The sequence below is a fragment of the Phoenix dactylifera genome, unplaced genomic scaffold (genome assembly GCF_009389715.1).
Source record: "Phoenix dactylifera cultivar Barhee BC4 unplaced genomic scaffold, palm_55x_up_171113_PBpolish2nd_filt_p 000112F, whole genome shotgun sequence".
In the NCBI taxonomy this organism is placed as follows: domain Eukaryota; kingdom Viridiplantae; phylum Streptophyta; class Magnoliopsida; order Arecales; family Arecaceae; genus Phoenix; species Phoenix dactylifera.
In genome coordinates, this window is record NW_024067684.1 from 372,493 (window position 1) to 435,061 (window position 62,569).

The window sequence follows — 62,569 nt, forward strand, 5'->3', positions numbered from 1 at the left end:
CCTCGATTAGTGCATGGAGTAGTCCATGTACTACCGGCTTAGTGTTCGAACCTATCGGAGTCACGCACATTAGTCCAGCTAAGTAGGAAGGTCTTGACCCAATTTAATTAAGAATTAAATTATGGGTCATTTGGAATTTGGCTCTGTCTATGTTCAGCTAGCACTGAACATGAGGTACATGCTAAATTTCATGGATGAACAACTAATTAAGTCTGTATTTCGGGTCAATCAAGTTTTAATTAATATAATTGAACTTGATCAGGACTCAATTGTTGAGATTGGATTTGATTGGGTCTAAATTAGTGTAATTGGGCTCGATCATGATTTAATTGGGATTTAATTTCGTATTTGTTCTGATCTAAGTCGGACTTGGATCGAGCCGAAACTAGACTCAATTGAATCTCCTATGAGTCAGACTCATGTGGAATTTTTTCGGGTCAAAAATTCATTCAAATGGGCTGCAAATTTGTTTTAGAACCAAATTGACTAACTTATGATCAAATGGGCTAACCCATTTGTATCACAAGTTGACTTTTCTCATTTAGAGTGGTTGCTGACCGTGAATAAATCCCATGGACCCGTGGACCACTCCCTTCACATGGACCCTTAGCACCTTTTTTGTGAGCCGCGACTCACCTGGGACGCATGAAACAGAGCTTCTCTGTTTCACGCGTCCGCAACCCTTCCGACCGTCGATTGCGCGGCCAACCGGCCTCCGGCCAGGCGGCCGACTGGACCGGAATGTGCGGTTTTGAACCGCCAACATTCCAGTCCAGTTTGATTTTTGAAATCCAGCAATAATTGACATTAATCACTGTTTTATTCCACGGTTGTTTTTGAAACAATCGTTATCAAATTCATTCATATTTGATAATGAATGAATTCAATAACGCTAGACCATTTACGCCTCTTAACTCCTCTCAGCGTTGGCCTATTTGTAGGCCACCGTTTCCTCTCGAATGGAGTGAGAGAGAAAATTTTCTTGGGAAGAAAACGTGAGACAGAGAGATAGGTTGATTCTGTGAAGAAGAAGAAGAGTGAGGAAGGAGTTCCTCTCTCTCTCTGGTGGTTTGGAGTTCGGCCCAGGTCCGGCATCCTCTCCTCCCTTCCATTCCTCTGTGATCAGGATCAAGAGACAGGTGTCTCTTCGGCCTAGGCGTGCTGTGAACAAACGGGAGAAAGAAACCGAAGAAAGAAAGAAAGAGAAGAAAGAAAGAAATAGGAAGGTCCTTTTTTAGTTTTCCTTTCTTCCAAGGGTCCTTTTGCAAAAGATTGTTTTGCACGAGTAAAGACATCATCCAACCTTCTTGCGAAGCTTGACGTGCGTGCGAAGTAGAGGGCTTGCAGATCCAGGCCTTGCAGAGCTACCTTCAGAGATCTAGATCCAGATCCAGATTCAAATTACCTCGACCAACTTCCGCTACGGGCTTGAGGTAATTTTACATAAAAGTTAAATTTAATATTTATAATTGTTATAAATAAAATAAAAAAATTTTAAAACTGATTTTTCATGCCTGGCGTTCGATTTTATCGGACAACTCGGGAAATGTTTCCTTCAACTGGTATCAGAGCCAGGTTGGCCGATGGAATTGGCCTATAATATCTAGAATTATGCATGATTTAATTTTTAAATTTAGATTAGATCTAGATTTATTGATAAAATATCAATCTTGTGCTGAATTATAAGGTTGTCCTGCTATAAGGTTAACCCCTTATAGTGAAAAGGTTGTCCTAGCACAAAATTGAGATAAATTTGTATCATAAAATAAATAGTTTATTTTTGTGAAATTATGCATAATTGATGTTTATGAAATTTCAGTTTTAAATTTATTATGGCCACAAAATTTAAATATAAATTGTTTATATTTGGAATAAATTGACACCTTGAATCCATGATCATAATGCATTTAATAAAGAATTAAATGTTGAATTTAAAATTTAAAATTTGAATTTCAAATAAAGATTTAAAATTCAAAATTTGAAATTCGAATTAAAATTTAAATTTGAACATGGGATTTGGGGATGGGTTAGCACAATCAGATTAGTTGACTAGGTTAGACCTAATCATGAAATCAAATTGAAATGGACTAACTTAAGAAACATGATTTAATCTAATCAATAGTTGAACTAGACTAAATCAAGGTTTATAAAATGATCAAACTCAATAGTTGTAGTTTATCATATCCAAACATTTCAATTGGATCTGATTGTGGCTTAGTGGTCGAGCCCGAGTTCCCAAGGATAACCTAAATCAACTTGATAAACCAATTGGTGTCTAAGGTAAGTCGGCATTTGATCATGGTTTTTAATTGGGGCTACCTCTTACCTGGCCAACATAGTTGGTGTCTAGGAAAGAGGTTAATGGCGTAACCCTCCCATGATCTCTCTTACCTGGCCAATTTGGTCGATCAAGTTTTGATTAAGGTACCTTGAGACTTGGCACTCACCCATGCCATTAAGAAAAATCAGTGTGACTGATTTAGGTGTCTAATAGACCAATAAGAGCTAGTCATCTATATAATTTGGTGAAGTCAGTGGGAGGATTTAGAATTATCGGTCAGTGTTACATATCATTTAAAATCCTCTAAATTATTAGGTCCTTAAAATGATAAAGTTATATAGATAACTAGATCATAGCCTCCCATTAAGGTGAATGATAATGGGTCCAATATTACAGTTGAACATGCAGGACGCTTCCGTCTGGTGTTCCTCTGAATACTGGAATTATCCTTCGTTATATGATAGCTTTTTGAGCTATCTAATTGTGATTAGGTTGGCCGAGCCTTCCTCGGGCCTGATCATACATTAGGTAGTGTCATCGAGTTAGTTCATTAATGGTTGGACCTAACCAGGATCTTCAGTGGAGGCCTCCGCCTACTGATTACCACCTGGGGCAAAATTGATTACTAGAAATTGGTTAGAGAAACAATTGGTAATAGACCTACCCTTAGATGCAAATGGGTTGGCCGAGCCTTCCTCGGGCCCGTATGCAGTCTATGCGGATTCTAGTACTCACTAGGGAATTAAAGTAATTCCTCGAATTAAAGGTAGAGGCTATTAATTCGATTAAAATAGTGGGAGAAAACTTTTGACTAAAGTCCAAGTCTTTAGGATTAAATAAATCATATACTAATTAGTTGGGTTTTTCCTTTATTTTTCAGATATGGCTAACTCATTGTCCCTCCGAACACTATTAGACAATGATAAGCTTAATGGACCTAACTTCGATAGCTGGTATCGAAAGATGAAAATAGTATTAGAGCATGAGCGGATCCTGTATGTGATATCGGATCCTGCACCTGAGGAACCTGCAGCCAATGCACCACGTGCAATCAGAGACGCTTATCAGAAGTGGCTCAACGATCGCACTACAGTGCGTTGCATCATGAGGGCCTCGATGAATGACGAGTTTAGTCGTAAATTCGAGGAAGCGTAGCCAGTGGAAATCCTTCAAATGTTGAAGGAGTCTTTCGGCACACCTGATGATGTTGAACGACATAAGATCTCCTGCGCTATATTCAATGCCCGCATGAGGGAAGGGGCATCGGTCACCGATCATGTATTGTATATGGTCGAACAAATCGATCGCCTAAGTAAACTTGGCTTTCCTTTGCACGAGCAATTGGGCAAGGACGCCATTTTGAACTCACTTCCCAAGTCCTACCTGACCTTCCTTAGTCATTATAGAATGACTAAACCTGAAGTATCCTATCATGGTTTGCTAGGTTTACTGCAGACCTATGAGAAGGATCACCAACTCAAAAAGGTGTCGGTGAATGTGGTAGGTGGGACTTCTGCAGGACTTTCTTCCTTTAAGAAAGGAAAGAAGAAGAAGGTGCAAAAAGCTCGTGCTGGGGTCTCTAAGCCCAGCCAGACTAAGAAGCGTAAAGCCGATAAGAGCAAGGCAGAGTGCTTCTTCTGTAAGAAGATGGGTCATTGGAAGCGGAACTGTCCGGCTTACATAGCGTCCCTTGATCCAAACAGGCCTAAGAAGAAAAAACAGCAAACAATTGCTGCACAAGGTAATTATATGATAACACCTTGTAATTTTTCTATTTATGATTCTACTGCTTGGGTATTGGATACCGGAAGTCCAATTAATATTTGCAATTCATTACAGGGACTTCAAGTTAGTAGAAGATTCAAGAGTGGCGAAAGATTCCTGAACGTTGGAGATGGAAGATCAGTTCCAGTCCTAGCTTTAGGAGTCATTGAGCTTGTTTTTAATTCTAGAGTAGTCATATTAGATGATTGTCATTATTGTCCAACATTTTTAATGAATGTCATCTCTGTAGGCCTTTTGGCCAAAAATGGTTATTGCTTATCAATAAAAGAAAATTTTTGTGATATCATTTTGAATGGTATTAAAATTTTTCGTGGACAATTGAAATATGGCATTTATACTCTATCACTGCCTGTGAATGTAATGTACACCTCTAATAAACGCCCTAAGTTAGATAATGTCAATGAAGTCTATTTATGGCATTGCCGGCTAGGTCACATAAATAAAAACAGGATAAACAGGTTAGCCCAACAGGGCATTTTAGAAATCAATGATTGTGAATCATTGCCAACTTGTGAATCCTGTCTTCTGGGTAAGATGACCAAGTCACCTTTTTCTGGAAAGGGTGAATGAGCTAGCGATGTTCTTGGCCTCATACATACTGATGTATGTGGACCTATGAACGTAAGTGCCAAAGGTGGTTATGCCTACTTCATAACCTTCACAGATGACCTATCCAGGTATGGGTATGTCTATCTGATGAAGCATAAGTCGGAATCATTTGAAATGTTCAAACGATTTCGTAATGAAGTAGAAAAACAGACTGGAAAGAGTATTAAGATCCTTCGGTCAGACCGAGGAGGAGAATACCTTTCCGGTGATTTCTTGACTTATCTAGAGGAGAATGGGATTCTCTCACAATGGACCCCTCCAGGAACACCTCAGCACAATGGTGTATCCAAAAGGAGGAATCGAACTCTGTTAGACATGGTTCGATCCATGATGGGGTTTACTAGTCTGCCTCTATCTTTTTGGGGTTATGCTTTAGAGTCTGCGTGTATAATACTAAATAAGGTTCTAAGTAAGTCTGTTGAGAAGACTCCATATGAGATATGGACTGGGCGTAAGCCGACACTTTCATACCTTAGGGTTTGGGGATGTCCGGCTTATGTTAAACGTTCTCAAACTGACAAACTTGGTCCTAGGTCCGATAAGTGTTATTTTGTAGGGTACCCCAAGGAAACTAGGGGTTATTATTTCTACCTTCCTAATGAACAAAAGGTGTTCGTAGGACTTAAGGCAACCTTTTTGGAAAGGGAATTCCTTAGTGAAGGAATTGTTGCCTCTAAGGTTGAACTTAGTGAAGTTCAGCAGGTGGAAGATTTAACACAATCTACTGAACCCACAGAACCGGATTCAATTAGATCAAACCCGGAGCCCAATGTAGAAGCGCCATTAAGGCGATCAGGTAGAGTACTGCGTCAAGTGGATAGATACTATGGTTTCTTGGTCCAAGACGCAGATCCCATTGAGCTCGATGAGAACAATGAGGATCCGATCACCTATATGGATGCTATACAGAGGTCCGACTCTAAGTTATGGCTTAACGCCATGAGATCCGAAATGGAATCCATGGAAATCAATAGTGTATGGACACTAGTTGATCCACCCGAAGGGATAAAACCCATAGGGTGCAAATGGATCTTCAAAAGAAAGAGAGGCGCAGACGGAAAGGTGGAGACCTATAAAGCCCGTCTGGTTGCCAAGGGGTATCGTCAACGTTATGGCATCGACTATGACGAGACTTTTTCCCCTGTGGCAATGCTAAAATCTATTCGGATCATGCTTGCTATTGCAGCATATATGGATTATGAAATCTAGCAAATGGATGTAAAAATAGCTTTTCTAAATGGAGAGCTGGGAGAAGAGGTGTATATGATACAACCTGAGGGTTTCACATCCACAGACGAGTCCAAAGTATGCAAGCTACAAAAGTCTATTTATGGACTTAAGCAAGCTTCTCGAAGTTGGAACATACGTTTCGATAAAACTATCAAAACGTATGGCTTCGTTAAGAACGAAGAAGAACCTTGTGTCTACAAGTGGACTAACGGTTCAGTGATCACATTCCTTGTCTTGTATGTGGATGACATTCTCTTAATTGGAAATGACATTCCTGCATTACAGAATGTGAAACTCTGGTTGTCATCACAGTTCTCCATGAAGAATTTGGGAGAAGCATCCTACATCCTAGGGATGAAGATCTATAGAGATAGATCTAAGAGGTTGCTTGGATTGTCCCAATCCACGTACATCGACACTATGTTGAAGCGGTTCAACATGGAGAATTCCAAGAAGGGCTATCTTCCGATAGGCCAAGGAATTTCTCTCTCTAAGAAAGATTGTCCGACAACTTCCGAAGAGAGAGAGCGTATGAGTAGAATCCCATATGCTTCTGCAGTAGGTTCTATTATGTACGCCATGACATGTACAAGACCAGATGTTGCTTACTCACTAGCAGTAGCGAGTAGGTATCAATCTGATCCGGGTGAGAACCATTGGAAGGTGGTGAAAACCATCCTTAAGTATTTAAGAAATACTAAGGACCAATGGTTAATCTATGGAGAATCTGACTTAAAACTTGTGGGGTTTACAGACTCTAGTTTTCAGTCAGACCATGATGACAGTAAGAGTATGTCTGGATTTGTGTTTACCCTGAATGGAGGAGCAGTCTGCTGAAAAAGTTCCAAGCAGCATTCAGTAGCCGATTCTGTATGCGAAGCAGAGTATGTTGCTGCATCAGATGCGGCAAAGGAAGCTGTTTGGATCAAGAAGTTTGTAAATCAACTTGGTGTTGCTCCCTCAATCAACGGTCTAGTTCTTTTGTATTGTGACAATACTGGAGCTATTGCACAAGCAAAGGAGCCAAAGTCTCACCACAGGACCAAGCACATTCTGCGTCGCTACCACCTTGTACGAGAGATCGTGGAACGAGGTGACGTCAATCTTCAGAAGATCGATGGAAAGGAGAACCTAGCTGACCCATTCACTAAAGCCCTTTCTGTAAAGGAGTTCAATTATCACAAATCGAAGATGGGTATAAGATACTGTACAAATTGGTTTTAGTCCAAGTGGGAGTTGTTGGGAATTGTGTCCCAAAGCCAATTTATTAGTTGTAAGAAATTGAATTATGTATATGTTTTATTAAAATGAATAAAAATTTATTCTGGCAATTTTCTATTCATCACAAGTGTTGCATCTTCAAATTGAACTCCTGTGTATTGTGATGAAGTTCTTAGGACTAATTTAGTGGATAAAAGAGGTTTTATCATTTAGTCCTTAAACCAGTTCGCGACCAAATGACGAGCTGTCAATTGGACGATAGCTATGTCAAGTATAAGTCGTTGTGTGCCATTTAGTTGGTTGTCCTCTTAAATCAAGGAGTGTGGAGACACTGTATGGCATACAGGTGAGATGTAGGAGTACATCGTCACTGAATAGTGACTCACCTGCGTAGCACTCCACTGTCGGGAGTTAGCTCGTAAAACGTATGGGCATAAGTACCCCTTAGACCTGAGACTGTCACGGTGACTTGCAAGCAACTCACTATACTTAGGCACTGGATGACCTGAATTTCTAATTCAGGGATCGGAAGGATGCTGGGTGCAGTCAAGTACTCGCGAAGTCTGTGTATGAGTCAAGATGGGATTGACCGCTTCAGATTTTAGGAGTTGATGTCTCACTGTATTTCAATTCAGTAAAACCTTGGCCAGGGTAAACCAAGTGATAAGTCACTTGATTTGATTAATTGAAATACACTATGAATGACCGGACCCAGAGTTCGACAGTCCACTCTGAGGTCATCTTGAGCATCGAAGGTCATAGGGATGAATTATGCAACAACCATACGTCTATGTTCTTGAATGTTGCTTTGCATATTTGACCTATCCGGACGTCGGGTATCATTGCTAGATGGTCACCTCGATTAGTGCATGGAGTAGTCCATGTACTACCGGCTTAGTGTTCGAACCTATCGGAGTCACGCACATTAGTCAAGCTAAGTAGGAAGGTCTTGACCCAATTTAATTAAGAATTAAATTATGGGTCATTTGGAATTTGGCTCTGTCTATGTTCAGCTAGCACTGAACATGAGGTACATGCTAAATTTCATGGATGAACAACTAATTAAGTCTGTATTTCGGGTCAATCAAGTTTTAATTAATATAATTGAACTTGATCAGGACTCAATTGTTGAGATTGGATTTGATTGGGTCTAAATTAGTGTAATTGGGCACGATCATGATTTAATTGGGATTTAATTTCGTATTTGTTCTGATCTAAGTCGGACTTGGATCGAGCCGAAACTATACCCAATTGAATCTCCTATGAGTCAGACTCATGTGGAATTTTTTCGGGTCAAAAATTCATTCAAATGGGCTGCAAATTTGGTTTAGAACCAAATTGACTAACTTATGATCAAATGGGCTAACCCATTTGTATCACAAGTTGACTTTTCCCATTTAAAGTGGTTGCTGACCGTGAATAAATCCCATGGACCCGTGGACCACTCCCTTCACATGGACCCTTAGCACCTTTTTTGTGAGCCGCGACTCACCTGGGACGCATGAAACAGAGCTTCTCTGTTTCACGCGTCCGCAACCCTTCCGACCGTCGATTGCGCGGCCAACCGGCCTCCGGCCAGACGGCCGACTGGACCGGAATGTGCGGTTTTGAACCGCCAACATTCCAGTCCAGTTTGATTTTTGAAATCCAGCAATAATTGGCATTAATCACTGTTTTATTCCACGGTTGTTTTTGAAACAATCGTTATCAAATTCATTCATATTTGATAATGAATGAATTCAATAACGCTAGACCATTTACGCCTCTTAACTCCTCTCAGCGTTGGCCTATTTGTAGGCCACCGTTTCCTCTCGAATGGAGTGAGAGAGAAAATTTTCTTGGGAAGAAAACGTGAGACAGAGAGATAGGTTGATTCTGTGAAGAAGAAGAAGAGTGAGGAAGGAGTTCCTCTCTCTCTCTGGTGGTTTGGAGTTCGGCCCAGGTCCGGCATCCTCTCCTCCCTTCCATTCCTCTGTGATCAGGATCAAGAGACAGGTGTCTCTTCGGCCTAGGCGTGCTGTGAACAAACGGGAGAAAGAAACCGAAGAAAGAAAGAAAGAGAAGAAAGAAAGAAATAGGAAGGTCCTTTTTCTAGTTTTCCTTTCTTCCAAGGGTCCTTTTGCAAAAGATTGTTTTGCACGAGTAAAGACATCATCCAACCTTCTTGCGAAGCTTGACGTGCGTGCGAAGTAGAGGGCTTGCAGATCCAGGCCTTGCAGAGCTACCTTCAGGGATCTAGATTCAGATCCAGATTCAAATTACCTCGACCAACTTCCGCTACGGGCTTGAGGTAATTTTACATAAAAGTTAAATTTAATATTTATAATTGTTATAAATAAAATAAAAAAATTTTAAAACTGATTTTTCATGCCTGGCGTTCGATTTTATCGGACAACTCGGGAAATGTTTCCTTCAGGAGGTTCATGTTTTGAGGTTCCTGCTTGAAGTGTTTAATTAATGAATATTGACATTTGACTTTGATGTTATGTTCATAACTTGTTCAAAAACATGATAATGTTGCTTCCATTCTTGCAAGCTATTGTACAGATTTAGACACTACATGTTTCATGGGGTTCTACCTTAGCAATCATGTCAAGTGACTAGCTCGTGTGGTTGGATTAGGGCATGACAAATCATGTAGTGCTCCCCATGATTATGCCCATGTGTAATGAGTGTAACTGTTCATTGATGAGTGCATATGATTATATTTCTTATTATATGTTTTATATCTGTGTTCAAGATCTGTGTCAAGATCATTTAGATAAGATCTCTCTAAATGATCTTGTAATTGAAACTGCTAAAGAGTAGATGACAATTAATGATAGTCAAACATGTGGGGGTTATTTTCTCAAAAATATGATGGTTATCTAATTTATATGAAATGTATACTAAGTCGATATAACTAAGTTATTGATTAGAATTTTGCAAGGTGCAAAGTTGATAATTGGACCTACAAGAAAGCATGTTGTTGTTGCCGATCTCCAAATCGCCAGCATGTATTGCTTCCCTCGATGTGCAAGACAACAAAGGGATCGGAGAACTCGCTGGTGCTTTGCTCTGATCGGCCCGCCAATACTTAAGTTAGAGAGAGTTTTTGTATGGGAATGAATGAGGATTTAGCAGCTTATCTCTCATGGAGGGTCTTTGAGTTTATTTATAGCTAAAGGATAAGGATTTTTTGAAGATTAAATTTTAACAGCCTGATGTCGTACTGTAATTGTTGAAGATTCTGCTGTAACCTCATGAGATCCAGCTTTAACCGCCTCGGATCACGCTATAATAGCCAGGAATCATACCATATCTATAGTAGAATATGTTGTAACCGTCCGAATGATAAAAGTTCAATGGATAATAACAAGTTGCTTTTAGGGTGACTACATAAGCACCAAATTAAGTTGGAATGTTTTATTCCAAGTCCCAACTTGAGAAAGATGGTTTTCCTCACGAGGGCCCTTTTATGGGACAAAACCGTGAGGGGGCGCCTAAGCCTGCCCGTACGAGCTTCGCGCCTGCGGGTGGGTGTGCACCCTGCGCGAGCTCCGCGCCAGCAGGGCCCCAAAGCGGACAATACCTTGGGAGGGACGCAGATGCTTTCCCTGCTCGGCCGGTGTGCGGGCTGGTGTCGGGGTTCCGACCCCACATCAGATGGCGCTAGAGGAAGGGCCCCGGCCACGCACAGACCTTCCCGCTGGGGGGGCTGTGTTGTGGGATGGGGTTCCAGTTTAGTCCCACATCGGCTAATCAGTGGAAAGGTCTGTGCCTTATAATGAGGAGGTGCGAACCTTTCCTCACGAGGGCCCTTTTATGGGACAAAACCGTGAGGGGGCGCCTAAGCCTGCCCGTACGAGCTTCGCGCCTGCGGGTGGGTGTGCACCCTGCGCGAGCTCCGCGCCAGCAGGGCCCCAAAGCGGACAATACCTCGGGAGGGACGCAGATGCTTTCCCTGCTCGGCCGGTGTGCGGGCTGGTGTCGGGGTTCCGACCCCACATCAGAAGGGATGTAATTGTATTTCATATGGTATACTTTTGCTCATTTAGATATATACTTTCATTGCTTATTTTTTGTTTTGCTCTAGTATATTTCATAGTTATAAAGTTGCATTTTTAATTGGTTCTTATGGAAATTGATTGCTTATCTATAACTTTGTTGTGCATTTTGTTCTTTAAATCCAACATTTTTTTTGAGAAAAATGTTAGAACCCCCTTAAAAAAGATGTTTCGAATACGAAAAACTCGCATTCACACTCCATAACTTTAAAGCTTTATGCTTCTTTTGGCATGAGTGCAACTAAGTTGTAAGCAAATAAATAAGTAGGTTATATTTGATGGGATGTAGGCATGTAATTGAATTTGGTCTAGTGCTTAAGCTTAAATGAATTTCATTGGTGGGACATTACAAGTCACCTAGAAAGTTTTGTCTGGTAAATCTACTGCACAAGCTGGTAAGTTGTTGTTGTTTATGATACTCTGGATGTTGAATCCCCAAGCTCCATATATGCTTCTAGTGGCGCGCTAAGATCAGTTAACCTCCTCACCACACTAATGTTGGCTGATGCATAACTTTGAGAATAACAACATAGCTACATAACTACCATGGTCTAAAATATTTGACTACAGGCTTCTAACAGTCATTGGCTATGGATGTGATTGCAATTTTCTAATTTCGAGCAGGCCATAGGTTGTTAGTAGTTTCATGAGCAGATTAATAGTGGTTTAGACCAAATATAACAAGTCTGTATTATATAGTTGCTAGCATGTTCTCATTGTACTACATAAAAGAAGGCTCAAATTTTTATTTGGCCTTTTCTACATTTCAATAACAATATCGTGGTTGCAACTTTTGTTGCTAATTTAATCATAATGGTGAGCAAATGATCACTATGTATGAAAAATCCAGGTGTTTCAAAGCTATTATGATTGCTGCAGAATATGCTGTTGATTTTTGGTACAAGCAGCATATGCTCTTTATTTTTGGTAGAAGCAGAATACGCTCTTTCATAAGCTGTTAATATCACTCATTTCAATTTTTGTTTTTGAAAAATATCTTGCTTATTTGAAAAGTTAGAGCTGGAAGTAAACTGCTGTAGGTAGAAACCAACAGCATAGAGAACGTACATGTATGATGTTTGACAATACATTCAGCATTCAGCATGAGAAATAACTTTAGCACACTTGGGAGACTAATATTGTCTAGAGTGGGTTATTATGCACAAGGTTTAGGGCAGTACCAACTTTTTGTGTTTTACTTAGCTATAACATTCTCTATAAATCAATTCGAGGAAGCTACCACATGGAGATGTTGAAATATTGATCACTCAACATTTGTTCACCAATTCCACACATAAAATTATATTCATCATGCCAAAATCCTACCTGCTACATCTCTACCTCGGACAGGCATTGTATCTTTCATGCGAAAGAAGGATCCACCTTCCTTCACACGAATCCACCATTAGATCATCCAATGGCCACCTCGAAATCTATGCAGACGGACGAATAAAGGAGTTCATAGTACTTTAAGATTTGTGCAGGGCGCGATTCAACGATTGATGTCGTGAAAGAAGATAAATTATTCTTTCATGCGGAAGATAGAACCTGAACCCTATCTACCTTTTCTTATAATTTTCAAGCTCAATCTACCTCTTCAAACACCTTCCTCGCATCAAGGATCTTGCCGAGAATAAGTCCATGACTCAAATATGACTTTCTCGAAAATGCGCTCTTAATCAAGTGAGCGTGAAATTGTTGACATCCCAACAAATCTTTAATATTCGCGAATGCTATTGGTAAGCTCCGCATCTCACGAAGAAGTCCATTTTTTCGAAAGCCAGCACAACTTCATCCAAGTTGCCACACTTTCTATATATACCCATTGATAAGAGCATCATTAACAGAGATATAAGAATCCAGACCCGAGGAAATGATGAGCGAATGCAACTAGGCAACGCCTTTAGCGAGAGAAGAAATAATAGAGGAGCGAAGCCGTCCATGTTGGAGCTCGAACAAAGCCAGCCCAACACTCAGCAGGGTGTTGTTAGAGACTATGTAGGCCTTCGGCAGGTGGCAGTAGCATTGCACGGTGACGTCCAAAAGATAAGTGCAAAACCGGTTCATCCACCGTGCTCTCTAGATCTTTCTCTCTCTTAACAACTATAATAAATATACGTGTCATAGTTATTGTGCTCTCCAAGTTGTTCTTGAATTCTTGGAATGATTCTTCATATCCTTATCAAAAATAGTATCAATTAAGTTATGAATGATTCATGTCTAATTCAATAAACATATAGAACTACGGATTGATAAAGATGTATTTTGTTGGTTTTGACATCTCCTAAGCTTTTTATACTACCTTGACATTGCAGTTAAATCCCTAGCATTTGTTAAAAAAACAAATTTTGCAAATTGATTAAGTGGCTAACTTCTATGTACCATCCTTGCCATTGTTTGGTTTGTAGATTTGAATTAATTCTTTCTCGAACTTTTAATCTTGTTTGTAAGGATCCGTGCGGGCGTGCGTTTAGTCTCACTCGGTTATTCACCAAAAAGATCTTGAATGCTTATACAGGACTAACGAACCCAAAAGAAACCTTCCGGCTAGCCATTTTGGTTGAAGTCCTGAGTTGTGACAAATGATATTAGAGCTAACTTGGCTCATAGCCTATATAAACTAGAGGACACTACATCTGAACTCTTAACCTGACGAAGACGCCAGAGGAGAATATGTGCGTGTGTTTAGTCCCACATCGGTAAAAATATCTTCTATCTAGCTATTTTGGGTAAGATTCTAGGTTATGCAGTGCAATGCTGGCCACATATAACAAAAAGAAAAATATAATATAAGAAATTAACATCAACTTTCTCAGAAACCCATTTGTTAGCTTTTTATTGCTGAGGTGGCCGCTCAGAAAGCAATATATACATTTGTAACTTGGCAGTTTTGATGTTAAAAGTTTCACCAAATCAGAAACCAATCTGGAGGATTCATTCTGAAGGATGGGGTTGAGTCTTAACGTATGTGGAAAAGATGTGACAAAATACCTCCAAACGTCACGCTTCCAGAAGGTGACAGTTGCTTTCGCGTAATATGAAGGCCCGAGCTCTTAATCCATCCCCAAATTGGATACGGATTTATGTGGATTCGCTGAAAGTATTTATGGGTTCATTGGATTCTACTCCGAGCCACCATGATGCCCATAACGCTAAAAGGAGAGTTGAACTACTTCAATTTGGCTGACATCATTTGGTAGGACTCAGTGCCTTTACGATGTGCGGTTAGTAGAATATATGATGAAGAGTGGAAAATGAGCAAAGGAACAAGAGAAGAGGCTTTAGAGCACTTTGAGAGGATCAAGGTTCGGACTCTTTACGCTTTAGACTACAACCTAACTAGCGGATGGCCCATAAGCATTGTAATTTATGAACTCCAAAGCTCCTAGACCTACAAAAAAACTTGAAAGATTGGAATGGGAAATGTAAATTTTAAGATTATTACCCTGATTACTTGCTTAGATGACATGTAGGCATTGCCATCTGTGGACTTAAAACCGAAATGTGATATGGAATGCCTGAGGCTTTTAACTTGATTCCGTGGATAAATAGCTTGCACGCATTAAAATTCATAGACTCCAGAATTCTAAGACCTATAAGAATAGAGAAATTGAATTGGGAAGGATTGGGTCTTTGGGTTAGTATTGAACCAGTTTGTACAAAACAATTGGAAGAGTTAGTATTGCATTTTTTTCATGTATTCCTTTAATTATTCATTTTTTCTTATAATAAGAACAGTTAGTATTGTATTTTTTTTCCGATTATACCTTCAGTTTTTCATTTTTCATCTATGAGATGTTGAAAGTAAATTGTTCTCTAATTATTAAATATATTTCACCTATAATATCTTTTCATTCTATTGTTAAGCTCTTATTCTTCTTCTATTGCATAAATTATATTTCCATTTTCCATCTCCCCACGCATTGCGTTGGTATCATTCTTGTGTATGACTAGTCATCGACACTCATCCACATTCATGATAAAATGGAAGAGCCCTAGGAGTTGTTTCTGATGAGCAAGATGAGAAACAATACACATAATATAAAGAGAAGAACGTGCCTTGCACTATGATCAATGCACACTTCAGGTTTTGAGCGAGTCATTATATGTTCAGACCTAACTAAATAGAACTAGGGATTGATCCTATAACCCAAGATCAAACTGTTACTACTGAGCCTATCGTCAGATCGAATCCTAGTTCATGTCAGTATCATCTCTAGTCAATGGCTTATCAGCCCTCATTCCACCCAGGGCAATTGGGCCCCTGCACAGCCAGCATGTACTCTACAGAAGCCATATGCCACCACCAATGATCATACAAGTGTTCATAAGCACCATAATATCTATATTGAATGGGAACTTTACATAAAAACTTAAAAGCTGTTTACTTATATTTGGACATAAATACAAGGATTCTGTATTTCCCTCGACCACCATGAGAAAAGAAATTTCCATCATCCTTATTAGCATAATTTTAGGTGTTACGTAACAACCTACATCGCCCATAATATTTTTTTTTTATTAGCGTGATTTTGTATCAACTTATATTATTTTTCTTTATTAACATGATCTCGTTAAAGTGATTTTACAGATCTCATAACAACTTGTATTAGTCAGTAACATTTTCCATTGTTAGTATGATCCTATATCAGCTTATCTTATTTTTTTTGTATGGAGCTTATATACACTTATATAACCCCGAAGATGTACCGAAACAGAGAAATAAAAATAGTTTTCTCTTTTTTTAATTTTTTTTCTTCTGCAAATATTTTAATATGGTATGAGAACCACCAATAACGTAACCTGCTGCTATCATCTCTTTTGCCTTTGTTGTAACTATTATCGCCATATCTAAAAGTTTTGAAGACCTCCATTGCCGATCTATCAATTTTTATTCCCGAATGAATCAACACCAAAATTCTCTATTTTTTGGTGGATCCGCATATCCTCTGTTTCTTCACAGATTCTCTATTTCCTAATGAATCAATATTGATCTCATTAATAGATCTGCATATCCTTTATTTTTGATAAATTGCTACCCGAATATCCTTTATTTTCTATAGATCCGCAGCTCCTCTTCACTGCTTTTCTTCTCAGCTTCAGATCTGCGGTCGTCTCTCCTCACCGTCGTTCGACCTCATTCTCTCCATCTCCGATTTTATTTGTTGCCTTCAGCTCCTTCGCCATCCAATTCGAAGCCAAATTACTCCTCTTCAATCGTGCCTCTGCCTACGAGGATCGTCAACCTTCATTTGCCATCTTTTTGAACTCTATCCTCATTGCAACTATCATTTTCTATGTGTCTTTTCGCGGCCACATATTAGACAAGTCAATCAGCCACATAGACAGACATGTCAGTCTACCATGTCAATCGAGCACATCAGTCTGTCATATCAGTCAGACACATCAATCTACCATATCGACTTCTAAGTTGTTATGTCAATTCTTAATCTGCTACATCAGCTTTTAAGCTACTACTCCAGCTCATCTAGTACGTCAGTTTTTCGATACATTTGTGATCTAGTTTCCAAACTCAAGTTGACACCTATAGTACCATTTTGAGTTTGAGAAGAGATGTTTACATAATTTTAGGAATCACGTAACAACCTGCATCGCATATAATATTTTTTTTTATTAACGTGATTTTATATCAACCTATATTATTTTTCTTTATTAGCATGATCTTGTTAAAGTGATTTTAGGAATCACATAACAATTTGTATCAGCCAATAATATTTTTCATTATTAGTGTAATCCTTTATCAGGTTTTTTTTTTAGTATAGAGCATGTACACAAGTATATATAACTCCTGAGATGTACCAAATATGACAGGACAGAGAAATAAAATCATTTTTCTCTCTCTTTTTCTTTTATTTTTGTCTTTTTCTGTAAATATTTTAATAATCCTCAAGAATACTCAATCCTACTATCTCAAAGAAACATCATAATAAGTCGCAAGAGGTGTAATTCACTTGCCATAGCAACTTACAAGGATGAATGCAGTAGAATTGAAAAGATGGTCAAATGCATGGGCTCGTGGTTCACTGAAAGAACATCTCCCTAAGAATTCTTTCAGGCTATTCATTTATAAGGGACTATGAAATAGAAATATGAGTATTCTCTGCCAGGATGCTGTCAAGTAGAGCTTCACAAGCATCTTCCAGAAGATCCAAGACCTGAAACAATGTAAATTGAAGCCAAATAAGCATGACAGCAAAACAAAAGTTGAACCTTAATAGTAGTAACAGGTAATAAACCAAAGGACACTTAAAATACTAAAAGATGGAATTTCTGCTCGTAGTTGAACTAAAAATAATTGGAATGCAAAATGTAAAACCGGTGTTATACAGGAAACAAAATTCTTATTCATTGGCTATAGGGCATTAAAGAGACACCAAAGTATGAAGGAGTTATAATGGTTGAGTAGGCCTTGAAAACAAGACCATGGCAAAGGATCTCTAGAGCTTACTCAAATCCAAGAAAAAGCTTGCAGAATTATGTTGCTTATCTATCTTGGCCTTCCATATTATAATGCATATCTATGTGGAAATCGCTAAGATATGAGACTGCATTAAATGGATTACGCAATTAGCAACGATTTCTCCGCCCCCTCCCCCCCCCCCCCCCCCCCCCTTCCTTCCTCTTCTCTCTCTCTCTCTCTCTCTAGCGAATAATTAGCAGTGATTCTTCTCACACTTACTTCTTCAAATCCATGAGGGCCTCCATAGTAAGGATCTGGGACTTCAGTTTCCTCGTGTTTCTTGCAGTAGGAGCACATCAGCTTCACCTGAACAAGAAGGAAAAATCAAGATCACTAGTAAATGATCACTCAATTCCAAATTACAGAAAATGATCCCAAAGGTCATAATAACTTTACAAAACTTTACAATTGTTTTGTCAAAGGATTTACTGGCATTCTAGGCAAGTAGTCACAGATTAGTGCACAATCATAGTCTATAAAGGCAAATTTGGCCCTTGGGACTAGTGATCATCAAATTGGCATTCATGGATGCAAAAGAATACAGGCATGACCATGATGTGGGCAATCTAGGTGAGAAGAAGGCAAGCCTCGCAGTTACATCAGTCCACACTAGCCATGCATATATACATGAGGCAACAACTGGCCATCAAATTAAGGCAAACTATATAAATCACCCAAAGAAAAGCCCCACAAGACAAATTCATGAATATCCCCTGAAAAAAATGATGGCAAAGAATATGAATATGAAATGCAAAGATAGGAAGTAACAAAAATCCGGAATCTCTTCTTTGTGATGATAATGCCAAAAATATCAAGTTGGCTCATCCGTCTTTCTTTATGTTGATCGGTACAGGCCTCTTTCATCTTCTCTTTCCTATTTTTGGATTTGTTATTTGATTTGTTGTTTTTTTGTGCGTAATGCAGATTAACAATAGTTTTGCTATTGATAGGAATTCCACCCTTCGGGTTTCTAATCTTCGGCTTCGGGAAAAGAAACCCTCCGGGTTGAAAAGGATGCATCGAGGTTCGAAGGAGTTGTCCTCCTGTATGCATAACATATAGCCCAAAATGCACCTTTCCCCGCTCTTTGATCACTTTCTAGAATTGTTCCTGAGAAGTACAATATCGACTTGAATGAAACTATAGCACAGAGGAATGCTAGCGAGCGAACCGCCTAAGGTTCCGACTAAAACTCAAAAATGAAATAATTTTTCGATTCTCCTAGAAGCACCAGAGTTCAAATTTGTACATTATTTAAGCAGATATGACTTGTGCCTGGTGCAATGTAAATGTCTTGGTTTGATAAGTGCAATAGTGCGGTTCGACTCCTAGAGCAGCCACTTTGTGCAAAAAACAGCCATAGGTGAGAACTATCCTCAGTTCAACCCTTTCAAACCCCAGATCGCCAGGGCAATAACTACGTAACATCCTTTATAGTCTAGGCCTGTCCTAACTTATATTTCAAAAATAAAACATCATGTCTGCATTGACTTGCTTATATTTTTGGATTTTAAAGTGTGTCTCCAAATAACAAGAATTTTATTGCATATTTCCAAAATATTGCTTACTCTAAAATTCCCCCCCCCCCCCAAAAAAAAAAAAACAAAAAGATAAAATAAAATTTAAAAAAAAAATTAAAATGGGGGGATTCTTGCTAATTGATTCTTTTGAGTGGCTCGTTTTGTGTGTAAACATACAATTCAAGCTCAGTGCAGTCTTGATTTGAGCCAAGTTTTGGCTTGGCTCCATCATGATGTCCTGCTGAGGCTAGTGTGAATTGGGTGTGGCACAAGCTTGATGGCTTAAATTGGTCCCAATTGGACATGCTCCAATCTGTTCTGGACAGAACTTGTCATGTATAAGCTTGAACCCATTTTGTATTTGACTCAGGCTATTTGATTTGGACTTACTTTGTTTAATTCCGTTACTACCCTTCTTTCCATCCCCTTACTTGCAAGGAGTGGGCATTTTTGTAATTGACTCTTTTGTCTCTACATGATGAGAGAGGTGCCACCTCACCTCCTCTGTTTTCCATGTTCTGCTCTCATTCTTCACACGTTGAGAGGAAATGTAACCCTCCATCCCATTTGCTGGTGGAATGTGAAAGATCAGGACAAAACCCCACTCCAACCCATCCACTGTGCCAGCCTCCAAATTGGTGTTTTTCCCTTCCATCTGTGAGTTCCCACTATAATTTCCAATGGGCATGAGCTTAGAAGCAGAGAGGAGAAAGGAAGAAAAGATAGAGGAAAGGAAAAAAGGGAGAAAGTAGAGAAGATAAGAAGAAAAAAAAGCAAGAGGAGGATGTTTGCGATTCTCCATTCTCTAGGCTTAGTCAAAGCTAAGCCTCTCAACAAGGCTCTTCAAAGCTTCTTCCGAGAGAAGCTAATCAAGGCCTCATCCAAGCCAAGAATGGCTACACTTTGTTTAGAAGCATATCAAGGCTTCATCTAAGCCAAGCATGGCAATGATTCATTTAGAAGCATAACAAGGCTTCTTCAAGCCAAGCATGATAATGCTTCCTTTAGAAGCATATCAAGGGTTCATCCAAGCCAAGGATGGCAAATGCTTCCTTTAGAAGCATATGCAGGCTTCGCCCAAGCCAAGCATGGCAATGCCTCCTTTAGAAGTATTACAAGGCTTCTTCAAATAAAAGTTTGTTAAGGCTTCTTGATTAAATCCATTTGGACTTTAATTATTGCAAATTGCAAAATAAAGCCAGAACTTTGGCAAAATTATTGATGAATGCTTGATGATTTTCCATCATTTTATGTCCTATTGTTGAGCCATGACATATATGCTTAAAATTAGCATGGGTAACAAGCAGTGATCCTTGGATTATGCACCAAGTCTTCTTGGACCACTGATTGAATAATTGTGCAAGAGTTCAATTAAATTGAACCTGCCTGCATATTGTTTTGAAGATGAATCTTGACATGTGCTGCAGGTGAAAGGCATGTCAGAAGGTTCTTTTCAGGGCCAGTGTTCAACGGGACCCAAGTAGTGAGTACACACTTAAGGGTCAACACATTGTTGCATCCTGAGGACTAATTCGCCAAAAACCCTGCACTGTGGGGTGAATTAAGTCTTTAAGGAAGTGCTGCTAGACAGCATGCCTCAAGCTACTACCGGATTTTTTCTTGCTGTTTTTCTTTAAGAAAAGGAGTTATTTTATTTTTTGATTACCCCTACTGTATTTTTCACTCTTACCACACAGTGAATTTCGGCACCAATAACTCAAAGACTTGATTCTATTATGGAGTCCTCAAATATGCATCAGATTTTGTCATAAATGGATTGTGATCCAGACTTTGACTACATTACCTGGAGGTGGGAGGTGAGTGTTGTGCTAGAGACACAAGTTGGACCATATCAGAGCATCCTAAGGGCAATGAAAAGTCTATTCCAAAGAAAAGAGCTGCATATAAAACTTGGAAACAATGCAGGGGCCATCTGTTGCTATGGTAGACAGTCTCCCCAAGTTACCACAAGGAAAATTGTGCTAAAGACATGGAACAAGATTGAAGAACATTACAAAGAAGATGAGGACAAGAACAGAACCTGGTTGGCAACCAATTACTTCAACTTCACCATTGTTGAAGGCAAGCCATTATATCCACAAGTAATGGAACTACAAAATCTGACAGCCCGTCTTAAAGAGGAGGGCATGCCACAAGTAGAGATTTCCAAGTTGGAGTCATTCTCACAAAAGCTTCCCCACTCATGGCATTTTTTCTCCGTACTTGGCATAGGCTCGATTCGGTTCCATCCTATACCTTCTATCCTACGTCTTATCACTCGGAATCACATTCTATCACACTGGTCACACTGGCGGTACTTCTTGTTGAATTAAAAGATTGGATTAGTCTTTCTGTACCCACCCACCACCCAACAACAAGCTAAAGGCAGGAGCTTAAAAATTCGTCTAATTCGAATGCCCTAATCTTCATTCATCTTCTTCCATAGAGTTAGAGTAGCATAGGTTAGTGTGCACGGAAAGAGAAAATCAGACTCTGTTGGCTTTGCTAGGCCAGTTATCTGAAGTCGACGCCTTGGACTTAGAATGAAACTGTGACCCATCTTTGATTGAAAGCCTGGCTCCTTCACAGTCCGCAGCAGATAGAAGAAGGGTAGGTCTGTGATTCATACCATATGGCTTGCTATTTCATTCGGTTGGCTTAGCTTTCATCCACCTTTGTTTTTTAAGATAAGTTTTTACACCAGAGGGAGTCTGCTTGAGTCTTTAGCCTTACTATATTGACTCGAGAGTAAGGTAATGACGGAGCATAGATTCTACGGATGTCTCAGTTTCCCAATTAGCTTATGCCCTGTCATAGTAGGGACGCGTCGTCAGGACAAAGAAAGGCTGATGAAAAAAAAAAAAGTACATTGTCCTCCTCATTGCTGATTTTTCGAGTCAGGGGCAGGGCAGTACCACAATCAAGTGACAGCCGCTAATGGTTAGCTTGACAGATTTCCTTTCCTCGGCACTCGGCAAGGGGTCAATAGTTGGGGAAGCATAAGCATCTGTAGAGAGGAATGTTCGCGACAAAGAATGATTTTCGAATCGAAAGGGTGTGTTTCACGTGGCCATGGTTAGTAAACAAAAGATAGAGGAATTGGAGGGAAAAGCTAAGGTTGGGGAGTCTCTCTCTGGCACAAGAATCCACGATTTAGGGGTTTGGTGGTCCCGCTTATTTATAAAAAACCGAAAAAACTTGACTTTCTCTGTATAGACACTCGTTGAGTATCACAAGGTCCCAAGTCCAAGTCTCGAACTGGAATACTACTGGTGAACCAGATATATAATAGTAACGACCGACCAGCTGTATAAAAATCGAGGTGTATGTATGTAGGAATCGGCATTCAAAGCCCTTCCCTTTGCGGACCAATCCAGGAGCTGGGCCTTACGTGATAGGGGCTAAAACTCCAAAAATCTATAACAACTCCCTATTCCCGAGAGATTGACGTCGGGTGGAGTCGATATGATACATATATGCAGAGTTGAACCGATCTTACCATACGTGGTTTTTTTGAGATCTTCCTTCCAAGCACTTGACCGTTGCTATGTCGGTAAATGGATTGGGAGGCCAATGCACCCTTAGAGGTTTGGGAATGACCCAAACCTATTGATTACCCCACCTGCCTTGGGAACATGCACAGGAATCCTAGACATTGAGGGGGAGGGTAAGGTTTCATATCCCTTCGAGACCATTCACAAAATATATTGGATTAGATAGAACCTATGAAGAAAAGGAAAGCAGGTCAATTTCATCGGATTATTTCCAGTCTAGTCTAGAATCAACACCAAACGAAGCTTCATTTTACAAGGCTGAAATAATATGCTTTTTCCATCCGTTTTGTTAGCTTTGTGGAAGAAATGAAAGTAGGTGCTATTTGCACCCTCCTTTTTCAGATCCCGAGGGATCTTACAGAACGTTTCTTTACTAAAATCGGCCCCAGTGTTATGCCTTAGGAACTGGGCTCCATTCTAAAGCCAGCCTCCTCTATCCAGATCTTTCTATTTATGGAAGATTTTCCCCCTGATCTAATAGATTTGATGAGCCTCCTTCACGTTCGGGCTCAGAAAGAGTACTCACATCCCTATGAATGCTTGATGATTTGCATCCTTGATTTTATATCCTATTGTTTAGTCATCACTTTTGTGCTTAAAATTAGCAAGGATAATGAAGTGGTGATCCTTGGATGATGCACCAAGGCTTTTTAATCCGCTGATTGAATAGTTGTGCAACATTCCAACTAGGTTGAGCCTACCTGAATATTGTTTTAAGAATGACTCTCAACATGTGCTACAGAGCATGAAAAAGAGTGGCAGAAGATTTTTCTAGAGGCGGTGTTCCACAAGACTGGAGGAGCGTAAACTTAAGGTTCAACAGCTTGTTGTATCCTGGGGACTAATTCGCCAGGAACCTTGCACTGTGGAGCAAATTAAGTCTTCAAGAAGTTTGCTAGACAACATTCCTCGAGCTATTTTACAATTTTCTCTCTTTCTATTTTTTTTTAAAAAAGGACTATTGTTATTTTTGCTTACCGATATGTATTTTTGACTCCATCCCATAATGAATTTCGGCACTAAACACAATTAAGATGCAACATACTAAGATGCAACATTAGGTACAGATGTTTACATGAAGAAAAGATGTTAAGTAACATTATGCTTAGTTTAATCCTTCATTGTAGGCATATATCTTAGTCTAATAATTTCCAAAACAAGTATAAGTTAATAAAGACATTTTATTTTATTTTAGTTTTGCAATATGAGACCTTAAGGTAGTTTCATCAATTGGAAAATGACATGTGAGGATCTTTTACACATGGGTTTTGAATCCCGGTGGGATAGGGGCTGTCTCGACCATCCCGTCCCATTCATGTGAGAAACGAGAACTGTGATAGGACTTCAAAACCCATCTATGTAGGTAAAGAATAAGAAAGAGGAAAGAAAGAAAGGAAAGAAGAAAAGGAAAAAAAAAAGAAAGGAAGAAAAGAAGAAGAAAAAGAAAAGAAAGAAAGGAAAGAAGGAAAGAAGGAAAGAAAGAAAAAGGAAAGAAAGAAAGAAAGGTAGATGAGAAAGAAAGAAAGGAACAATGGAAAAAAGGAAGAAAGAAAAATAAATAAATAAATAATAAAGGAAAGAAGAAAAGGAGAGAGATAGAGGGTACCTACAGCACACTCAACTGGGATGGCTGCCACGACAGAGTGCGACAGCATGGCGTCCCATTCCATGGTGAAACTTGGATACCTCCATCCCGCTAGATTTGAAACCATGCTTTTACATACTTATGTTACAATGTCATGTGTGGACTCAATTGCCTAACTTCAGTAAGACAGTGTTTCCTATATTTTACAATCCATTTCTTCATGATTAGAGCCTTATATAATATCGAAAGATAGATTTTCGCTCATCTGAATTTTACAAATTGTAGTCCAGACACTGTAATCCAATTCCCCAAGGTGCTTATTTTTCTCGTGTTTTCCAGGTATTTTAACTTTTCCACCAACAAAATCCATTAAGCTTATGCCTAGCCTGCAGTAACCTTTTTAAGACATTTATCGTTTTCTATTACCAGTTTGAATCATTCCTTTAGTAAGAACACAGTTTAGAACAGTCTAAGATGCCCAGAAAAGATCAAAGTAGAAAAAATGGAAAAGAAGAAAGTGATAATGCCCATGAGGAGCACAAATGTAGAGAACTTTATTTCTTTCTTCTTTATTTTTGATTTTCCCCTTTTCTTTCTACCAGAACAAAAAAAAAATGGTGAAGAATAATCATGACAAAGAGTATTAGCAATTTCAACAATACCATCTCTTCAATTTAGCATCATGCTTGCAAAATTCACATTCAACTAACTCTGCTATCATTTTATTTCAACACATACATAATAACAAGGTGTTACTTGCTCACCTTCTTCGGGGCATCTTCTGGGAGGGGCTCTTTGAATCTCCATCTCTCATAGGCACTCAATATATCATCTGAGATATTGATCAGAATCAGAAAGCCATATGACTAGCAAACAGAGCTTTTCCCTTACATTCCAAGTAAAACAGAAAACAGAACATAGAAAAGGCCCCTCTACTACTCCGTACCTCTGTTTTGCATGTCCATGGCTAGTATGAGATCAAACTCCTTGAAATCGGAGGGGCGAATCGGCCTCGAGATCGAAGTCACCTCGATCCCACGCCTTTTGGATGCTGCCCTCATCCTTGAGTCCGCTGGATTACCCTTCAACCCCAAGAGAAATAAACCAGTTAATCGCAGATCGTATTTATATATATAAAGGAATGCAGGGAATTATCAGAGAGTTACTTCGTGGTAGCCGATGGTGCCGGCGGAATCGATCCAGAATTTGGACTCCAATCCCCTCTTGCGGACAAGGTCTCTGAACACGGCCTCCGTGGCAGGGCTTCGGCAGATGTTGCCTGGAAGGAAGAGATGGAGAATTAATGCTAAGGAGACCCAAAGTAAGGAGGAAGAGGTAAGGATGGAGCTATAGCTTTCCAGGGTCTGGGATTGGGAAGGCTCACCGAGGCAAACGAAAAGCACGGAGAAGGGCTTGGACTCTGCAGCGGATGGCGCCGCCATGGATGCTGCTTGCTCTGCGGCGGCGGCGACGGCGGCGGCGGCGGCGGCGAACCGGAGAGAGGCGGAAATGGGATTCCGAGAGGGCAGATGATGATGGGGAGGATGAGAAGAAGAGGGGAGGGGATGTGAATAGAAGGTTTTATAAGGGAGGAGAGTGGGTTTAGTAAGACCAAGAAAGGGGAATGAACCAAGTTGGCAGAATGGTAATTTCGGTACAGTTGCCGCTGCTGCTGCACTGAAGCTTGAGGCGTCTCTCATGTCCCCCTTCTGCCCACCGACCACCAATCGGAAAGAAGACGAGAGTGGAGAGAAGGGTCGGGAATGGTTATTTTCGTCGCTATGCAAAATCCGGTGGTCGAGAATAGCAATCACACAAATCGCCGATGCTTTGTTTGGGCCCGGTAGCAAATATCTCATACCTCATGCTTGTCATCCGGTAGGTCCAAATTTGGTCGGGGTTGTATACAGGCCTATTCAAATCCCGGACGCTACGTCTGGCCCGTCCGAGCTCAAAGCATTCCAGATAGATTCATAGATTCGGGCTCGGATTTACATCGATATCGCCCAAGCTTAAAATGTATATAAAAATAATATATATCACAAATGGATGCCTTAGCCCACCATTAGGTCTTGGATGCCGATTGATGACATCTCCTCTCTCTACTTCTCTAGTCATCCGAGGCCTTCGCATGCCATTCTCCTTCCTCTCTTCGTGACACTGAGTCCTCCCTCGCCGCTATCAACGCTGGCGTCACCGCCCTCTAGTTCTCCCTCCACATTTGCTAGGAGATTGCTGACCCTGCCGCCTCATCCAGTCCCACACCCTCTAGGTCTCCAACCTCCACACCGCCGCTATCCTCCTCCGGTCCACTGTCGGCCTCCTTCAGTCCACCGCACCTCCTCCGACTCTTTAGCAACCTCCACAACCTCATGTCCCAACCTGTCGACCGCCTTGCTAAGATCACCGATATGCATCACAAGATCGAGCTCAGGCCTCGTTGGCATCTTCATTGTCGAGGACAAGATCTGATGGCACTCTCTAACCGGCAATAGGCTTTGATCCGAGACCATGAAAACTTCATGCAGCTTAGGCGGTACAAGTTTGAAGCTCGAAGCCTGATAAATAGCAAACTCAAACCTGGAAAAGTAGGCTCGAAGTTGGGCCAAGCTGCAACATGATTAAATTAAGTGATACCTTGGGGTGAGCTAGGCCCAGCCCGCCCATTGAGTTAGTCTCTAGTTACATTTTTTGCAGGATTCGCCTTCCTCTGTGTGAATTCATCGTTGAATCATCAATGGGTCATTTTGAGATTTGCGCAGGCGAATGAATGATGAAGTTTGGAGTGCCTTGAGATCTATGTGTGAGTGATCCAACTAGAATTTGCAGAAAGGAAGGTAAATCCTTCTTTCACGCCAAAGATACAACCCCTATCCATCCGGATCATGGTCATAGAATGATTGGGCCTACTCTAGGCACTGGATCACCTTATTCCAAGCAACATAGAACAAATCTGTCGTAGGCAATATATCTCTATTCCAAGGGGTATTGGTTAAATTGTTATTCCAGCAAATAAGACGAGAAAATTTCATTAGGCATTGGCTGCAGCATAGCTATTCCAGCCAGTGTTGACCAGATTTGGCCTTGGGCACTTTGGTTTCAACTAGCATAGCAGAGAACTTGTTGTTCTCTTCCTTTTTTCATCCATTCAATTGTTTTTCCCTTCTCGACGGTAGTTTCAGGGCATCACCTGATCTTTGGGCTCACAGAGATCGAATCGAGGGACATTGTGGGCGATGTTTGGTGGTCTTGGTCGGTGATCTTTGGTCTAGGGTGTGACTCGTAGCACAAATATGGTTTCCTCATTTTCTAGCTTTTGTGGTTTGGCTCGGTGGGTGATTGGATTGATGAGATGATTTGTTTATATTTTTCTTTCTCTTGGCTTTGTACTCTGTGATGATTTTGATCACCGCTGTGGGTGGATTTGGGGTAAATAGGTTGGATTATGGGAAAATCCGTGGTTTCATTTAGAAGTTCTCAATGTCATGTATGTCCATTTCTAATCTCTTAGTACTCCAATTCTCTACCCTTATTTTTTGGTTTCTTTGCAGGATTAGGGTATAATCGAATTGTGATTTTCCGAGGATTGCAACCTTTTGTGCCTCTATGATCGAATTGTGGCCTTTCAATTTTCTTTATGATTTTTTTCTGGTACTCTTTGATGCTTTGTTGTGAAAGCGGTCTGTGGACTACTTCCATCCTCCAATTTTTCCTGTAAAATTTACTATTTATCTTGCATGATCTTTAGTTTGTCTTTTGTATTCAACGGCTCTCATGTAGACCTATGGCCAATTTGATCATCATGGTTGGCAATTTAGGTTGCCCATGTTTATACTGATATAATCCTGCTACATGGTACAACAATATCAGAAGCCCCAAGATGCTTCCCTACTTTCCCTAATTTTCTACCTTGATTTTGAATGCTTTACTTATCTTCATATAAATTTGTGTTACTTACTTCATATAAATTTGTGTTACTTAACCTTTTAAATGGGGATGCAATCAGATGCCCAACTAGCAAGTATTCCATATGTGAGATACTAATTATTCACCAGTCTCCATGAGGGATTTGCGAGGTACGACATGCAATTAACATTGTTGTGATTCATTGATAGGCATTTAACAAGGCATGTAGTTTATGTAGACACAATAATTATACATCAATCTAAGTCTTTTCATCTTGACTCGATTGGATCCCATGGATAATTTTGGCTTGTTGGCTCCAATACATGACAATGAGTTGCATACACGAATGGTTCACAATAGTTGCAATCTACTTATATGGTGATAAGAACATGCCTACGTTAGAAGATCTACATAGAAAAATATAGTGCAGTCTATCCATGAAGCCTCTTGGATGACCAAATATTGATGTTTTTGGTTCCTAGCCTATATTTTCTTCAAGGATCAGTTTAGTCATCCATCATCAAAAGTGAAGGTGAGTTTAGTCATGCATCATGTGATTGGAGTCAATGGAAAAGCAAAAATATCAAGATGGTGCTATGTCCAATTCTTTTACAAATTTTGTTGTTCAGTGTGCTATATTAGTTATAAGTGCACTAACCTAGCTTGTTAATTTTTTATAGGGCAGCTACCCCACCAGTTATAAGATGGAAAGATCTCAATGCCACATGCCATCATGCTTATACACGTTGGTCATAATTCATGTTTATGTATTAAAACGTATCAAATGTTCAATTTCTATGACTAAAGTTTCAGTATCTTGAGCCATGAATTATGGATATGCAATCAATTATTTGTGTTGTATTTACAATCTTTCAAATTCTATATATATGTAACCAAAAATATACTTTTTTACTTTTTCTAATTTACTTTAATGAAATGCTAGCTAATGGATCTGGCACGAGCATCAGGAAAGCTAGGGTGAGGGGAGGGGGCTAGGAAGGGTATTAAGCATTACAATAACCCTGCAATTCTAGTGGAAAAGGTGGAAATAATTGATGGTAGGGCTGGATAGATTTGTGGATGTGATGCTGTTGTCTGAACTAGAAAGCATAGATGGAGGTAGGTTCCGTTGCTTTGACGTTCAACTAGGTGCTAACTTTTCAGAAAAGGGAATAGTAACCATGGTGCTATTTACTAGGGGCTAGAAACTGCAAACTAAGAGATAAAGAAAGATAATCGAAAATAATTGAAACATAAAATAGCAATAGATGATCATTGGTTGGTGAAAGGCCTATGCTCGGAATTACAATTTAGTATTTATATATTGTTTTTTAGCTGCCAGACAACTATTTTCTGCTCATATTGACACCTATTATTTTTTATTAGCGTCACTGCAACTATTTCTACTTCACAATTGCTGCCATTAATTTTAGTCTTTAAATTGTCAATCTCGTCTGTTCACATCCTAGTTCTTGGTAGCCGTCTTCACTTTTTGCTTTTCGGTCTCAATTCCTTATCCTGCATCAAGCCTATTGCTGCTGAACCTAGGATGTCAATGTAGACTGTCTTCGTAGACCTACAAAATAATGGACAAAGGGTGAAGGCTTGCGGATTGGCTTCTGGTGGGCTTTCTAATACTTAAGTCAGTAGAAGTTTTGTAGATGAAAAATAAAAGAGAAAGAAAGAATAAAGAACAAAGAGACAAAGTCCCCCCTAAGTTGACATTGCTTTTTGTTACTTTTTTCGGAGAACTATTAGGACCTATTTATAGCTACAGTCCAAATCTTTCAGGATTGCATCCTAACAAACTCAGAATTATACTGCACTAGATTGCTGATATCGTACAACAACCTTGAGGTCGTGCCTAACAACTTGGCGCATGGCTGACAAGTGCGCCTTTGAGATGATAGAAGTCGAGTTGCCTGCTATAGAACGACCTTGCTTGACATGGGTTAGCAGTCGAGGTTGCGCGGCCAAGCTGGAAGGATACCGGTCTTAGAAATTGGATGCTTTATCTCTGCTTGGTCTGTTCTTCACGCCCAACCGAGGACTTCAGGCCGAGGCACCGTCGAGGAACCTTAGACATAAGAAAGACCGCAACATGGGCTTTGCGTTGAACGAATCACACATCACATCACACATACTACTAATTACCACAATATTGCCCCTCCTGGCCTGCTTCCAAGTTCAAAATGCCCCTTGCTATTCGAGTGAAGCAAGTAACCACTTTGTCAGAATCTGTGCCCCTTTAAAAAAACAATAACTTCAAAGTGGTATTGGATCACATGATGAGTCCGGATGCTCTATTCCCTTAGGCATCATTGACTATTATGTAGTGGGGGAGCAACACGTATCCGTCGATCCAAGTGGAGTGATGATTGAGTAAATCAATCTTGGTCGGTCAAGGCTTTATAGAAAACAGGTGGATATCCCTTCCAACTTGCCACATTTGAGAAGGTTTCAAGCATTCCTTTTGCTACCTTTTAGGAGATTTCTATGGAGCCGATCCCTCTGTTTGCTTCAAGAATTTCTATTATTCTTTTCTCCTTTTTCCTCTAGAGTAGATAGCTTCCTCACTGATCTCCTCTTTTTTTGTCCTATAGGATGGATTCCCCCAAAGAGCGGTGCCTTCAGAACTAGGTAGAGACACTTCGACTAGTCTTGCAGAGGCTAGGAAAAAAGTTGTCGAAGTAGAGGCCAAGTTTGGGTCTCTCAAGAGTGGGCTGGTAATCAAGAAAGACCAAACCTAACAAGTAATTCGTCAAGTGACTACTGCAGAGGAGGAGCTGAATGTCATCCAGTTCTAGGTCACTTGGGCTAAGAAAAAGGCTCGATAAATTGATTCAAGGCATCAAGAAGCTACCATGCATGGCTTGCTCTAACTATGGTGAAAGCATTTGTAAAGGCTTCGGCGAGTGTTGGAGCCAATGTCGAGGCTCTTCCCCTAGGCAAATTTTGGCAACCTCAACCCAACCACGGACAATGATAATAAACCCTGGATGGGAGCAATGATAAGGAGGACGAGGAGATGCAGAGCAACGATGGGGAAAATAAGAAGCCGTTGATCCCCAAGCAATAGGCTTCTGCAGATCTTCCTCTTTCGCTTCTTCGCACTACTATGTAGGCACAAGATGAGGTTAAGGGTAGTCTCTTGTATCGGATAACTTTTTTGGGGTTGTCGACTAGGGCTCGGCCAATCGTAGCACTTTTCTCTGGTAGTTATTTGATTTGATTTTTGATATGCTATAATCACATGTTATTTTAAATGAAACGTAAAAGATTTTGCATGTATGTCTCTTATTGTCTATTGCCCGAAATGTTGACTCGAGGTTGCCTTTAGGATGCCGAGATAGATCAGGTTAGGCCAAACATAATCTTCCAAGATCGGATGAACAAGACCAAAAGGCCAAGATAAGTTATAAATAGATGAATCCATAAGTGTTTAAGATCGGATGAGTGGTGCAAAATGAGGTTGCCATTGCCAAGATAAGTTATAAATAGATAAATTCATAAGTGTTTAAGATCGGATGAGTGCTATAAGATGAGGTTGCTATATCATAATCCTTGGGGACAAGCCAAGACGAATAGTAGATCATGATGGAGAGAAACTGTAATAATATGAACCAAAGGAATAATTTTGAGCAAATGGTATAAGAATTTAACAAAGTGTTTGAAGCCGACAAAGAGTCCATAATACACTTAATAGACAATTATGGCTTGTCTTGTCGGAGGAAAGTATTGCTTCAATGATAGAAGACTTTTTACTATATGTTGAGTATAAGGGCCAGCAGGCCTGCTCGAACCTCGGAGGCCAATGGACCTTGAGGACACACGAGGGAAAGTACAAGGGCCAATGAACCTGCTTGCACTTTAGGGGTCAACGGGTCTTGAGAATACACGAGAACTAGTATAGGAGACAGCAGACCTGCTCGAACCTTGGGGGCTAACAGGCCCTAAATACATACAAGGGCAAGTATAAGGGCCAGCAAGCCTACTTGCACCTCGGGGGCCAACGAGCCTTGAGAATATACAAGAATGAGTATAAGGGCCAACAAGCCTGCTCAAACCTCAGGGGCCAATGGATCTTGAGAATATACGAGGGCTAGTATAAAGACCAATGGGCCTACTTGCACCTCAAGGGCCAACGAGCCTTGGGAATACATGAGGACAGATATAGGGGCAGCTGGCTTGCTTGAACCTTAGGGGCCAATGAGCCTTGAGAATATACGAGGCCAAGTATAAAGGCAAGCAGGCCTACATATACCTCGAAGGCTGACAAGCCTTGAGAATTCATAAGACAAGTATAGGGGCTAGCAGGTTTGCTCAAACCTTGGAAGCCAACGGACCTTGACTTAGCATACACTTCAGATAATTAGGCCGAGTGTGCGTCCTAGGCTACATTAGGATTTTCGAATATGAGATCTTATGAGATCGTCGGCTCCAAAGTTGCCAAAGTTTGAACTTCTCAAACTCGATCATTAGGCATGGATGCATTCTACCTATGCCTTAAGTTCATTCATCAGCTCGTTAAGGCCGAGGGGCCTAAGCCCCCTCCTGCAAATCATTAGGAGATGGTGGCTATCACCCCAGCGAGGGGCTGATTGTTGTCCTACCTCTTGGGGGTTCGTCTGTTCCGACTAGGGTTCTTGTGGCATTGACATACTGATTGAGGTATCCTAAGCTGAACGAGTGCTTCAATTTCAACTTTTAGCTGAAGTCGCTTCTTGGTATCGTGCCCACGATCTTTATGAAGTTGGCAGTACTTGCCCATGTCTCATTTCTTTATGAAGATTTGCAGCTTTCGAGGCCAATATAAGTAGCCTCAATCCTAAATCTTCACTAGGATCTAGGTTCTTGGTGCATTAAGAGGTGTATGCCTCTTGGGCCTCTACGATGGGGTCTGAGGTTTCACAATGCCTCTCTCTTCTTGGTTGCACTTTCTTCTCGACTCCTTCTTTTTGAGGTCTTTGCACTTGCCACTTATCTTTCTCACCCCCTCTTTCTGAGTAGTAATGGCCTCTTCGACATTAATATACTTGTTTGTCCGAGTTAAGAACTCGGCTGGATCCTTCAGGGGTTTTTTCTCTAAGGAGAAGCTAAAGTGTGAGCTTCTTAGCCTGTTCATCAGTATAGTTATGGTGATGAGGTGGTCAGCTCATGCACCTCTAGCACCTTGACATTGAATCAATAGATGTAGCTTTGAAGGGACTCATTTTTCCTCTACTTGATGGCAAACAGGTTGGTCAAATCTTTTCTTCCTCTTTTGTTGCTAATGAGGTGACCAGCGAACTGACGACCAAGCTTGAGTATCAAAGCTGTGCTGCCTTCCTAAGCATGTCAGAAAAATGCGACACCTCATGGCCTCTAAAGCCTCTTGCAGCAATATGAGAACTTTAAAACTCTCAACATGATGTATCGGATCAGTGGTACCATTATAGAGTTCAAATTGAGGTACCTTAAACTCCCTAGGCAAGGATTCTTCCATGATTTCTTTAGTGAAGGAAGGCTCGCTCATCACCTTGAAGTCGTCTCCAACTTTGACCTTCCACTCCTGTAGGGTTCTGATCTAGTTGTGCATCTCCTTGATTCTACAATCCAGATCCATCTCCTTCTTAGAGACCCTCTTTGACTAGTCCATAGAGAGATCACTAGAACTAGATTTCACCTCAAAAGGAGAGCGAGGGTGCTTTACTTCTAAATCCTCTCATGATCTTTAAGATGGAGATGGTTGTTGCCCTGACAGTATCATCCTGCTAGTCCGATCGTCTTGCCACAAGGGAAAGTATCTATCACTACAACTCCTTCACCATTACAGTGAAAGCTTGCAATTGCTGAGTTAGCAGGCCAAGCTGCCTTGCATCGGTGGCCTCTGCACCCGATTGTAGTGGTGGAGACCTTCAGGCATCGCTCTGGAAGTCGTTGGACTCCTATTGGATAGCCTCTAAGCCATTGTTTCTTCTATGCCTTATGAATTTTCTACCCTCATTTCTACAAATGGAGCCAATCTTTGCTACAATCCTTGGATGTCAATGTGGACTGCCTCCGTGGACCTACAAAACAATGGACAAAGGATGAAGATTCATTGAATTGACTCTCGTCAGGCCCTCCAATGCTTAAGTCAGTAAAGATTTTGTGAATAGAAAATGAAAAAGAAAGATAGAATAGAGAGATAGAGTCTCCCCTAAGATGAGATTACTTTCTGTTACCTTTTTTGGAGAATCATTCAGACTTATTTATAGATAGAGTCTAAATCTTTCAGGATCAAATCCTAACAAATTCGGAATCGTGATGCAATAGATTGCTGACATGGTGTAACAACCTTGGGTGTGCCGTAATAATCTAGCACATGGCAGGAGAAGTACGTCTTTAAGGTGGTGAAAGCTGAGCTGCTCTTTTTGTGAGAAGACCTTGCTTGGCAAAGGTCAGCAGTCGAGGTTGTGGGACCAAGCTAGGAAAATGCTGGTCTCAAAAGTCGGACACTTTAGCTCTACTCAATTTCTCTTCATGCCCAGTCGAGGAGATCGGGCGAAGATGCCCTGGAGGAATCTCATATGTGTGGGCTGTGTATAGGACGAATCCTTATATATTACATCACACCAGTTACTAATTTCTATTACAATGCCAATGACATAGAATATAATCCATCGCTCATCCAACACTTAGCATCCCAGGTAGGCCATCTTCACAATTAGTGTATATTGCGAAACTTATATTTAGAACTAATCATGTGCCTCAAATGACTACCCACATGGCCTGGTTCAATTGGTGCTCTTTATATGTCACTTGGCCTATCTTATATGGCATCACATGGTAACTTGATCGACCTATATACTTGGTCATTTTTTTTTATTTTTTTTGTTACTGTTTGGCCTTCTTCAAGCCTCACCATACGGCATCATCTTAGCCAATCTTCATGTCCCTGACTATTATATGATGTAAATAGTTCTATTTAACCCAACCCTAGTTAATAGCCTATGCACTCATCTTATTAAATAATACCCTAACCCTCAACCTACTCCTATTATTAAGTGTGGATTCCTCTTATTACTATCACCTAGTTTCTAACACTACCACATGGCCACTATCTAATCAGCCATTGGGTTTTCAATACAAATTGGTCTGTGGTGTAAACAATGCCCCTCACCTCCCATCGGCCAAAGGTTGAAAAGGTGATAGGATGTACCCAACACCATATTTATGGCCTTGATTAGGTGTCTAATAGATTTTTCAAATGCCTCAAATTGCTGAAATTCCACGCCCCAATTTTGTTTCTTCAACCAAAGGTAATGGCCACACGTTTGCATCGCATGGGCAATAACTACTGCTGTTGCAACTATTGTTGCATGAATTGTTATTGTTGATGCATAAATTGTTACTATTGCTAATATTTCATCTCCATCATTCTTTCCATATCTGACCAAGCAGTAGCTTGTTATTGCCTACATCAACTAAGAACGACTAACTAGCTCTCGATGTTTGACCTTGGATCCCACATGAGCCCCTGTCTTTAAAACTATTAGAGGACTTACTGAGTACCTCCTATTGGTGAATGTCACCGACTGACGAGGGTGCAGCTTAACTTTGTTGGCCTAAGGACTCCCAAGATGTAAAGCCATTAGCAAATTGGGTAGGCCTCCTGGCACATATACGTCCATTTTCTTGTTTCATCATCATCATTAATATCCATAAATAACCATTAGTCTAGGTTGCTTAGATATGAAGAATATTCCTTGTAAGTATATTAATGATCTAATATGCGCCCCAACCTAGATATCTACCCTTCTACACCCATTTTAGCTTAACCTAGGATACCTAAACCTATGCTCTAATACCACTTCTATCACAATCCTTAGTGATCTTAAATGTAGGCTTTGATACCATTTCCATCACATCCAAATCTATCACTTGGGTCGGCCATATGATACGGCCACATATCTCCTAGGGCGTGATCTTAAAGAGCATACAAAACTTTTAGAATAACCAAAAGTCAAAAGCATAAACTTTTTAAAAGCAATAAAATAAATAGTTCCACTAACTATCTTACCAAATTCAACAAATAATTCCACCGATAATAAATAATAAAAATCATTCACTACATAAGTCTAATATCCAATTGGTATTAGAGATATACTAACTACTCCTTCATTCAACCTTCATACCTAACCTATTCGAGACTAAGAATCCAGTGGCATTGAAAGAAGTACAACAAAATGGCATGAACTTTATGACCTAATAAGAATCCCCTATGCACACACACCGTCATAAATAATTTAAAAATAAATTTTGGCAAGCAAACAATACCAACATAAATGCAAATATCATGAAATCCCATAACAACTATCCAGCATGGCTCAAATGAACCAGTATACACATATATGTATTGTATATCATCAAATAACTATGATAAATCATATGTTATCAAAATAACTATTTTATTCAACAGTGATATAATAATATATCTACCATTTTCTAATTAGCGATATTTGGATTCAACAATATTCATCTTTCTGACTAGCAATCCATAATTTCACACTTCAACCTATGGCAATAAACTATAGTGTCATGCTTCAGTCTATGACTTAAAACTAAAATATCATGCTTTGTTCGATGACCAGCAATCCATAATACATGCTTCGGCTCATAGTGGGAAACTAAAGTGTCATGCTTCGGACCATGGCTAGCAATTCATATCGATATGGCTAGTCCAAATCCTCTTATATAGCTATCGACTTATACAAAATTCAACCTTATACTTGTCAATAAAATTCAATTTAGTACTATAATCCTTGCAAACAATTCAACTGAGTAATATATTCCATGCAACCAAAATTACCGATGCACTAAACATATATAAAATAACAAACAAACACACACACACACTATATATACATATATAATTCATGCTGGTGATCATGCGATAAACGATAATCATATCTCATGCAAAACAATATCATTGATACGTGATATAAAAAATTATACATAATATACATACAAGTGTTCATTCATGGGGATCCTTACCTCCATCAGTGGAACCAACTTAGATATAGTATTTACTAGTCCATATCTAACATATCCAGTTAATTTAAAATTAATATATTTAAAATCAATATAGAACTTGATCCTTTATCAATCTTTAGCAATACTAGTTAACTATTTATTGCTACTTTTTTAATTACCAATTTCTAACATTCCAGGGCTCTAATTTTTCTATTTTTGTGTAATTCAAGAAAAAGAAATAGGGTTGGGCTAGGTCGTAAAACTTTCAGCTTGTCAACTTCTTGTTCCCATGACTACACTCCTATGCGAACTGAGGACCAACCTTCAAAAGAGATTTTTTTTTTTTTTTTTTTTGGCACCTTCAAAAGAGATTTGCATAGAAAATAAAGCAATAACAAAAGACAGAAAAGGAGTAACAAAAAAACAAGGATGACCACGCGAGGCACCGGAATGGTGCAACTAATATTTGTCGGATCAAAAAAATAGGTGTTCAATCATAACAAGGATAGGATGTCAGAGGTGGTCAAAGAATAGGTCTAGGATGGCCAAACCAGGTCAAGGGACTGAAGCAAGGATAACATGTCAGAGAACTGGCTCAGTTGAGCTAGTAGTTGGGTGCTTTTTCAGGGTCTAGGCGGTCTAATCAAACCAGGCCTTACACTAGTCCCGTTACCTATGGTGGAGTCGTTTTATTAAGATCATCAGCCTCTGGATTTCTAGTACGGATTGGGATGTTATGTAAACACCTGCGATTGGCCATATTTTCCACAACTGATATGAGGGCAAATCTGTCTAATAAAAAACAAAATTTATTCTCTCCCCTCATCAATTGAACCAAACACCTTCTAGCCAAAAAAAAAAAATTGAACCAAACACCATGGCAACAAGTAACCCCTCACCTTACCCATCCATCCAAATACCCAAGTTTCTTATTCAAGGGAATAAATCTTATTCTTCCAAACTTATCCAAATATATTATTTTTTTCCTGCGACCAAATGCTACTGTTAGGTTTAAGGGACCAACAAAGGTCATTATTCTTCTATAATCCTGTGTTTATGGAATATATGTCTGTCTTCAGATATTCCCATTTGCATGTAAGATATCACATGGTTAAATCTACTAAGAATTCAATTTTGCAAGAAGGTATTGTTTGATGCCAGGGCCATTTCAAAAGTATTGCTTAAATAAATTAGGCTCTATTTGTAAGATGAAACACCTATTGATATGGTCTTCAACCCATTACGAGTATCCTTGTTACGAGTACCCTTGTGAATGAATATATATTTTTGAATATTTGCTAGAATTGGCAGAAGATCTGTTGAAGAAACTTTCTTTATGCAAAGCACCTTTTGATGAGAAAAATGAGTAAGAGGTTTCTAGAAAACTAGTATTTTTTGAATTACATTTAGCTTGTAAGCAAACAAAAAAACTATGCAAAAATGAGGACCAGCGGGGAGAGGTGCAGTGGAAGAAAACGGATGAAGCAACCACATCCTGAAATATTTTAGAATACCAAACCTTCTTTTCTTATTCTTCTATTGTTCTTCTCTGCCATTGGATTCTACCATTTAGACATTGACCATAAAGCAACATCAAGTGGGAGCTCCACAGCTACTGTGGAAGATGGAGATAAATACAGGTGATGGGACCATCTGAATTGGTTGACAGAAAGGTGAAAGCCCGCATAACTTACATCTGATTACGGTTTGTCAATTCTCTGCACGAGAGACATCCGTTATAAGGATGTCCCAAAGCTAAGAGGAAAAAATTTCACAAGAAGCTCTATTCCACAGTTAATATTGAACTTCCTTTCTCATGAAATCGATCAGCCAATATGCTACACTATTAATCTTTCTGTTGCCATTGAGGAAGATCCAGGCTCAGCATAAGAATTGCTTTCAATTCTTTCTACCACCTATATTAGGATAAAAGCTTACTTCAAAGATGATGTACATTTATATGAACAGCTATCAGTTACAATACAGGAAGGTGGGGGAGAGCAGGCATGCACCTATTAGCCGACCAAGATCTTTCTCCCAACACCAGAATTTGTGCTAAAATAACTCAAACTCAATATCCTCTCCAAAATTAAGACATCTACCTTCCTTTTTCCTGCCCATCTCCAATGAAGTACCAGGAAAATAGCATCGTGGTGTCTCTGGTGGCGTTGCACAACGGATCAGTGCCCAATTTATTCCCTCAAAGAAAGGGTGCCGCTTCATCTCCGCTGCCCCCTTGACAGATCCAAGCCTGTTTTCTGGCTCCTTTATCAGCAACCCTCTGATCAAGTCCCTTGCATGAAAACTAACAGCTGGGCTCTTAGGGAACTTTAGGCTCTGATTGACCACATTGACCAAGGTTTCTTCATTACCTGATCCTTTGAAGGGTGTCCTGCCAAAGAGCAATTCAAATAGAAATATCCCAAAGGTCCACCAATCCACAGAACTCCCATGTCCATCTGCTTTAATTATCTCAGGAGCCAGATACTCGTGTGTCCCAACAAAAGAGTTGGAACGTGCATCAGTAGGCTCCACAACAAGCTGAGGAATTGGGCTAGCTCGGTCGGCCATATCAGACTTCAGCTTCTGGGTTTTCTTCATGTTGGGAGATACCAAACGAGGTGTGAAGCATGATGCATGAACCCAAGATGGCTGAAGGCAGAGTGGTTCAGTGCAGCCGGATTCAGCACGAGGTCCTGATTGCTTCTTCACGGGTTCAAATGCTCCCGATGAAGATCTGAGAATCATGGGACTCACTGCGCACCTTAGGGACAGGTCAAAATCCGAGAGCATAATGTGGCCATCTTCTCGAACTAGAATGTTTTCTGGTTTGAGATCTCGGTACACCACCCCTAGCATGTGCAAGTATTCAAGAGCAAGGAGTACTTCTGCTGCATAAAACCTGCAGCAATGATAGAAAAACCATTATTCTGTACCATTAACAGCAAAAACTTGAGTAACCAAACACAATAGAAGTATACATGTATTCAAAATTAAAATGTGAAGATCTATGCTGAAATACTGCACCAAAACAGATGCTCAAGTCTTTACTATTTTTCATGCACAACCACTAATAAAGAGGCACCAGAACTGATGTAGGTTTCCAGGTCGGCAGATTATAATAAAGTCCAGTTTTTCATGACTGTTTTAAAGTATTCAACAAACCCACAAATTAACTAAAGTCATTTCTTACTAAGCAATTAATGATTAGTGTTTTATTTTCAATGTCTTTTTTATTCATGCTATGTTTTATGAATATTAAATCGTAGCCTTTAAATTAAAGAGGTGCAACAATGATATTTATCATGTTAACTGGTTCATCAGGTAAAAAGGGAAAAAGAAAAGAAGTGGTGAGAAATGGATCAGCAACTGGGTGCCTTTTACAGGAATCATTCAATTAAAGTTCCACTGCCCACATTTCTAAGAAAACCATAACCTGTTTTGGATTAATCCGGTTAAATTTTGAGCCAACTGGGAGCAGCCAAAACTGCAAGAGGTCTTTATCTTACTCCAGTCTCTTGTTAAAGTAAGAGATGTGCTGGAAAAACTAAATATTTCAAAAGACACAATGCTCATCGGTCATGATTTCATGCCCCTGAGTGATTTCTTTCAAGAAGTAGAAAAATATAAAAAAATATAGTTTACATCAGTTTACTCGATAAATATTGCTGGTTTCTTAGCAATGAATTTAGTTTGTAAAATAACAGCCCAAATATAGAACAATCAAAAGGATGGATATAGATAGAATAGGCTCTACATTCTGCTAAGAATACTAAAAAATGTTCCGAACTGATTAACTTAAACATGGTACTTTATCAACGTTTAAACAGAAACAAATGTCGTTCAAATTTCATTAGAATACTAAAAATTCTAGACAAAGGTTGAAAAGAGTCAAATTGCTGATTTAAGTAACATCTAAAATATGTTTTTTTCATAAACAAAAGACAAGTATTAAGGAACAGAAGAACCTGACCCTGCTTTTAAGTTTCTCAATGCAATTAATTTTTCAAAAACATGTCCTATTCTTCACGCTATAAGTCTTTGGACCAACACTTAGATTGATAAACTTGGGTTCATGCCAAATTCTGAATGAAATTTTGAAAAGTAGATTTTCATGGATTATTGTAAATCTGGAAACTACCTAACTGCTGATTCAGGAAAACTTTTGCCAGGTTGCTTCTGCCGGAGGACATGCAAATCCCCAGCTGGACAGTACTCCATTACCAAACATGAGAGATTTTCTGTTGTAAAATGGGTGTAGAGTGTTGGAAGAAACGGATGATCCAGCATCTGCAGAATCTCTCTTTCAGTCTGTGCCCTCAACATCTTCTTTCTACTCGCCAAGAAATCAACATCCATGACTTTCAAGGCAAATAAGCATCCCGAGCCATTTAGCTCAGCAAGATAAACAGTTCCAATATCTCCAGAACCAAGTCTTCTGAGAAGTTCAAAGTTCTTCAATCCAATGCTTCCCTGTTGCACCAGGACATGGCGGATAGCTTCCCATCTCACATCCATAGACATGTGAGGCCTATTGCAGTGACTGCTAGAGCTACTCTGGCTGCTTCCATCACTGATGATTGTGCTGCTGCCATAATTGCCTATGCTACCCTTTGAGCCACTCTTTGAGCTTTGGGAAAGCTGTCCCTTCTCTCTTGATTTTGAACTTCCACTCTTGGAGCATTGGGAAAGTTGTCCCTTTTCTTTTGATTTTGAACTTTCAGTCATCTTTATGGTCACACTTCTAGAACCACTAGAGCTTGCTAGACTAAAATTAGCACTTTTACCCCCGTCTTTGTTTTGGTTCCAGAACATTACATCAGGACTCCTTCTGCAAGATGTAGGAGAAATAGACTCATTCTTGCAACTCAATTTAGGTTTAGGAGTAATTGAACCAATTTTATTAACTTCAGTAGATCTACTAAAGCTCCCAGGAGCAGATACTGGTTCCTGCTTTACTTGCCTTCTAGAGCATCCGTTGTCTCTAAATAATGGCTTGATCAGGTGAGGACTCCAGATATGCTTGCTTGATTCAGCAAAAGTCTGATGACCAGATACAGAGGTTTCAACATTTACTTCTTTTATTCTTGACTTCACAGTAGATGAATCATTTTTAGCTTTAGCTGATCCAGGAGACAACACATCCTTGATTCTTGTCTTCCCGAGCTTTGGTTTTGAAGTTGCATTATGTGATGAAGAAACCACCTTTTTACATGATAGATCCACATTGCATCGTTTAGTAACATTTTTAGATGAATTTGTGGTATTTTTCACAGGCATAAGGGATGTTTCCACCAAATTTGTTTTCTCAACTTCTTGTGAAAGACCAGGCTTGCTAGCTTCAATTACCACTGATGCATATAGCCTTTGAATTTTTCCAGCTTCAGAGACGCTGGATAAGCCTAGTGGCTTGGATGACCTCTTTAGAGCAGCCATCTCTGATGCTTGAGAAATGCATAACTTTCTTAGTGCCTGTTTCAGGGTTACAGAATCAGAATTTCCAATTCCTGATGCTTGAGACAAGCCAACTTTCTTCTGCAGCAAGTCCACACCCTTGGGATGAGAAGATTTCAAAACCCTAGGAGTGGTTCTGAGATCAATTGCCTCAATAAATCGGTTGATGTTGTCTTCAACAGGAAAAACATGAGACTTTCCATCCCTTTCACCTACTTTCAACTTAATATGTAATAGATTTGGTTGATTAAAATGATGAACCAGGTCAAATTCTTCTTTCAATTCAATAATCTCGGAAGTATCAGCATCTGAGCCCATTTCCATGATTAGTAATTATCAAGCTCAACTAGCTTCAAAGCAGAACTAACCCATCTCTGGCAAAGCAATTTGAGAATATTGAAGCACTAAAGTGTAAAAGAAAATGCATATGTTTGTCTGTATCTTCAAGCTTGTTGATTCCAAGATCTGAAAGGTCTTTGCATAATTAATTCTGCCCAGATCAATAGCCAAACCTGGCACAATCAGCAAATTATGTTATATTACACAATGTGATAGCCTGCATTAAAAATTTACAGATAATCAGACTCACAGCAGTGGGGGAAAGATGTAAATGCAAGATGTATATGATTCAACGAATGATCCTGAAAATGATTCAACTGTAATTTTCCACAAAGCAAGCTCCTAAATGATAAGTTGATATTCTTGTAACAGTTATAAGGTCAAAGGGAGTCAACTAGATCTCAAAGAGTCAACCCATATCAACTCATGACTCGGTAATCTATGATTCGAAAAGTAAATCGAATCAAACTCACAACTGAAGAGTTACATGCTTTCTGATCAACCAACTACTTTATAAGTACTAGGAAATTAAAAAGGTAGTTGCTTATAATGAAATGAATGAAGGACTATGAATTTTAAATTTTGCATTCTGAAATAGACAATGTATAAACCAAGGTATGCCATACTGTACCGAACCTGACAGCTTGAGACGTACTATATCGTACCGGTTTGATACCGATATGCAATATGGGAGACGTACCGACACTCAGTACACCGAACTGACTCCCATACCAGACATACTGACAAAGTAACAAGATGGCACTGGTATAGAGCCCGGTACCAGACGGCGTACCATGGTATATATCCTACTCTTCAAAGAAAAGAATTGATTCTAAAGCTCAACTTGAGATATAAAAATTGGCAATGGATAACTGCCCAAGCTAGATATCACTATGATGCAAAGTCTCGCCCTTCTACATTAATTTACAACATGAAGTGAATAATTCCCTCATGAAAAATATATGTAGTTTTGAAGCATAAAAAATCGTACCAGAGGGCTAAAAAAGCACAAAATGTAGATGGTGAGACATGAAAAAAGCTAAAAATTTTGGTCATATTTGATTTCTTGAAGTTTGAACAGGGAACAAGTGTCCTTCAAATCCTAAGAGCTATCAATCCTAGCACCTCTGAAGTTAAGTCAACCCAGAAAATTGTAAACAACCGAACCAATCTTCTAGACATTTGAGATATTAACGGCTAAAATTACAAAATTTTGGTCTTAGTTGAAGATAGAATTGAATAGTTGTACTTATAGTGAATGCATTTCTGTACTAACTCATGATACAGCTGCACTTTAAAACATTATAAATAGCAAATGTTCAGGACTACTACAGTCAGCATATATTTGCGCTCCACAAATTCAACCAATATAAAGATAATGCAGCTAATACTGGAAAGAAAGATTTTCCTCTGCAAATGCAATTCAGTAAGATTGTGTGAGCAGCTGATTGATTTATTACAAACAACACAACTGGTTAAAATTGCAGACTCTTGATTTAGATTTTCTAAAACCAAGAAAAAAAAATCAAGAAGTTACTATCAGGATTAGGTGTAAAAAAAAGACGGGGGTGAAAACTGTGAAAGAAAGGCAGAAGAATTGAAATCATACTCTGCACTAAATTCGATAGAGGAACATTCTTTTCATCAATTATACAGCAAAAGCGATGCTCAAATAGAAGGTTAATAAAACATGGATAAGAATGGCAGGGAACTAAGACAATTCCAGCATAGATGTCAGCATTTGGAGGACTAAAGAAGAACCTTAAGCGAGGGTTGAAAGGGAGCCATACCGGAAACAAGCTCGCCGCTACGGAGATCGAATCGGATCTGAAGACCGGTTGGAAGAGCAGCGAGAGATGGGAGAAGGGAGAAGTTATTAGGGTTAGGGCTGGGAGGGGGAGGGGGAGGGGGAGGGGAAGCGGAGGAGGCGGTGGAGGAATGCAGCTCACGGGTAGCGGCGTGGGTTCCGCCGAATAAACCAATAAATTGGAGGAAAAATAGAAGGAGAGAATGAAATAAATTAAAATTGGCGGAACAAACAAAAAGAGGTGGATCGATCTGGTGGATCCACGTCAGTTTCCGTGCAATCACCGGACAGCGAAACAGACTATAATGGACGCTGATTTTCTGAAAGTTACGCCATGTGAGACTGTCACATTCATCACTATTACTATTTTAAAAATAAAACTATCATTATTATCATTATCATAATCATTATTATTATTATTATTATAAATATTTCATTTTATTACTATTGCGGCTATTATTATTACTATTATTTTTTATTATTTTGGGGTGAATACCCTTCCGGTAGCTCCATGGCTCTATTAAAACCATATTTATAGTTCTTACAAATTTGATATTGTTTTATTTTTTTTTTTTACAATATTTTCATTCTGTTGTCGCCGACATTATCTTCTGTTAGAAGAAATATTAAGCATCTCGACTCAAATTAGACCAACCTTCTTTACCTCAATATAAATTGAGATGAACAACTTTGGTAAAAGTCAAGAAACCAATCTGTATGTGTTAATAAAGATCAGTAGTTATGGCAACATTGCTGTCAAAATATGATTAGCATGATCACTATCGTATGCTACTCGCACAAAATGTTTTCCACGTTGTAAATATGCTGTTGACCGTTATCTTGCAATTAAAATACGTCGCGCCAAATCAGGTAAAAAACCGGTAGACTACCCTATAAAAAAGAGTAGTCCAGGAGTCCTCAGATAAGCTTATTCAAAGAACTCTACCTAGCAAAGATTTCTTCCTCCCACACTATTGTTTCACTATCGTGACTTAAGCATTAGAGAGTTCCTCGCGGAAAATCTTCTAGCAATGAAACATTTTGTAGGTTGTCTCTGGAGGAGACCAGTTCTTTCACACCTCGGCCAACCCATCAGTTCATTTCTCACCAACCTCAGAGCCATCCAACCTATGCTCAGACCACGGTCTGGAATTCTACATCAATAGATTGGCACTAGAGGGAGGGCCCCAGCTATACCGATACCAAATGAAAGGAGGAATACAAATATGAAGTCGAGAAGGACTCACGGTGCATCTCATGCCTCATAGCGCCATGCTCCTACCTCACAAGGATCATTGCAGAGTCTGGAACATGCTCCACCGATACAACCCCTTGCATTTGTGAACACTGAGTAGTTCAATTTACTCGTACAACAGGTGCAGGCCTTGACCGCAAAAGTTCAGGGCTTACAACAAACAATAGCACGGCCGAAACCAGTCTGACCAGAACCTATGCAACCTAGTTACTACCCCCAACAACCAACACGCCACACGTGCTAGACTTGCCATCATTCTTGATGCCAAAGCCTGAAGCGATCTTCCCAGAGTTGGCACACCCAAAGAAGTTCTAGTCAAAATGGAAAACGACATACTCCAAGCCCTCATTCCGACAAGGATTCTACTTCCCCTCTCGTCTCCTCGTCATATGGAGCCCCTACCTTAGCGGGACGCTGACCTCGATAGAAAAATCAAGAAGATGGGCTGTCATCTTCAAGCCCTTAGAGGACAAACTTCGAGGGCAAATAACGACCTCAATTTCTCCATAGAACCTCTCTTTTTTGTGCAAATCATGGAGAAACCAATCCCACCTTGGTTCAAGATGCCTCAAGTGGAGCCATATGATAGCATCTTGGATCTTTTGGACCAATTGGAGAGCTTCAAAGCTCTCATGATGGTGCATGGAGCCACCGATGCCATACTTTGTAAGGCTTTTCTTACAACTCTTTGCAAAGCGGCTCGATTTTGGTTATCAGGGCTTCGACCTAGATCTATCCATCCCTTCGAGTAGCTCGAACGTCTTTACACGACGCACATCATCTCCAGCCGAAGACAGCATTGTGGTTCTGATGCATTGCTCGATTTTAAGTAGAGAGAGAGTCCCTCAAGAGATTATGTCAATCGCTTCAACACGGCGACATCAAAATGAAGGGCGGTTTACAACCGTCTCATTTTCTCTTCTCTTTGGAGAAGCGTTTCTCCATCGACTTCATCGAAATATTAGCACGAGAAAAAAAATATGCCAATGCAGAGAAAGCCATGGCCTCCAATCATGTGTCTATTGGGGGAAGACTTCCCAGAGGAGGCAAAGGGGATGCGTAGAGCTTTCACGAGGTGCATTGAGGAGTACTTCACTTCGAGGCAAAAAGAGCTCACGCGCCCCAAGAGTCCTTCTTAGAAGTTTGAAAAGTATACTCCACTTACTGCACCAAGGCCTCAGATCCTCATGGAGATCGAAGGCTGAGCTTACCTGCATCCTTTGCATCGAATGAAAGCTTCGGCAAGAAAAAAGGATAAGAAGAAGTATTGTCATTTCCATCGAGACTATGGGCATGACACCGAGGAGTGCATCCAACTCAAGATTGAAATTGAGGCACTCATCTGACATGGATGACTGAACTGATATGTACATGCTCGACGTGATCGAGAAGGGCTTGCCTCAGCTTCTGATCTGCCACCCCCAAAGCCAATTGATAATCGTCCAATAGTAGCGGTTATTAACAGATTGCTGGTGGTCTTGCCGAGGTTCCAAGCACCTCGGACAACCTTTGGCCTCCCATGCTCTTGGTTGTGAACTTTTTTTTACCAAATCACTATTAGTATAAGATTTTTCAAGAAGGCCATTTATAATCTCAGTAAAGTGAGTAAACATATCAGTAATAAATTCAATTGATTTCATTTTAAATAGTTCATATTTACGCACAAGCACAAGCATATTGATTTTAGATATCTTAACTTGGCTAGTGCCTTCATAAGTTACCTCCAGCCTATTTCAAATCTCTTTAGCAAAATTACAAGTTGAAATACGATTGAACTCACTAGCAACCAAAGAGCAATATAAAATATTCATGACTTTAGCATTTAGCTAAGTCATTTTTTTATCAAAAATATTCCATTTTCTTTCGGGCTTGGAAAGAGACACACCATCTATAACTTTAGTGGGTATGTGAGGACCATTAGTTATAACACTCTACATGTCATGATCTAATGCTTGTACAAAAACATGCATGTGTGCTTTTCAATATATATAACTTGTGCCATTAAAAAGAGAAGGTCAATTAATGGACTGTCCCTCGGCAAGAGAGGTTTCAATTGGAGCTGCTATAAATCTTTAATTCTTGACTGTTAGATTAAAAGGAGATAGAATACCGAAGCTCTGATAGCACTTGTTGCCCAGCTATGCAACCCAAGAGGAGGGATGACTTGGATTTTTCAAAAAAATAAACTAAAGTGTAGTGGAATGAAGATTTAATAAGTGCGATTGGAAATATGAGCTATAAGCAAGCAAGAATGCAAGAGAATGAAGCACACAAAATAATCACCATAAATACAAAATTTTATAGTGGTTCAGTGCCAACTCTGCACCTACATCCACTCCACAAGACACCTTTCTTGAAAATTTCTACTATAATCTCTCTAAGATTATAACACGATTGTTTTGATTGGGCTCACAACCAACCTAGTTGATTTTTTCTGGAAATCAACCAAAACCACCACCAAGCCTTTTCTAGGCTTAATACAATCCAATTTCAGATTTGGATGGACCTTTTTCTCAATTTTCAATTTCCAAAACTTATTACAACAAAGTATGAGAAAGATATGTAACAAAAAAAATTATAGCTCCTTAAAGACAAATAGACAAAGAATTAATGGAGCTCTAGCAACAGTTGGTTGGTCTTGAATAATCTTGAATGCTCTTCACCAACTCTCTCTTAACAGTGAAAGATGTGATCTTTAAGCTTTTAATGAATGTACTTGAATATATTCTTTCTTCTCTTTATACTATCAAAGAGTGGTTGGAAGATATTTCTAGCCATTAGACGGCTGAAAAAAGTCATTGTGAAACAAAAATGGTCATTCTAATTTATAGAAAAGCTAGCCATTACCATTGTGAGGCGCAAACAGGTCGACTTGACTTCTTCAGGAGTCGACTCATGATCTTCAAGGGTCAACTCGTGATTGCACTTAGTTTTGTTGCACTCTATCTTTGGCATGTAGTCATCATGGGATTGACTCTTCTCTATTTTAGGGTCGACTCATCTATTGACAGAGGCTACTCATTGTCCTCTAGGGTCAATTCATTAGCATACTGGATTTGGCTTCTTTTTGTCTTCTATTGGCGGCCATTCTATAGTCGACTCATTTGCTTTTAGGGTTGACTCATTTTCTTTTAGTGTCAACTCTTGTTCAATAGGAGTCAAGCTCATAAATTTTATGGTTCAACTCACCAGTATGCTAAATTTGAACTACTCTCTATCTTTTGTTTGAGATTGTTTTGGGGTTGACTCATGTGATCCAGGAGTCAACTTGTGAAAGCACGGATTTTCACTACTCTCTGTCTGTCTTCTGAAACTATTCTGAGATCAACTCATTTGATTCAAGGGTCGACTTGTGAAAGCATGCCCAAATGCCAAATTCGACTTGTGTATATCCTGAGGTTAACTCGTGAAAGCATTCCTAAATGCCAAAGTCGACTCGTGTATATCCTGGGGTTGACTCTTGAAACTACCTAAAGATTTCTATCTTTGTCTATGGATGTTCACGGGTCAGCTCATAGTGTTCCTAGGGCTGACTCCTCTTGTGCAGAATTCCATAATTCTGAGTTTCAATCTTCCACAACGAGAGTTATGGATTGACTTATTAGCCTTTTGAGAGCATTCTAGTACATTTCAAGCAAGTGATTAGTAGAATTCTTACTCGAATATTTTGTATCATCAAAATCAAATCTTTTAAGTCAAAAGTTAAGAAATTGATGTGGCTCAAATCTGACCTCCAATCACAAGCTAACACATGGCACTAAAGGGAAAAGCATGTTGCCCAACTATGCAGCCCAAGAGGGGGGAAGTGAATTAGATTTTTCAAAAATTTTAACTAAATACAGTGGAATTAAATGCTTAATAGATGAATATTGATTTCAACAAATGAGTACTTAAGTAAATATGCAAAAAATTAATGCAAGTAAAAAAAGCAATGCAAACACAGAATTTATAGTGGTTTGGTACCAATTCTACACCTACGCTTACTCTCCAAGACTTTCTTCTTAGAAATTGTCTTCTTAGAAATTTTACTATAATCTATAACTCATATTATAACATAGTTGCTTTATGGGTTCATAACTAAATCTAGTTAATTTTTTTAGGCAATCAACCAAAACATTCAAGCAATTATTTTAATCGTAAAGACTTCAGCGAGCATCAAACTATAAGATAGTGGAGGCTTTGTCCTTGAAACAACTTCATGCATCCTCTGAATTATCAGAGCTAAAAGGTTTATGGGGATCTCTTTGTTGATGTGGAACATTAAGCATAGCTCTGGCTCTGACACAATGTCAAACCTCTCAGACTTTGGATACAATATCAAGTTGATTATGTGATGTTGCAGCCTCTTCTCCGCACTAAGTAGGCTTCCTTCAATCTTAGCATTTTTATTCATTTCTTCTTTTTCCAGAATGCACTATAAGGTAGAGAGTAGATTCTCAACCTTGTCCATGAGAGCACCTTGGTTGGGCATCTGAAGAACTCACTTGAGCACATCATAATTCAATTCAATACCCACATTTTTACAATAGAGGAAACGCTTTCCAATCCAAACCTAATATTTTGATAGAATTCTCGAACGAAGTCTGGGTAGATGGGTCACTTGAGCCTGCAGAAATACCCTCATCCTTAGATTCTGATAAGCTCTCCTATAGTGAAGCCCTCATTTTCCAAAAATTGAATATCGATGTTTCTCCCAAAAGTGATTTTTTGAGTAAAGAAGGGTATTATGCTTGGAATCCTTGCGGAGGAGGCTGACACGTGGAGAAGAGAAGAACAATCCTCTGACTACTGCTCAATTGGAGACTTTCATCTTGCCTTGTTCTGCTTCAAACCTCTTTCTTCTCTAAGGAAACATCTTTCTCGGGGCCATTGAGAAATTAAGGGTGACAAACTTCGGTGAAGGGAAGAGAGCAGACAAATCCCAGAGAAGATGAAGAAGATTTGCACAAAAAATAACTAACGAGAAGGGAAATTTTGAAGCGATCAAGAGAGGAAAGAGAAAGGTTGGCTTTGACTAATGAGATCAAGTCTTGCAAGTGTCGACCTGGGAGGTTGACCGCCGTCTTAGAGTTGACTTGTCATTATGCATGAGTCAGCTCTCCAACAGCCTACAGAGCTTTAAATTAACTTTCGAGTCAATACAAAGCTCCCCCTTATTCCTAGGGTCGGCTCCTCATGATCCAAAGTCGACTCCTCAAATTAAGTGTCAACTCACAAGAGAAAAGAATTCAAAATTTTCAATGAATGGCAATTGAAATTGAATTAACATAAAAAGATAAACAGGAGTTTAATAGAAGGATTTCAATAGAAGGGAGGGCAAACTCCTAGTTCATTCCTAATAAAAAAAGAATGTCTTCATATAGAGGTTTTGTAAATATGTCAGCAAATTGTTTTTCTAAAACATACAAATTTAATCATTACATCATTATTTTACACATGGTCTCTTACAAAATGATATCTTATTTCAATGTGCTTAGTTCTTGAGTATTGTATTGGATTTTTGGTTAAATTAATTGCACTTGTATTATCATATTTTATAGTTGTTTTATTAAGTTTAATGCCATAATTCTCAAGTTATTGCTTAATCTAGAAGATTTGAGCACAACAATTTTTGGTTGCTATGTATTCAGCTTCAGCTATAGACAAAGCTACCAAATTTTATTTCTTGTTAAACTAGGAGATTAAGTTAATTTCTAAGAATTGGTAAGTTCCACTGGTGCTTTTTTATCAATTTTACAACCAGCAAAATTAGCATCTGAATATCCAATTAGGTTTATTGATCATTGTTTTGAGTACCATAATCCTATGTTATGTGTTCCATTTAAATATCTAACTATTTTTTAATAGCAATTAAGTGTAATTCTTTAAGATTAGATTGATATCTAGCACATATACAAACACTAAACATAATATCAGGTCTACTTGCAATTAAATATAATAAAGATCCTATCATGCCTCTATAAAATTTTAAATCAATACTTTTACCATGCTCATCTTTATCTAATTTATGAGACGGGCACAGAGGGGTACCGATATTATTTGCATTCTCCATGCCAAATTTCTTCAAAATTTGTGTACTTGCTTTGGCAAATAAAGATCTCATCTCATGTTTGCTTGATTTGGAGACCCAAAAAAATTGTAAGTTCACCCATCATGCTCATCTCGAATTCTTCTTGCATGAGCTTAACAAAATTTTGACATAAAACTTCATTAGTTACTCCAAATATAATGTCATCAACATAAATTTGGACAATTAAGGTATCATTATCTTTTTTTTATAAACAAAGTTTTATCTATATTTTTTCCGAACAATTATTTTCTAAAAAAAATTGCTTAGTCTTTCATACTAAGTTCTATAAGCTTACTTTAAACCATACAAAGCCTTATTTACTTCAAATAAATGATTTGGAAATTTATGAATTTCAAAACTAGGCAGTTGTTCCACATAAACTTTCTCAGCAATAAAACCATTCAAAAAGGCACTCTTAGCATTCATTTAAAAAATTTAAAGTTCATATAGAAAGCAAATGCAATTAATAATCTAATAGCTTCTAGTCTTTCTATAGGTACAAAAATTTTATCAAAATCAATACCTTCTTCTTGATTATATTCTTTAGCAAACAATCTAGATTTATTTCTTATTACATTTTTATTTTTATTTTTATTTAGTTTGTTTCTATAGACCTGTTTTGTTCTTATTACTAGATAATCCTTGGGTGTACTTACAAGTTTCTAGATATTATTTCTTTCAAATTGGTTAAGTTCTTCTTGCATAGCATTTAGCCAATTACGATCTTTTTTAGGTTCTTCTATTGATTTGGATTCAATTTGGGAAACAAAAACTAAATGATTGCATGTATATCTAGTAGATGATCTAGTTCTTACCCCATGTAAAGGATCATCAATAATAAGTTCTTTAGGTGACTATGAACATATCTCTATTTTCTAGATAAGTAATGTCTACATTGAGATTGTTGTTGTGGTTGATCCTCTTCTTCTTGATTATCAATATCTTTTTCTTCATGGTTCATTGTATCTTGTATGGATATGTCCTTCAAGGTGAGGTCCTTCATATCTTGATCTGCATCATCATCAAAACTCTTTTTCCTTCTTGAAAAAAAAGTCATTAGCTCATCAAATATAACATAAATGGACTCCTCAACTACTAAGGTTCTTTTATTTAATACTCTATATGCTTTGCAAGATGAAGAGTATCCTAAAATATGACTTCATCTGATTTGGCATTTTTTTAAAATTATCATTTTTATTATTAAGCACAAAATTTTTACACCCAAAAATATGAAAATATCTAATTTTAGGTTTTCTATTTTTTCAAAGCTCATAAGGTATTTTCTTCAACAACCGTCTAATAGAAACTCTGTTTAAAATGTGACAAGCTGTATTGAATGCCTTAGCCCAAAAGTATTTTGGTAGAAGGCTTGCACACAACATAATCCTAGCCATTTCTTCAGAATTTTTTCTTTCTTTCAACCATCCAATTTTGTTGAAATATCCTAGGTGCAAAGTAATTATGTTCAATTTTATTTTCATTACAAAATCTTTCAAAACCATGATTTTTCAAATTCAATTCTATGATCACCTACTATCTTAAGAGCATGTAAGCCTTTTTCATTTAAATTTTTTATATAATTTTGAAAAAATAAAAAATGCTTTATTTTAATGTGAAAGAAATAACACCCATATAAATCTGAAAAAAATCATCAATTATAATAAAACCAAAAGTTTTTGTTGGTCCAAGTAAATTTATATGCAAAAGTTCTAATGGCTTAGAAGTTAAAACCATGTTCTTAGATTTAAATAAAAATCAAATCTATCTTTTTAGTTGGCATGCATCCCAAATTTTATTTTTTTCAAAACCTAATTTTGGTATACCTATAACTAGATCTTTTTGGATAATTTTGAAATCAGATCCATACTTACATAAGCTAATCTAGAATGCCATAATCAACAAGTCTCACTGATTTTGGCATTCATGGCTACCAAGTATTGCATGTTTTTTAATGAATAAATGGTCAATATTAACCTAGTATACATTACCATACCTATGCCCAGTAAACTTAATGTCATTATCATTGGAACTAGACACAAAGTATATAGATGACTCAAAAATGACTTTAAAGCCTTTATCACATAATTGACTAATATTTAAAAATTTATTCTTAAGACCACCTATTAATAAAATATTTTCAATAAATAAAGAGGGAGTGATACAAATTTTACTAACTCCAATGTTCTTTTCTTTGTGTTGTCGCCAAAGGTGACCACCCCTCCTTATTTTCTTTCAAGAAAAATAAATTAAAATTCATCCCTTGTCATGTGTCTAGAACACCACTGTCTAAGTACCATTTTCTGTTTGCTCCATGGGCTGTTAAACACACCTGCATCACAGAATTTAAACTTTTGTTTTAGGTACCCAAACTCTCTTGAGTCCTTACAGATTAGCTATAATGGTTCTCTTTGAAGTCCATATTTTCTTAATAGTACTTTAATATTTAAGATATTTGCTCTATTACTGTAGGTAAAAAGACTTATGTCCAATTTTGCCATAGATATAACATGCCCTTTTTGATTGATTGCTTGATGGTTTGACAAGCATGTTCTTTAAAGATTTCTATTCTTGTAAAGGATTATAATCAAGTTTAGCTTTGTCAAAAATAATTTGTTGGCTATTTAACATCATTTTCAACTATTCATTACTTAAAGTAAATTTGTCTACAATTGGTTTTAGCTTATTAAGTTTTTTGCTCGAGTTCTGATTTTCTTCTAGTAATATTTATTTTTCTTTTGATATATTTTTATTTTCATTTGAAAGAGTTTGATTTTTCAATTTTAATTCTTTCTTCTTTTGGCTAAGCTTTTTAAACACATCTATTAAATCATAAAAAGGCTTCCTAAAGTTCCTCAAATGCAAAATCATTCAAAGGTTCCGACCTTACCTCATTCTTATGAACCATGAGGCATAAGTTTGTTATTTCTTGAGTTTTTTTCCCTTCTATACTCGATTCATAGCTATTGCTCCAAGTAGCGACCATTGCTTTCTTCTTTAGCTTTTTTCTGAGTTTTCTTCGGTAGTGGGCAGTCTGCTCTATAGTGGCCTAGTTTTCTGCATTCATAACAAACCAGCAGCTACTCTTTTTTCTTTTCTTTGCTTTGCTTCCCCTTAGCCAAAGGCCTTCTTCTTATTCCTTGTCATCCTCTCATAAACCTTCTGAATCTTCTTGTTATGAGGGTTGTTTTCTCATCACCTTCTGTATCGTCAGATATTTGCTCTCTTCCTCTTATAGTGCAGTCAATTTGAGAGCAATGGTCCTTCTTTTCTTTGATTCATCTTCTTCTTGGTTTTGCTTCATGGATAGCTTGCGAGTCATCAACGAACCCAACTGCTTTTCTAGAGGAAGGGCGTTAAAATCCTTTGCTTCTTGGATTGCTGTTACTTTAGCATCCCACGTTCTTGGTAAAGACCTGAGAATTTTTTTTACCAAATCATTATTAATATATGACTTTCTAAAGCATTTAAGACCATTAATAATATTAGTAAAATGGGTAAACATATTAGATATAGACTCACTAGACTTCATTTAAATAGCTCATAAGATTTTAGATTCTTTAACCTAGTTAGTGCCTTCGTGGGTTACTTCCAGCCAATTCCAAATTATTTTAGCAGAAAAACAAGTTGAAATGCGATTAAATTTATTTGCATCTAATGAACAATATAAATTATTCATGGCCTTAGCATTCAGTCGAGCCATCTTTTTATCTAATTCATCCCATTCTTCTTCGGGTTTGGGAAGAGATACACTATCAATAATCTTTGTAGGTATGTGAGATCCATTAACTATGTTACTCCACATATCATAGTTTATTCTTGAATAAAAATGCGTATGTGAGCTTTCCAATAAGTATAATTTAAGTTATTGAAAAGTGGAGGTCTATTTATTGATTGACCCTCGACAGAAGAGGTTCCAACAGGGGCTGTCATAGATCTTTAACTTATTGACAGTTAGGTCAATGAGAGGCTTGAGTACTAGGCTCTAAAACCACTTGCTACCCAGCTATGTAGCCCACAAGGGAGAGGGGTGAATTTGATTTTTCAAAAACTTTAACTAAATGCAGCAGAATTAAATGCTTAACAGATGAATATTGATTTCAACAAATGAGTACTTAAGTAGATATGCAAGAAATTAACGAAAGTAAAACAAGTAATAAAAACACAGAGAATTTATAGTGGTTCAATGCCAACCCTGTACCTACGTCTACTTTCCAAGACTTCTTTCTTGGAAATTTTACTATAATCTATAATCCAGATTATAACATATTTGTTTTTCGATTTCACAACCAAACTCAGTTAATTTTTTAAGCAACCAACCAGAACCTACAATCGATTGTTTTACTCAGGCTCACAATCAATCCAGTTGATTTGTTTAGAAAATCAATCAAAATTGTCACAATCCAATTACACATTTGGAAGGACCTTTATTCCAAGTTTCAATCTCTGAAACTTGTTACAATAAAGTATGAAAGAATTTAAGTACAATAAAGTGCAGCTCCTAAAAAAAATATAAAATAATAAATGGAGCTTAACTCTGTTGGTTTACTTTAATTGCTCTTGAAGGTGCTTCACCAACTTGTCAAATGTTGAAGTTATGATCTTTTAGCACATAATGAAAGCTTTTAAATGATATTCTTTTTGATCCTCTCCTTTTCTGCTTTTTTTTTTCTTGCTCATTGGATTTATCTTTGTACTGCTTGAGCTCTTGATTTTTTTTTGTGTTCCCATGTATTTATACTCTTTGGAGATGGTTAGAACACTTTACTAATCATTAGACAGGTAATAGAGCCGTTGTGAGATAAAAACAACCATTCTTATTCAAAAAAAAACTAGTCGTTACTGTTGGTTAGTACAGAGAAGTCGACTCACCGTTGTCTAGAGTCGACTCAAGATTTCTAAGAGTCGACTCGCCATTGTCTGGAGTCGACTCAAGATTTTCAAGAGTCGACTCGTAATCTTCAAGAGTCATCTTGAACTTGTTGTAGCCTTTGCTGTGCTCTATCTTTTTACTATGGCCATTATAAAGTCGGCTTTCTCAATTTTGGGGTCAACTCATCAGATGATTAGAGTCGACTCGCTGCTTTCAGGAGTCAACTATTCAATGGACTAAGTTTTACTTCTTTCTGTCTTCTTATGGTCGCCGTTCAGAGGTCAACTCATCTGTTTTCTAAAGTCGACTCTTGCTTGTCTAGAGTCAGTTCGTGATTTCCATGGGTCGACTCGCGAATACGATGAATCTTTTAATTCTCTGTCTTTTCTCTGTGGCCATTCAAGGGTCGACTCTAGTTTGTCTAGAGTCGACTCCTTATTCTCATGGGTCGACTCCTTATTCTCATGGGTCAACTCGTCAATGTAATAAATTCTTTGGCTTTCTATCTATCCTCTGAGATTATTGTGAGGTCAACTCGCGATTTGCTGGAGTCGGCTCGGAAAGACGATCAATCAGTGACAATGTGCCGTAGTCGACTCATTACAAGCTTGGGATCAATTCTTAAGGTAGCTTAGGATGAAATTTTTTGTCCTGTATGTGAGCTTCTAAGGAATATTTTCATAGCCTTTTTGAAGTTCAGCTTCTTGATATGGAGCTTCAGATAAATGATCTTTTCTGAAAATAGCTAAAGACTTTCTTCTTACTTTTTAAAATTAATTAATTAAAATCAAAGCAATAGGTTAGTTAACTTTTTACTCAACTATTTTGCATCATCAAAATCAACCCTTTAGGATCAACAAAGTCTTCTTGGGTTGAACCTGATCCCCAAGAGATTATTTTTCACCAAACTTAGGACTTAGGAGCCCGATACCTATGGGAAAAGAACTCCGCATCTATAAAAAGGGGCCTGGTGCTCCAAGTAAAAAAAAAGGAGACTCTTCTCTTTGATTCATTATCTAGGTCTTATTCTTCTATGTTCTTCAAGACTCCTTGTGCTAACTTAAGGATCGGATAGTCCCCATCAGATACAACTTCGAAGATCTCTGATTTATTTTTTCCTTTTTGTGTGTTGATTGGCACTCTTCAAATCTTTGGATCGAGTTTTAGCGATAATAGATATATTTTCTCTTGAGAAAAAAAAGAAAAAGAAAAAACACCTGAGCAAACTAAATGCTTAAACCAATCACCAATATTACAGGAAACACAAGAAATAAAACTCAAGAAAATAGTGAGATGAAGAAAATAAAGTAAAATAACATAAAAACACTTCTCACACATATACCTCTTTCTTTATTACGCTGGCAACCAAATACCTGCCATGCATGTTAAAACAAATAAAATAGCAAAAGAGCTTAAAACATTGTAGGATAAGAGAGATAAAATATATGGATTAGAGAAAAGTAATAATATTTTTATTTTTAAAATTTTAAAAAATTCAGTGGGTAAAAGATGTAGATAAGAGTTGAGTAAAGATTTTTTTAAACAAATTCCAACTAATTTGAGATGTTTAAGAGAATCTATGTGAGAGAGACACCAGGATTATATATCTAACTTCTTAATCATATTTTTTTCACAGAATTCACGCAGAAAGATTGTGGTCACAAAATTTGAAACAAAATCTATAATGACACATTATTCTCTCATTTAATAATATATTATAGATAATTTTTAAGTTTAATATACTTGTTAACTCCAAAAGATTGGTTTTAATGATCACGAAATATTTAAGCAGTTACTAATAAATTTAAATTGGAGCAAAATTAAGAAATGTGGGATGCTTGAAGTATAATGGTGCAAAGGAGGCTCAAGAGTCGTCTCCAAATCTTTTGGAGGTTGGAGTCATTTCCAACGCTGAGCAAGATAGCAGCTTGGCAAGAAGCCATCTCCAACTCAAGAAAAGTTGTCTCTAGTGAAGGAAGCTGAGCTGCAGAGTCACAAAAGTCATCTCTGGGAAAAAGAGTTAATCTACATAATACAAAGAGTCATCTCTAGATAGAGGAGCTGACCTGCAAAGGCTCAAGAGTCGTCTTCTGAACTCAGGAAGCGACCTAAACAAAGAAAAGTGTCACTTCTCAAGCTTATGAGTCTACCTGCGCAAAGCCAGGAGCTGACTTGAGCTAGAAGGGGCTGACACAGCGAAGTTCAGGAGCCACCTCCCAAAAGCCAGGAGTCACCTCCTGGGGATTAAGCAAAAATAGATAAATCTAGGGATCATCTCTAGGGTACTGAACAAAAAACCAACAGCCTTCTCCAATCCTACAGGAGTCGCTCCCCAAGCGGCTGGAGCTATCTCCTCTACAGTCCGCCGACCTCTCCAACGGATAGTTGGCTGAAAATTTAAAGTGCGGCAACGGCATTTATGCACTCCAACAGCTACTTCGGGACCTTCTCTATATACACACAAGTGTTCTCTGCATTTAAGAAATAATGAAAAACGAGAAAAGATTAAGAAGAACAAAGGGGAACAAGCAAGAAAAGTTCAAAAATACAAAAATACTTCCAAGAGGATTAAAAGCCAAAAAGAGAGACAAACATTGACCGAAGATCTCCATTCCTCTTCTACAGACAAGCATTTATTCAGAGTTGTATTGGTTGTAACTAACCTCTAAAGAGGTTTCTAGTGTTGTAAAAAAAATTTTACTATGTCGTAAATTGTGAGATCCGGGAAGGATATTGTGGGAAAGGTTTGGCTAATGCCTAATGCTCACAAGTTAACTGGAGTTTGTTTGAGATTTTCAAAGACGAAACTCTGGTGTACAAGTTGCACCATAGTCGTAAGTCGGTTGGCTGTGTAAGCTTAAGTATTACATAGTAAAATTTTCAAGAAGAGTATTGGAGAGTGAACATAGGAGTGAGTTGCTCTAAACCATTATAAAATTTTGTACGTTCTATATGCTCTTTTCTTTCTTTGTGGTTACTGTTATATTGATTTGCATCTTATATTGTATTTTTTGCTCTATTTTCTATACAGCACTTCACTTCCATAGCACTTAAAGTTATCTTTGTTTAAGTTATTTTTTTTAATAAAAAATCAAATTCACCTTTCTTTTTGGGTTGCTGGCTGGGGTAACAATAGTGATGAGAAGTATCTACCAATCAATTTTATGACAACTACCATAGAAAGCTGGTGGTATAGCAATGGTGCTAGAGTTGTCTGTTCATCTGCTGGTCCCACTGAAATATGTCCTCTGTCGTTAAATGTTGCATCATGTGCGTCGCCTCCCTGGTGAACAATACGTGCAGTGGTGGTGGAGAATTGTTACCTATTGCCAACAACTCCACTATCAAATTCAAATCATCTCTAGATGATCCAATGGCCATGTGTACGACCCTAGGAACAGTGGATCACCCATTTGCACCTCTCCATCCCCACATTTTTCATTATGGGCTCATTTGGCTCGCGGGAAGCATTATTCCTCCTAAAAATATGATTTCTGGAAAAAAGATTTCTAGGAAGAGAATGTCTGAAAATATACTTTTGGCATTTTTGGTTAAACATGGAAAAGTGACAGATTTACAGAGTGCTTATGTTTGGTTGACCATCCATTTTTCTAGAAAAGTTATGTGTAATTCCTATTATACCGTTAATAAAAATTAGATCTTTAATGCCTCTTTAATGCTAAAGGACCTTTTTGGAAAAAAATAAAGATAGAGTGATTTTCGCTTCATGGGAAAGTAACTTTTCCGTGTTTCTCATGGAAAAGACTTTTCCATGAAATGTGGGAATCATATTTCCATGGGAATACAACTTTTTCATCTCTCTCCTTCAAAAACTCCAACCAAACAAGAGACATCTCATTACTTTCCCGTTGACCACACTTTTCCCACTTCTTTTTCCGCGAACCAAACGAGCTCTATGTTTTGATACTTGGAAAAGGAGGAATCCTAATTTATAAAAATTAATTTTAATATTGTAACATTATTTTATTCTCTATCCTTGTTGTTTGGTAGTACAAAAAAAAAAAAAATCATGGTAGGATGGAATATCTAGTTAGTTGTGCTAGTTTAATTATAGATAAATGTTAGTAATTGTGTTTGTTTGTTGTGTTTTATTTCGTATCTTTCTCTCTCTATTCAATAAGCTATTTTTATGTTCATAATTTTTTTTCTCAAACAAAAATGATGCATGGAGATAAAGATATGTAATAACATTGAGATATAATTGTTTCAATTTGATCAATAAAACGATACGTGTGATTTTGAACAATATGTAACCGATTTACATACTTGTATTGCAAATTTCAAGTTAACCATCACAAGCTAATATGATTGGCAAATCAAATGCACACTGATCTTCGAGCATATATGTGGTTTGAGTTTCAAGCTTAGGCTAATTACTAGACAAACGAATTTATCAAATATTACATGTCAACTGGGCATTATCAATTTTGATGTTCCATGGAATCCAAATTTTAGTTTAATAAAAGATGTTGGGAGGTCAAAACAAATTCCTTTACAATATCATAGATGAGCTCCTCTATGTTATTATCGTGTCTCTGCAACATTGATGGTTCTGAATATTAAGAATCTAGTTGGAAGTCAATCCTTGTTGGTTTCGTTAGTTAATAATGATAGCTAAGCATGTGATACGATGGCAACCAAGTTATTTAATTCTTTGACAGACACTTAGAATGAGCAATAGAATCTGAGTAGCAGGGAACATTCTACTTAAGAGTCTAGGAGAATCCATCTCTTTGTTGAAAAGAGCATGCAATCTACATTGATTCCATTCATTGCATATTAGATTGGAAGTGGGCCCGGGTCAGCCCGAGGCACACCAGGTTGGGCTGACTTCGAGTAGAGCTACGAGCTAAGCTTGAGACAATTTGGCTTAGGTCCGGAGCCAACCTGGATTGATTTCCAAAATAGAACTCTCAGCTTCCTCTCTTCGATTGACGGAGGTGCCGCCACCGGTGTCCTGGTCATATGGATCAGAGAAAGAAAATAGAGTAGAAACGACGAACATAACTTTGGGTCTCTTCGAGGGAACCCGACCTTCACAATAAGCCAAGTGTTTGGGTGATCAGGTCTCCCTTTTTTTCATTGATAACACAGCTTAAATACAATACTGGCATAACTACCACGAACCCACATACAACATAATGGAAAATAACTAAAACACACTTGCTGAAAAATAAACAACCATCTAACAGAACACTAATCTACCCACGACTGCAGGTTATCTAACAAAACACTAACCCTGCAGTTGACTCGACTGACATGTAACTAAATTGTCAACAACAGCACTAAATAATTGGAACACAATAGCAACCCATAACACGTAAGAAAACCACAACATTTTGCCCTCCTCTTTAAGCAACCGTGTTCTTACGGTTAGAAAATTTCTGGCGCAGTAGGTGATAGTCTTCCCAGGTTGTATCGGATTCATCAGCACCTACCCATTTGAGAAGAACTTCGATGGCAACTCCGTTCCCATGTTGAACCATGCGACGCGGGAGGATGGCCTCTGGCTCGGGATGGATAGTCCAATCTAATGTC

General features: G+C 38.5%; 2 protein-coding genes across 3 annotated transcripts; both read right to left on the reverse strand.

Annotated features, from left to right (window-relative positions):
• Positions 1-16,996: 16,996 nt before the first annotated feature.
• On the reverse strand, positions 16,997-26,162 carry LOC103715403 (putative low molecular weight protein-tyrosine-phosphatase slr0328). The gene is made up of 6 exons (XM_008803018.4): positions 25,697-26,162; positions 25,479-25,591; positions 25,259-25,394; positions 25,077-25,144; positions 17,873-17,959; positions 16,997-17,348 (listed from the first exon to the last, which is right to left on the reverse strand). Exons 1-6 carry the CDS (start codon positions 26,010-26,012, stop codon positions 17,268-17,270), a joined length of 801 nt encoding a protein of 266 aa, XP_008801240.2. The 5' UTR covers positions 26,013-26,162; the 3' UTR covers positions 16,997-17,267.
• A 12,974-nt stretch (positions 26,163-39,136) lies between these two features.
• LOC103715402 (serine/threonine-protein kinase D6PK-like) lies at positions 39,137-44,983 on the reverse strand. 2 transcript variants are annotated; one of them, XM_017844773.3, is made up of 3 exons: positions 44,799-44,983; positions 41,357-43,225; positions 39,137-40,117 (listed from the first exon to the last, which is right to left on the reverse strand). In XM_017844773.3, the coding sequence occupies exons 2-3, from the start codon at positions 42,991-42,993 to the stop codon at positions 39,271-39,273; spliced, it is 2,484 nt and encodes an 827-aa protein (XP_017700262.2). In that variant the 5' UTR covers positions 42,994-43,225; positions 44,799-44,983; the 3' UTR covers positions 39,137-39,270. The 2 variants fall into 2 exon arrangements, with proteins under 2 accessions (XP_017700262.2, XP_008801239.2); XM_008803017.4 differs by having other exon boundaries at positions 41,357-43,181; positions 44,799-44,982.
• Positions 44,984-62,569: the final 17,586 nt, after the last annotated feature.

What these genes read in the sequence shown, in the direction of transcription:
- LOC103715403 (XM_008803018.4), bottom strand. Translation starts at nt 26,012, where the DNA reads ATGAGAGACGCCTCAAGCTTCAGTGCAGCAGCAGCGGCAACTGTACCG. An exon ending in CATGGACATGCAAAACAGAG is followed by an intron (nt 25,145 to 25,258) that starts GTACGGAGTAGT and finishes TCAATATCTCAG; the next exon opens with ATGATATATTGAGTGCCTAT. An exon ending in GCCCTCATGGATTTGAAGAA is followed by an intron (nt 17,349 to 17,872) that starts GTAAGTGTGAGA and finishes ACATTGTTTCAG; the next exon opens with GTCTTGGATCTTCTGGAAGA.
- LOC103715402 (XM_017844773.3), bottom strand. Translation starts at nt 42,993, where the DNA reads ATGGAAATGGGCTCAGATGCTGATACTTCCGAGATTATTGAATTGAAA. An exon ending in TTTCCTGAATCAGCAGTTAG is followed by an intron (nt 40,118 to 41,356) that starts GTAGTTTCCAGA and finishes TCATTGCTGCAG; the next exon opens with GTTTTATGCAGCAGAAGTAC.